Raw genomic sequence first — 56,535 nt, 5'->3', positions numbered from 1 at the left:
ACTTCTCCACCACTACAATTTTTCATATTAAACCTTTTCAAGACCCTACTGATGTAGTTTTTTTGAGCTAGCCCTAATGATCTTTGTTGCCGATTTATTACTATTTCAATCCCTAACACATAATGAGCTTCTCCCAAATCTTTCATATCAAAATGACTTTTGAGCATAGTTTAAGTTTCTGTCAGTAATTGAGAACTAGTGCTTGCTAACAAGGTATCATCCACATAAAGAACCATGAAAATGAAATTTGACTTTACCATTCTCATGTATATGCAGTTGTCTATCTTGTTTTCAATGAAACTAAAACCTGTCACAATAGTATCAAACTTCTTATACCATTGTCTTGAAGCTTGTTTAAGACCATAAATGGACTTGTTATGTTTGCACACCCAATTCTCCTTTCCCCTTTCAACGAATCCAAGTGGTTGTTGCATGTAAATGTGTTCATGCAATCCTCCATTCAAGAAGGTTGTTTTCACATCCATTTGATGACAAAGCGTAAAGTTGAACTCAAATAAGGAACTTCAGATTCTATAACCTCTTCTAGGGTTTCATTTGCATATACCATATGGAAGATCATAGGTATACTCAAAGGTAACACCTTCGGGGTATAGTTCGACTAGTAGACCAAAATGCTGTTAGAACAACGCTTGAACTTTAAGTCAAGGCATAAACGAGTTTTCATAAGATCCGTTATCTCAAACCTCGTGGATAGTGTTTTCGCTATGACTTAAAAAAAAAAAAATTAGTAATAAAAAATTTACAAGTGTGAAAAAAAAATGTATAGAACACTCATAATGGCATGGTTAGGGTTTTCAATCTTTAGGGTTTCAAAAACCCTAAATTGCTTCTATTTTCTTTCGATTATTTGACTCACAATTTCCACTTAGCAAATTTATATATAAATGTATGACTATATATATATATATTGACAAAAATATAAAATATACAATATATATATAAGAAGGTAAATATAAATGTAAGAGGTTATTGCATTATGAGGAATGTTTTCATACTTCATGGTCATTAAAAAAATCTAACTGAATTTTAGAAGAACCTGATTGGTAGAAAAAAATTAAGCCTTTGAATTTGTTAAAGATCAATCTCAGGTAGCCATAATTTCATCTCCTATGCGTTGTATTACGTTCAATACAAATAATTAAATAAATAATTAAATAAATTGAATCAATAGCCCAATCTTTAGAGCAAGTCCAGTGGGGCCTTTAGCTAGATGGACTATGGACAAAACAGGAGCAAATAGCCCCAGCGATCAACTCCAGCCTATGCGGGCTTCATCACAGGAGGGAGCCCGAGCTACATGCCTGGCATAAATCGGTGGCCCGAGAGCCCGAGGTGGAGGTGATGCACCCCTCTTAACAACTTGCAAAGTGTTTTTTCTTTGCACTTCGTGGACGTGGCACTGTTTTGACAAACGATGACCACCTTGGGTAAATGTTGTCTGCTAGGTACTATGGCCTGTGGTACTTATGTCCGTTGACCAAGTACGTGACTCTTCATGCTTTTCCTTGCAGGACATCGTTGAATACTGGGGATTAGGCAAGAAAATTGAGGTCATTTTAAGCTCATGGAACACCAAAAAAACTGTGCCAAATCCATGTAACAAATGATGCTACCGTCTCCAAAATGATACTTTTTGCTCATTTTCTGTCTCCATAAGCTCTTTACCATGCACTTGGACAGTTTTTCCAAGTCCAGTGCATATAGTTGATGCTTCCAATCATCCCAGGAAAACCTTGCATTTCGCCCTTCTTCAGAAGTCTTTACAAGTCCATTTGAGCAGGTATCCAGAGGTACTTTGTGGTGTAGATAAATTCGATTGCGGAGCAAAACTTCATCAGGGACTCAAGAATGGTTGATTTCCCCATCTTCGTTATCTCATCCACTTGGTCTGCAGATGCTCTATATCCAAGCATCCGCAAGGCAGTAGTAATTTTTTGCTCAGGAAGGAGACCCATAACACCAAAAACATCATTCTTTTGCACAAAGTAAGAATCATGGTTGCAAACAATAATCATGATTTTGTTGAACAAATGTCCTTCCATTCTAAAATGACATATAAAGTACGTATTAGGGAATGCACTGTTACAAAAAAAATAATCGTCCAAGAGATCCTTACCTCGTCATTGTTTGCTTTTGTCAGTGTTTGCAGAACTGCTGGACCTGGAGATCTAAGCCACAACTTGGACGACTCGACGAGAATGTGAGGCTCTTGCCATTCTTGCTTCATCATCTCTCCTTCTACGCTCTTCATCCTTTTCCTCTTCCATCTCATTTTGGGCCACCTAGAGATTGAACATTTCTTCCCCTTACTTAAACAATTCCTTCTCTTGCTCATCGATTTTTCACATCATCCTTGAAGAATAAGAAATTGTAAGAAGGAAGCAAAAACTATGAATAATGATAGAGATTTTGATTTTGGTGAAGAAGGAAGCAGAAACTATGAATTATGATAAAGATTTTGATTTTGGTGTATGATTTCTTAGGATTGATGGTGGGTTGTATGGAGGATTCAGAAAGGATTAGATTGTAGATAATGCCACGTGGCATGCCGTCATTCATTAAAAATTTGATCAAAATCTATCCTCAAATATTGTAAACAGATTGTGACATGTGGGGTGATGTGATTGATTAAAAATTTTATCGGAAATCTATCCTCAACGATTCTAAAAAGGTAACGACACGTGGCATGACGACATTGGATAAAAATCTTATATCTATCACCAAGAATTGTCTTTTCGGATAATGACACGTGGCATAACGAGAACGATTAAAAATCTTATCCGAAATTACAAATAAAATTATATTGTATTATTTTATAAAATAAAAAATACTAATATTTTATTGCCTATTGACAGGGCTATTCAGTTTAGGGGCGGAGATGTAAAAAGCAATTATTGGTCATTAAGGGCAATTACTGTTCACTGGATGGATTCAATAGTGAGTAGCCCTATAGGGTCTTTGCAACACTAAAGTTGCTCTTAATGCTGTCAATTCAACTTCGTATGGGTAACACAGTCAAAGGGTAAAAGTGTCCTCCCATAAAACCTTTGTTTGACAAAATATCTTTCCCAATCCCTTGTCGAAGATCCTTTGCCACTTGGATTTGTCAGATTCAAGAACCAATCCTTAGAAAATTTCTTTTTAAAATTATTTAATTCTTAAATAACCATTTAGTACTACTATTTCGTAGTACTTTTCTTCCTTATAAGTGAGATGTCTTAAATTTGATTCTCACCAAAGATAAATTTAAATCATATTATTGCTAACTCATTATGAGACGTAACCCACTCTCTCATCCTTTTAGTGTAGATTGTATCGTTTATTAAAAATAAAAAATAAAATAAAAAATAAAAAAACATAATAGTGAATGTAGAGAGAGGAGGACCGGTTCTACACTAAGCTTGGTTGGGCTCTTTTGTTGTGAACCGTTCAGATCAAAATCTAATGGCTTAAAATGGTCCGTACCTAGGATCCCCACATAAGGTCCTCAGCTTAGAAAAGCCGAAAGGTGAAAGTCTCCCCCATAAAAACACAGTGGCCGCGACTCCCAGCGCCAGAATATAGTGATAGTCCCTCGTTTGCCCTCCATTTCCTCCATTTCCTTTGCTACAGAAATGATCTGCTACAATTGATGGTTGATAGTCCCGCCCTCCATTTCCTTTGCTACAGAAATGATCCCGCCTTCCATTTCCTTTGCTACAGAAATGATCTGCTACAAATATTGATAGTGACATGATCTGCCCTCCATTTCCTTTGCTACAGAACTGATCTGCTTCAAACAATGATAGTGACATGATCTGCTACAAATAATGATAGTGACATGATCTGCCCTCCATTTCCTTTGCTACAGAAATGATATGCTACAAACAATGATGGTGACATGATCTCCATTTCCTTTGCTACAGAAATGATCTGCTACAAACAATGATAGTGACATGGTCTGCTACAAATAATGATAGTGACATGATCTGCCCTCCATTTCCTTTGCTACAGAAATGATCTGCTACAAAGAATGATAGTGACATGATCTCCATTTCCTTAGCTACAGAAATGATCTGCTACAAACAATGATAGTGACATGATCTGCTACAAATAATGATAGTGACATGATCTGCCCTCCATTTCCTTTGCTACAGAAATGATCTGCTACAAACAATGATAGTGACATGATCTACCCTCCATTTCCTTTGCTACAGAAATGATCTGCTACAGATAATGATAGTGACAGTCCCTCATTTGCCTTGCTATAGAAATGGTAGTGACAGTCCCTCGTTTGCCTTGCTATATACAAACGCTTCTAAGTGAATCTATTTGTCAGAACAAAGGGTTTTGGCTTGAACAACACTATGAATATGATGATTGAAGCAGCTGGAGCTGGCAACCTTCCTGTGACAGGGAGCAGTAGTACCTCATCATCTCCATCTCATCATCCGTAAGTACTTCCTATCTAGCTAGTTTCTTAGCTGCTCTTATATACTTTAAACTACTCCTACTTTTTCTCATGAACATGTATTTTTGCCCGATCACCCTTGTAGTAGTTGTTGTCGAAGAACGTAGCCACAAATCTATCTAGCTTCTTAGATGCACAGACGGAGCTACATAAGGCCCAGGGGAGGCATCTGCCCCCACTCAGTTTTTTGGGTGAGAGGAAAATATGTAATATGACAATTAAAAGTTTGAGTTTGGTTCCAAACATTCCACGTTTCCTAACCTAAACCAAACTCAATTGAAATGGGGGGTTTCATACATACATTGAATTCAAATGATCAAGTATCATAAGATTCAACTGATCAAGTATCATATGACACAACAATTTTACTCCGCAATATATTTATATGAATTTACTTCATCCATTCATTGAGGGCATTACAATTTAGAATTTAGCTTTCTAATTTAGAGATTTTTTTATTGTACCTTGTTATCAACAACCTAAAACCCATTATTTTACTTGGTTGTGTTAGGATGCCCCCATTTAAAAAAAATCTCTAGCTCTGTCCCTGTTAGATGCTCTGATATACTTGAAACTACTATTACTTTTCTTCATGAACAAGTATTTTTTTTTTCCCAAGACTTGTAGTTGTTGTTGTTGCAGAAAGTAGCCTTTGTGACCAAAAACTTTTCAATAACAGTAATTGGATCTGCGATTATTTTTATTACAAAAATAATTGTCCATTAGAAAAATATTATCAATCAAATCGTAAATATTGAAATGATGCATATAAATGATAAAACTATCTCCAGTTATTTATTTATTTATTTTATATAGATGATCCTTAAATGCTAATTAAAGAAATAAACGATTTTAGTTATAAAATTTGTGGTAAAAATATGTTAATCTCAAAAGATAGATAAGATGATACATCACTTATACTTTGTAAACCCCACATATTAGATGTGTGGCAGAGTATATAGGCGTAACCAAGCTTTCACTCACACTTTATCACTGCAGCAATCTTAGATTTTTGTCTGAAAATGGCTTGAAAAGTGGAATGACAAAATATTTTCAACAAAAGAAAATGTTTAATTATAAAGAATAAGTACAACTTTTTTTTTTTCTCGAAAATAATTGGAAAGTTCCAAACTTTGAGCCATTTGCTTTCTTCAGTCAATATTATTTTAACATACAATGTTAACGCACAACTTAAGTACGTTCCCACGTATAATAATAGTATGACTTTACCTCTATTTTTGTACAAGGGAGGCCATCACTATATCTAAGCTGCAGGCATGCTTTAATTATTAGTTGTTTCTATTATTTAAATTTATTTGTCCAAGTCTCAAATTGGAAAAGATTTCACTTCTAATATCACCGATGCCTAATATGTTATGATAAAACATAATACTTAGTAATATGTGCTTAAGTTAGAATCATGTTGATGACATTAGTGGTGAACTATGTTGCGCCTAAAATGTTTATCACCATATATCTAGAAGGAAAATGCTTACAAACCATATATTTATAATATAGCACAAGCGCAGCTGGGGAATATTATCGTCAAAGTTCTTCAAAGGCATTGCACAAGCGTATTATCTTTGCCATCCCCACGCTAGCCGGGTTTATCCAGCTTAGGTACGGAGCTGGAGCTGCAGTATATCTGTTGTCCACGGAATACTACACGTTATTGGCTTTGATTGTTGCTATTGTGGTTTACATCAGTTCATGGGCACTGGCAGTCAAGATATTCCCAGCTCGTGAAAATCCAGATTTGTCTGAGTTCATGGATAATATTAGCCTCTGGTCTGGAACACTTGCCATAACCTTAGAATTGTTGATCATCGTTCCAGCTTTGGGGTGGTTCACCATCGCAGTATGGAGCATTTGCCTTGTCATTGCAGTAACAAAGTCCTACCATGAAATTGTAGATGTTTTGAAACGTTCGTATCAGAGAGCACTTGAACAGCTTCTTCAGGTGTTTGACAAACTGAAAGAGTTGTTCATGAATATTGGTGCAAGTGCAGGAGTTGTTGCATCCGGAATGTTTGACAAACTGAAAGAGTTTTTCATGAATATTGGTGCAAGTGCAAAAGTTATTGCATCCGGAATGTATGACAAATTGAAAGAGATGGTTATGGGATCCGATCAGCCGTATGATGGAGATGTTGAAATAACATCCGCAGCAGTCTAGGAGAAGATAAGCGAGCTACCTTCGCATATTTTCCATGCAGGTACCCACTCCTTAAAAAAAATAAAATAAATAAAAAGGAAGTGTTCGTGAAAGCAACATGGAAGACAAAATACCTTCCTTGTATTATCTCATCAGACTTTTCTTTATCATTTCATGTCAAATTTCACTTTTCTTTGCCAATTGAGGCCCTCATTTACTTTTGTAATATATGTATAATGTATTTATTACTTGGCGAGTTCCTTTCAAATAATTTTTTTTTTTTTCAATGATATCAAAATGGAGATGCCAGAGTCTCGAAACTGGCTATTGTGGATGTTGATACCAAAGTATAAGTTTTGAGGTAAAATTGCCACTTACAATTAAAGAATAGTAACTTACATGAAATGAGTTCACCGTCATGTAACTTCTTGAGTCACTAAACCAATGAAATGTGTTGAAAAAGAGTACACTTGTCATTCTTTTATTCAAACAAAACATCATGGTTCCAATAAACCAGTTCCATATAACTTATTTACACTTGAATTTGAGTGTGCTCTAGTTTATTCTTTTACAACTTGTTTTCTATATTTCATACACCAGACAACTTGAACTTAAATTTCTTTTGCTCAAATGAAAACAAAAATAAAAATGAGCAACCTACCATGATTTGCATTCTGTACGAAATATCCACCAATATCATTAGTCAATTGAAAGAAAGCAATGTCACTTCAGTCGGTTTTAGTCTTACATCAACACGTTGTAATTATTTTTTTATATTTTATTTTTTGAAACAGAATGAATTTTATCATCATATCCTTCATTTTGTCAAATTTTGTCACGGACATAACCAACAACTGCACAGAATCTTCTTAGGGTTTGGTAGGACTATTCACAGTCATCGCAAAATATACGGACCAGCATGCGGGAGTAAACCACGCAAAATCTTAAATGAGGATAAGCACCAATAGAATCAATGCCAGAGGCTGAATTTGTTCAACAATTCATGTATATATTGTTGGAAGCTTGACAGTTACCAATGCCCGTGCGTAAGCGAATAAATCAGCAATCAACATCACAACGGTGTTGTGGTATGTGACAAATGGAGACGGAAAATCTCATGTCGCATGCTTCACCTAGAGGAGTACTGCCAGTAGAGAATTGTACCTGACCACCCTCCTCCCAAGCGCTGCTGTATTATAACCACCATATAGGATATGAAAATTACATGGAAATAAGTGGCATTGTACTAATATTAATGAAGAGGTATTTGTTTATTTGCCCCTTGAATTTGTATACATCTACCAATTTCCCTCCTGGACTTTAATTTTAGCCGATTACTCCTTTGAACTTTTATAATTATCTATTTTTCCCCTTGAACTTTAATTTTAGCCGATTACCTCCTAAACTTTTATAAATAGCTAATTCCCCCCGTGACGTTAGATTTTAAAACTTTCATTCAATTTTTCATCCATCCAAATTTTCATCATTTTTGCCTTCATACAATTGTCATGTGTTGTTTCCGTGATCAAGATGGAAGGAAAATTAGATGAAATTTTTTAAAATCTAAATGTCCGGTGGGAATTGGCTATTTATAAAGTTCAGAGGTAATTGGCTAAACATAAAGTTCAAGGAGGGAATTGGCTAATTATAAAAGTTCAAAGGGGTAATCGACTAAACCTCTTTTCTCCCCTATTGGTGAGAGTCCTTCTCTCACACTGAGAGAATTTCTCACTGTTTGTGTGAGTTTGCCCTTCTTTCTTCCGGATTTTAGTTCTGTTGCCAACCCTAGCTCCTGCTGGGGTCGGCGGTAACCTTTTCCTTCCTTTTGTTTTCCCCTTCCTTTCCTTCTGCTACTGTTTTTCCATTGTTCTCCTTTCTGTTATTCTTGATCTTTCCACCTCATAAGCCATCGAACCTAATTTATCCTCAGTTCAGTTGTTCTATCTCCTGTTCTACTTACATATTCACATCTCTCATCCATCGTCAATCTATGTTTTCTTCCGATTCTTCCTTTCTGACTTCACTCCATCCTTCATCAATTTCTCTCCTATTCCGGTTTGCAATCACTATTGACCATATTTTGTTGTGGTTCATCGGGAAGGTGTGTAAAGTTTCGGTGTTCACACCGGCTCGGGTGTTCGCACCACCTCCTTCCCTTGGTCTGCCTTTCATGGCAACGTTACTTGTGGGAATCCCATTGGCTTCTTTGATTTATTCTACTTGGTGGCTACAATTGGAGGGGGACTGGTTGCTGGAAGATGGAGTTTTCTTTCTTACCTTCTTTGAGGCATTGTTAGGTTCGAATTTTGGCATTCGTCGGGGTAGATGGGTCAAGCTGTTCAAGAGGAGCTGCAACGGTGTTAGTGGCAGAAGGACTAGGGTTTCTTTCGGTTCGTGTGTGTTTTTGGGCCTAATGACTTGGTTGGACGCTTGTCGTTTTGTTTGGAAGGTCCCTTTTTACTTTGTGTACATGTTTTGGACCTTTGTTGTAAATTTGTTCTGTTAAGAATAAAAGTTTCACCATATTCTGGTTTGGTGTTTTACCCAAAAAAAAAAACACAAAAAAAAAAAAAGCAAGCGAAAATGTATTAACAGTTATTAAAGTTAATACTCTGCTTGTATGTCCAGTTCGGAAAATTGAATTTTGATTTAAACTCTAATCTATTGCCACAGATATGGCGGAGATGAATTGTACTGTTGATGAGCTTTTGTCTTATTAAGCTGTCCTATGTAGTGGGAATAATTATCCAATAGGAAATATAGAAAGCGGGCGCACTTCTTTTTTATCCACGTCTTGTTCGGTTGAGTTAATAATTTTTTTTACGGATGTACGACATTATCACGAAGTCGTGCGGCCTTGTATGAAATTGAAAAATGTATAAATTTAAAATTGACAAAAAATTGGGAAAAGAAAGTGTATTGCAATCTTATTAGATTAAGAATGTGATTGTATAAATTCTATCAGGCTTTAGGATATCTTTATGTGATTCTACCATATCTCTTAAACTAGGTATTATCATATTAGAGTTATAATTGTATCGAGGAAAAACTTTACATTCTTTATTAGTATAAATAAAGGCATAATGAGTGAAATAATATCTTTATGTGATTCTACCATATCTCTTAAACTAGGTATTATCATATTAGAGTTATAATTGTATCGAGGAAAAACTTTACATTCTTTATTAGTATAAATAAAGGCATAATGAGTGGAATAACACACAATCCGTAATTACACATCTCTCATTTCTCTTGTTGCCACCACACTCTCCCTCTTATTATTTATTATTCAGTAAATTAGACCTACAACAAAATGTAATTTAGCGAACAATTTTCTATGACCAAGCCCCTATCTTCAACTTCTTGACGTCAGCAATATTCTATGACTAACCCCCCAACTTCGGCAAGTTGCTTTTAAGACAAGTCTTGATTGGTTCATTAAATGTATCTTGATTTTAACATGTCGTATATAGAGGCTTCAATCCACCAATCTTGTAAGCGTGTGAGATAATGACCTTAAGCGCATGGAACGCAATCGTAGAAAAAAAATAAGTTTGATTTTTTAGTGTAAAAATGTAGTTTTTCATTAAAGTGAACAGTACTCCAAACTTTTCGTTAAAACTCCCTTAATCTAAATGGTCAAACAATAGGCACTCTTGCTGAAAATGTTTTTACCAACATATATACAGCTGCGAGAAGAGGAGTCATTCCGAGGATTGCAATGTAGCTCAATTAAGCTAGAAAAAGAGAGATTGAGCTAGAAAAAGAGAGATTGCCTCCTCACATGTGCTCAAGGATCTGCTTGATAAACTTCTCTCAAAGTATAACAATTGACTTTTTGTGGAAGTAGCTCTTCATTCCTCAAGAAAAGCAAACTCAAAAATGTATTTGAACAAAGCACTCCTAAAATTACTGTATAAATGGTATATAGAATTAAAAATCCGAATAAATGAATATTGCACGACATTAAAGCTACTAATAAAAAAAGACACTCGTAAAGTGTGTCTTTTCAAACCAACTAGTGCTTGTTTTCACATTGAACAATTACAAATCTTTAACCTAAACAAATACAACTCTTCATCCATCTGTTCGATGAAACCGTTCCAATATATATTAGTTGATCATGACCTTTCCAAAATCCATTAACCAAACCAATTATATATGTTTGATCAGACTTTCCAAAATTCCACTAAACTTATACCAAACCAATGATGTACTACGGATTTGTAACTCTCCGATGGTTGCGTACTAGAATGCATGGTACCATATATCCAGAGAAACGGGTTCAAATAAAATCTCATAATTTCCATTCAAGAAAATTTTATTTGAACCCGATTTATGTTTCTCTACACCCAATTAACAATTTTATTACAAACGATATTATTATTCTATACTAGATTAAGGAGAGGAATAATGTGAATCCGAGATTTAACAGATTGAAAAAGAATGCAGGAACCGTCAGGTCAATATTAGCGTTTGTACATGTTAGAGGGTCAATACTAACGTTTGTAATTACATGTATACATGTTAGAGGGTCAATATTAACGTTTGTATCCATTATACAAATGGTGCTTTTTTCTTGTACTATAAGTAGTATAAAGAAAGAGAATTGATGGGAAGGTGTGCGTTATAGAATATCAGCAAATCTTATGACCGGAAACAAAATTTAGCTTATGAATGCACCGGAAAAGTTAAAATCATAAACTGCTTCATCAGATGGGTTGCACATAACATCAATGGCCGCCTTTCCTTTAATTAACCATGCAGGTGCCATCATCCAAGGGAACGTATGCCCTTTTTTTTTTCATGGGGCCAAAGAAGTTGTACTTGGCACTCTTGCTGAAAATGTTTTAAGTATGTGAGGTGTATTAAAATAAAGAGAAAATTAGAATTTCCTGCAATTTTTGTATATCTTTTAGACTAAACATTTGTGTCTTTTCAAAATTTGATTAAAGTGCTTTGACCCATAAACACCTACATTTTCAGTTAATTTAAATTACATATCATTTTGTATTTTTTGAAAATAAAATGTTAATTATTAATTTCTGAATTTATCCTCAAAGTTGTTGGATGTGATTTTTTTTCCCCTTATTTAGTGGGATATTAGTTATTAACTCTATTATCTCTTTTTCCAATTATATTCTTTCGATCAAAATAAATTGTTTTGTCCTACAAACATTAAATATTCTCTTTTTTCCAAATGGTTTGTTTTTATGGATTTTTTTTTTCCAAATCTTTGATGATCCACAGTAATTTTTTCATATTTTTTGTCAGACTATTTTTCTTCGCATTTTTTTTTACTTATAGTTGTTAACAAACTATTATCAGGTACAACATATTATGTGTATATTATCACTGAGTATGTTTGACTTTGTAAAAAACGTTGATTGGTACGTTTATTTGCGATTTTGGTACGTTTGATTTGGTATATATTGTTGATATTGATACATTATTTTCAGTTTTGGTACATCCGATTTTGTACGCATTATTTATTGGTACGTTTATACGGTTGTCAGTCCTATTTTTGGTACGTTTGATTTCGTTAGATTTAAAAATATTTTAAATTATTTTGAAAAGAAAAAAAACATTATATATATATATATATTAAATTGTAGATAATCATTGCTAAATTGTAGGAAGTATTGTGAAAAAATATTGTATTTAACTACTCTTTTTTTATTTATATTATTTATATTTTTTATTTTACAATTATCTCCAAAGAGGGAGAGAGTCATCAAAATGCTAGATTATAGGGAATTTTGGCGTGAGGTTTTAAGAACTAAGGGGCACTGGCAGGTTATGTAATTTTGGTACAGAAAAATATTAATTCTGGCACCGAAATTATGAGAAGAAGAGTTTAATCAAATCTCTAAAAGGCATGGATGTTTAATTTAAAAAATTCAAAATTGAGGCACCTATTTCAAAACATCGCTAATTAATGGTAGGGAATTGACGTTTTGATCTATGTGTCAAAACAAATATCTGAGCTTGACAAAAAAAAAAAAACACAAAAAACAAACAAACAAATGTCTGGGATGGTAGGCGTAAATTTGTTTTTTTTAATCTTATTTGACACTTTTGACATTTTTTTAGAGATGGTCTTAGCATTTCTCGATTAATATATCTCTTACCGTATCTCAATTCTTGAGCATTTTGAATGATATCCAAAGATTTAGGGTCAAATAGTTTTTAATCATGATCAAACATATTTAATTTATTAGTTCATCCAAAATATACATAAAGAAAAATGCTAAGAAGACTCTCAAAATAAGACTCTATGAGCTCTCTATCCCCTTATAGTTTAACGTTAATTTCTGTGCTAACATTATAATATATTATGCGACATCGTAGTTTAACATTAATTATCGTGCTAACATTATAACATATTGTGTTATTGATATGACAGATAGTCCATAAAAACACTCCTTAGCATTTCTCTTGCGTAAAAGAAAAAGTCGTTGAGGGTTGCCGGCTTCATTGGTTCCAAGATAATCTATATGAATACAACTAGTGAATACAGAACTAAAGGAAGCAATGCCCGATGCTCAACTCAATTTATCAAATACCCGACCTTAAAAATAACCGGAGAAGAAGAACTAGGTAAATTAATTTCATTGATTCAAGCTGTCCTATCTATCGCTAGAAAGTAAAGAATCATCAAGAGAATAGAAAAGGACTATTCTTGGCACGAATAACACTTGTTTACCAAGGTAAGCTCTCATGCCGCCTTCTCTAGACCGAATAAATGCTTGTTTACCAAGGTAAGCTTTCAACCGGACGTGGCCACTTTGTCCTCTTGGTTGGCTTCAGAGGATTCTTGTTATCTTCTGCTCCGTTTGTTGATTGCTTTCTTATGAGAAATTTGGAGATCACGTTTGTTTAACTTCATCGTGCTACCAGAAATCAGAAAAGCAAATCTTTGGTGAGAGCAGAGAAACCTTCCACTCTACATACTCACGTGCAATGCTAATTGAACTCTTGCTATGCCGCAGAGAGAATACAGCGAGTAGAATTTGGCTCTCTTCAAATGTCAGATCACCATGGCTACCCTGTATATTTGTGTGCAAAACTTGTTAATATCTAATGCTTGAAATTTAAGTACGCACGCAACTGCTTTTTACGATTACTATTCCTTTGCGAAAAACAGAAAGTCACAAAATACAGTGAAATTGAGTTGCAAATTATCTAGTGCCTGATACAAACTTTGACATGAATGTTGCCGTAGTCTTGAGGCGCGCGACGTCGTTTTTCTTCCTCAGAAGCTCCTCCACGGTGCCCTGCGTCGGGTTCTCTGGCGGTTCTAGGGTTGAGTCCGCGGAGTGAGCTTCGTCTGTGAAATCTGCGGCGGCGGCTTCGGATGAAATTGAAGCGTACGGCCACGAAGGAACATTGTAAGGAGCAAGCCTGAGCGCTAATTTCAAATTAAAATCACAAAATTGAGTTAGAGATGTCCGTATGAGTAGAGAGAGAGAGAGAGAGAGAGAGAGAGAGAGAGAGAGAGAGAGAGAGAGAGTACCTTGGTTGGGACGAAGCGGAGAGAGGGGGAGAGGAGGAGAGAGACGGTGAGTCGATTGGTTCGGAGGGTGGAGGTGATTGAGGAGAGAGATGTACGGACTAGGGTTTTGCAGGCTCTCGTTTTTTATTTTTTATTTTGCAGTGATTTTGGCGCCAAGGTGGCGGATGACGGAGAGTAAGGGGCTCAGCAGCACCACAGGAGCTGAAGGGGCTATCTTTTCGCCTTTCGGATAGCGTTCCGATGATAGAACTTCATGGATATGACGTCGTTGGGCACCACGTATTTGAAGTACCGACGGTAACCTCCGGGGTCACCGGGCTAATTGGTAGAATCCGATTGCAGGCACCGACCACCAACACGAAGAAAGAGCCAATGAGAGACGAGTTGATTGGGGAAAGGGCACAACAGACTTTCCACTGTAGAAAATTGTGGAATTGGTTAGTTAATCGAGGGCATTTTCGCCTTTTCCTAGTAAACTCCCCATTCCGCAACCGTTCGGTACTTCAACTATGAACGAAGAATCTGCTTTAGTATTATGTATAATATAGCTAGCTTCTTCGTTCATAGTCTATCTTCTAAGAATTTGGCAATACTTCGGAAGAATTTGGTTTTGGCTAGAACACTATGAATATGAATCATCAAGCAGCTGCATCTGGCAACCTTCTTGTGAGAGGGAGGAGTAGTACCCCTTCATCTCCATCTCATCATCCGTAGGCACTTCCTATCTAGCTAGCTTCTTAGCCGCTCTTATATACTTTAAACTACTACTTTTGCTCATGACAAGTATTTTTGCCCAAGATCACCGATTTAGTAGTTGTTGTCGAAGAATGTAGCCACAATCTATCTAGCTTCTTAGATGCTCTTGTATACTTGAAACTACTATTACTCTTGTTCATGAACAAGTATTTTCTTCCCAAGATCTTGTAGTTGTTGTTGTTGCAGAAAGTAGCCTTCGTGATGAACTAATTAGCACATATTCCCTGCTTCGTCATCTAGAATTAGAATTCATAACAAATATGAGGCAATACCTTGGTTAATCACATTTCATTGATCAATAAATTAGGTTACATCCAATACATACACCAAGTGTATATCCCAAAAGCTAACATAAGCATCCTAATAGCTCTAAACATATTGAGATGCTAACAACATTCTAAAGGCATTGAGTTGGTAACAAAACAGGTATACCGTGTGCATTGTTGAAACTAACAACAAAATTCATAATATAAGTCATCAACCATATCATGGTCTTTAGTTCAGCACAAGTATCATTGTCATTTGAAAGATCACTATCACTACCTCAGGTGCTTCTTGAATAATTTCTCCTGTAACTCCATCCTTCTTTTTCTTCATCTTATCCTTACATAATAAAAGAGAAGAAAATAAACATTGGTGTCTAGAGAATGGTAGGTGCATTGAGAATTTGAATAACAAAAGAGAAGAAAATAAGAATTGAAGAAATAGTTACAGTAAGAAGAACAAAACATAACAAACGAGCCTATCTAAATTACACAATGAGTTTTATATGTACTTTAATTTCATTACCTTGTGAGCCTTCCTTGCATGTTGGATGAAATGGTTTTGCCCCTCCCTTGTGGTAATACTTTGTTTCTTACGATTATATGAATTTTACTTGAAAACATCCTACATTAAATGGCCATTAATTAACAAGAAAAATATATCTAGTTTCATACCATAAACTACCTATTCACTGTAATTTCAAAACATTCAACTTTTATAAAGATCAAATTGATATCACTACTAATGAAGGCTAAATTGATGTCACTACCTTTGGAGATGTTGGTCTGCCCTTGGCTTGCAACCCTTCAGTTGTGCTATCATATCTTCATTTTCTTTTGCGTATCTGATTTCACTAATTTATCATAGCCTAGTAAGTTATCAAGACTCCAAATGCCAGGACTAGATAATCTACTAACAAAAGATAAAATTACCAAAAAAACTACTTAAATTATGATTAAACTTCTAAACCAATCTGCGATTGCAAGAATATGAAGATCTGCCAAAATTTAATAAAAACCCAACTCCAACATACCATTCCTAAAAAACAATAAGACCAAAATCTAACTTAGTATAGGAAAAAAAAAAAAAAAAAAAAAAACGGTGAATAACATATTAGTTTTCCAAATTCAATATCCTTCAAAATGTGAGCTTTGGAAGTTGTGGTTATCACTTAAGTTACCAAGTATGTTGATAAAGTGAGATTAAAATGAAAATATTGAAACCAGAACAACCCAAAAACTTGCAGAGTATAAAATCTATACCGACAACATCTTGGTTTAAAAACACAAACAAGAGAATTACCCTTATCAAAAACCATGACCAACCTTCAAACAACACAATCACAACAACAAATTACTTTGGAAATAAAAACATTAGTGTGCTTAATACAAAAAATAAGCAAAAGAGGCATAAGGAAGTTCTGAATCAGTCTACCATTTTCGCATGCAGATAAAGTTTTCAATAATTAAAATTTTACGCTGATTGTGCTCTTACTAAACAACCCAATTGATCTCATACAACCAAAACGAAACCAACTTTGGTATTACAAAGGTGGTTGTGCTCTTACTAAACAATCCAATCGATATATTCACTGGAGGTAATGGCCTCCAGCCAATAGAAGAACAGAAAAAACACATTGGATGATTTTTGAGCAAGTCATATGGTCACTAATTGGAAGAACTACTTAAACATCAGTGCACAGTCATAGTAATCAAACCATGACATAAGCTTTCAACTATTTGGTATCTAACTTAAAAGGAAGTAAAAGCCAATGCTTAAACAGAACTGAGCAGCTGAAAATATATATAGGAGAAAGATATATGTGTTTCTCAAATCCTTCTTTATATAGTTTTTTCATGGTTTTCTAGGACTCCAAATAATAACACCAATAAACAGAAAAGACATTGCTTAACACTAATTAGAAGAAGAAAAAAAATCATCCATGATGGGGGAAATCATTCTGCTTGCCCGTAGAGACCATTTTCAATCTTTTTCAAATGCAGAGCAATTCAAAGCCAAATCAAACAACTTTCCTTTTCAATAATGGTATCAACAACTCCAAATTTTTCACATTCAATCACCATGAAAACCAATAAGCCCAGAAAAAAAAATACCTACATGCATGTTCATAACAAACAGAAAACTGAAATAGAAAGACCAAATAAAACAACTTATTAAAGCCTCCATATGTGCAAATAAATCATTTGAATAATCCCCAACGATTACCCAGAATAAAATAGCCAGGGACAAATACATATAATCTAAAAAATAAAATCCAAAATTACCTAATTAGAGGCCTCAGAGGCTGGTTGTGGAGGTGAAAGGCTGCTAGCTTGCTTGATTTTGGAAGTAATTAATTGTAAATCCAAAAGCAAAGTTAAAAAGACTGACAAGAAATTGAATTGTTTTAAACCTGAAGCGTTGAGCGACAGTGTAGTCTCGTAGATGTGGGAGGTTTTAGCCGTGGATTTGAGTCTTTGGTGACTCTAGGGTTCTCGGGTTTGCAATGGTGTAGTAAGAAACTGGAAGTAGGTGGTAGGGCCGTGGATTTGAGTCTTTGGTGGCTCTAGGGTCCTCCATATCTTTCTCCTCCTCCATATTAATTGTTAATATAAAATATTTTTTTAATTAGTGGTTTGGCCATGTGGCATAGGATGACAACCACGTCAACAGCCATGGAAGCTTCTTAGATGCTCTTATGTACTTGAAAGTTTGAAACATCTGCTACTTTGATCATGAAAAAGTAATTTTTGCCCAATATCACCCTTGTAGTTGTTGTTGCAGAAAGTAGCCACAAATCTATCTAGCTTCATAGATGCTCTTATATATATGCCTGAAACTACTATTACTTTTGGTCATGAACAAGTATTTTTGCCGAAAACCTTGTGGTTGTTGTCCTAGCAAAATAGCCTTTGTGGTTATGAACTTTTCTAACTTTGGATCTGCAACTATTTTGATTACAAAAATACTCGCATCCAATCTATTAGGAAAATACTTGCAATTAACATATTTAACACCGTATAAATTTCAAAATTAGAACAATTTATTTATTTTTAATCATCATATAATGATTATAAATGATTAAAAACAATCTCCAGAGATGTCCTTAAATAATAATTAAGAAGATGAACTGATTTCAATATAATTTTCTAACCATATATTTATAATATAGCAGAAGCGAGGCTGAGGAACATTATCGTCAAAGTTCTTCAAAGGAATTGCATTGGTGTATTTCTCTGCCATCACCGTTCTAGCCGGGTTTATCCAGCTTAGGTACGGAGCTGGAGCTGCAGTATCTCTGTTTTCCACGGAATACAACACGTTAGTGGCGTTTCTGGTTGTTCTCATGGTTTACCTTGGTTCATTGGCAGTCAAGATACTCCAAGCTCGTAAAAATCCAGATTTGTCTGAGTTCATGGATAAAATTAGCCTCTTGTCAGGAACACTTGCCATAACCTTAGAATTGTTGATCCTGGTTCCAGCTTTGGGGTGGTTCGCCATCGCAGCATGGAGCATTTGCCTTGTGATTGAAGTAACAAAGTCGTACCGTGAAATTGCAGATGTTTTGAAAAGTTTGTATCGGGAAGCACGTGAAGAGCTTCTTCAGGTGTTTAACAAATTGAAAGAGTTCTTCATGAATATTGGTGCAAGTGCAGGAGTTGTTGCAGCCGGAATGTTTGACAAATTGAAAAAGTTGGCTATGGGATCCGATCAGCCGAATGGTGCAAGTGCAAGTGCAGGAGATGTTGAAATAATTGTTGGGGCTTAAAAATACTTCACTACTTTGGAGATGTTTATCTCACAAAGAAGAATGTAATGCAACGGAATTGATAGGCAAGAGAAAGAAAGAATACTCAAAGTATTACACAAGATTTTTATTCACCCACGAACTTAGTACAAGAGGAAACACTCAAACACTCTTAGAAGCTCTGTTACTTCTTCTCACTTGTTACTTGGCACTCTCACTTCTCACTACTTGCTGTCTTGGTTGTTATTCTTCTTAATTGATACAAATGGTGTGGATGCCTTCTCCTTTTGTAGGCATGGATGGAAACTTGGAGAAGCATGGAAACATCATGCTGGAAATATCTAGATAATTCTACTACCTTCCTAAGCTAGAATTATCTACACTAATCTTGCATGTTGGTGGAATCCTCAACATTCTTCTCGACTCTTCCACCAACTTGAACTTTGCTAGAACTCTCTAACATGTGCATGGATCTTTCTTTATGTATGAGCGGGATCAATTGTCTTGGGCCAAGACAAGATTACAATTCAACAATAATATCGGCAGTAGTCTAGGAGAAGATAAGAAAAGCTACCTCAGAGCCCTTTGTCTCTTTATCTTCCATTAAGCCTTACGTGTGGAAAGCTTTGAGATTGTTTCCTGTGGCTACCAATGATCGTGGATCTCAAGAACCTAATCTTTGGTTACTTTGAGATTGAGGTTATTTTATGTAATTTATCCATAATTATATGTTCTAGTAGACAAACTATTACTCATCTTGAAAGGTGAGAAGGTGAGGTGGAAATAATTCAATGGTCCCAAATATGTTTGTGAATTGCTTGTAACGACTGACAACCTTACCTTAATTTTGACTGGCGCTAGGGCCGGGCGCCGGTGAGAAGGCCGTCGGTGGATAGCAGAGACGGCCTTCCGACGGCCTTCCCGTAGGTCATGTAACTCCCTATGCATGGTGGTGACACTAAGATTTTTTTGTTTTTTTCTTAATAGAAGGGAGCTCATATCACAAGCAGCTGCCCTCCAAACCTCAGACGATCTCACGTCAAGAGTGTTTGGTGCTGTCTTGACTAAGAATAAATAGACCAAGGGGGACTAAGTTTCACTCGCGCCCCACTGAACGCAGTACTAGTACTAGAGGAAGTAAAGACCACTGCCCTTGGTTTTGTGCAAAGTCTTCCGAAATTTTTTTATGCAACATTATTTATACCAATTCATCCGAGAAACATAGAGCTTCCTGCTCCAGAAAACACCACAAGATTAATCATAAAGCATACAATTTTTCAGCTGACCAGAATACATATAAAATGAGACTTCAAACTTCAAAGGGTTTCAAGACCTTTAGCAAATAGCGAAGCAAAAGCCTCCAAATGATGTTTTTTCAAAACCAACCCGATGTCAACAGCTCCGCCACCATTCTTGCCATCTGCAAAAGTGATTATTCCGATTGTATGTATCCGAACTACTTCGGTGCTCCTTGGCCTTCCCCATCCAAAATCAGTATCGTACATGTCAAACCGATGCGATCCAGCGGTCGTAAATACTCTCCGATGACCAGCACCACTACTAGTCTGTTCATCAGAAGGGTAAAATATGGAAACCAAATTCTCCGCGCCATTCGTCAGAGTCCCGCCATCCAAACCCTTAATGGCTTCACTAATCGCATTTACCGCTACAACCAACCCGTCTTCTCCTAGAAGTCCCTTTCTTTCTGCAAGTGCTACAGAGCCCGTTACACAGTTTCCAAAATAGTTTCCAGGCAAAGGAGGGGTTAAGCGCGACCGGCAGTCCACGCTAAATGCCATAGGTATTATTTGGCCCCCGTTTACTTCTTCTTGCTCTTCTTTCTCTGCTTTTAGTAAGCAAACCCATGTGTAGGCACACGTTAGAGAAAATGTCGACAAATGAACGGATCCATCATCTCCTTCCTGTTGTTTCCTGGTCCTGACCCATTTCCGTAAAGCTTGAATCTTTGCGCTCGTGAATTCGAAGTTGCCCCGAGTTGAATTTGATATCACTAGAGATTCATAGCGGGCTGCAACCATCAAGCTTCGATTATTTTGTCGTCTGTCCATGTTCAGAAACTGATTCAAGTAAATCTCTTCCAGTTGGAGACAGATGGGGTCTTTCAGACCCCGTCTGTCGTAAAATGGTTTGAGCTGATCAGGCAAAACAATGTCATCAGATTTATGAACATGTTTGCATATGTGGGTCCATGATTTCAGAAACATGAAGAGAGTCTTGCCGTCAACAACTGCATGGTGCATGGATATTCCAATGGAAAAGCCGCCGCTGTTGGGAAAGACGGTGATTTGAAACGCCATCACGGCGGCTTTTTCGTGAGATTTCGCCAGTTGGGGTACAAGAGGGTGGTATTCTTTGGCATCAATGTTAAAGTCATTGCTTGAGAGATGGTGGAAATCGGCATCAGATTCGGCTACTGTGAGGGAAACGGTGTCGCCTTTGACATAATTTAGGGTGGGTTTGGGGGAGCTTTCGGGCCAAGTGATGTTTCCGGCTAGAGGTAGAAAATGTTGGAGGGCGATAGAGAGAGAGGTTTTGAGTTTTGGAATAATTATTGAATGAAAGAAGAGTAGGGTATCTGCCGGGGAAGAGCAAGGCAATATGTCATAGAAGAAAAGGCGATGGAAGGGTGGATACCTTAGCCATACGAGGTCTATGAAGGTTAGAGGAAGAGACAAGTCCTCTTGAGCCGGTAGAGTGTGATTGACTTGAGATATTGCTTTTGACGTAGCGGCATCTACATCGTACATAAGTTTCTCACCTTGAGCTGGGATGGCCAAGGCGGCCCACGAGCCTGGTTGTGGAGCTACCCTGCAAACTTGAATGAATTTCAATGCCATTGGATTATTGGGTAAGAGTTTGGAAATAAAATGAAGAAGATTTTAATTAATGAAGTGTTTATGTGATGATGGTTAGATTGGGGACTTGATAACCCTATGTATCAAGTTTGACATTGCGTAATGACATGATCAAACATATTTAATTCATTGGTTCATCCAAAATTTACGTGCCTAATCACTTGATTAAACATATTTAATTCACTTGTTCATCCCAAATTTACGTCAAAGCAAAAGTCCCTAGGGATGCTGCCTTCATTGGTTCCAAGACAATATCGATTAATATATATATATATATATATATATATGTATATAGAAAATTATGAATACAACCAGAAAATAAAGGAAGCAACTACCGATGCTCGTTAATTTTTCATCCATCAAGAGTTTCACTTTACAAAAAATCTTCGAAAATTACTAGCCGAACTCGCTAGACACATTCCATTTTCATTCCTTCTTTTTTTGCTTAAAAAAATGGTAGTAGTGGGCTATCACTTCGAGCTGGATCGCTGTTTTTATAGAAAGCTCTCTCCAAAAAATTAGTTTACAAACGGATGATCGAACCCTGACATTCCTAAAGATGGTACTAAAAAAAACCGCCAAACTTGTGGCATAGCCAGCTTTTATCCACTAGACCAAACCCAATTGGGTTTTATTTTCATTTATTCTTCAATACAAGCCGGAGCACACTTCATTAAAAAGTAGAAAAATAAAATAAAAATGTCGATGAAAAAAAAAAACTCAAATTGCAGGTTTGACAAAAATAAAATAAAAATAAAATTCAAATAGCAGACTTCATTACAAGCTGGACCAATTCATTAAAAATATAAAAATCGGATCATGTTTATGAGGATCCAAGAATTTTTTTAATTATATTCATTTTATCGTATATCGTGGATCAATTTTTATGTGTTTAATTTTAAATTTAAAAAATTCAAAATAATTTATAATCGTACCATATATAATAAAAAAAACACAATTAAAAGATGAGAGTTTTAACGAAAAGTTTATGGTACTGTTCAATTTAACGAAAAATCATATTTTTACACTAAAAATTTGATCTTGTTACTATTTATTTTACCCTTTATTTTATTCTTATCGTTAAAACTCAAAATTTTCAAATATTTCCCATTAAGTTTCCTTTAAAAATCTCTAAAATTTTCCAAAGAGAATGGACAAGTATACTATCTCTTCATGAGAAACTCAAATGGCAGAAGACTTTTATACAAACTAGGACCCACTTCTTAAATTAAAAATAAAAAAATTGTCATTGAAAACCTCAGGAAAGAGATCCTTTTCAGATCCCAAGGATCCTAACCATCCGGATCTCGCTGACCTCCCTGTACCAGCACTCACCTTCCCCTTCCCCTCCCACCCCAATTCCCACTGCATCTTTCCCCGACCTTCACTACTCCATTTTTCTTCTTCTTCTTCTTTCTTTGTCTGCGATTCAGCTTCGTCGATCGTCGGGGTATAAGAAGGCAACGATGTTGAGGAGAATGAGAGAGTGAGAAAGTTAAAGAGGAAGACAGATCACAACCGCATGATTTTATACGAATGACTGAGATTACGGAGATCCGCAGGATCTGGAAGGTTGGGATCCGGAGATGATTTTTTCCCAAAAACTCAAACAACAAAATCAAAGAGTGATATTTGACATTAGGCTTTTCTCATTTTACCTTTTAATAAACAATAAAAGAAAACAAGAAATTGCTAAATGGTAACTTGATCTTGCTCTTGCTCCGTTGATGTGTGATAAAAAAGGCCATGTGTTTTTAATGTGAACACTCTTTGGACATGAATACAATCAGGTGATGACGAGATGGTCTCATGTTCTGAAATACCCGACTGTCCTTTGCCCTCTCTCTCTTTTCCTCCCCTCTTTTCTCCCTACCCATTCCCCCTCACAGCATCCCACCTCCTCTGCTTCCCCCACCAGGGCTTCATGCCCCTTATTTGACGTTTTTTGCCCATTTGTACTGCTTTCTGTCATTTACTTTTTTCTTCCTCTATCTCCTCCTTAAACGTGATATTCCATCCCCGTCCCCATCATGCTCGGATTGGTAGGTTCTGTTCAGAAATTAAATATTATATACACTTCCCCTCCCCCGCTTGTACTGCTTTATGTCATTTACTTTACCTTCCTCCCTCCTTCTTAGACGTGATATTCCATCCCCGTCCCATTATGCTCGGATCGGTTGGCTCTGTTCAGAAATTGAATATCATATACACTTCCCCTCCCCCAACCGACATGTCGGATCTCAATCGGGGTCAAGTGTTCTACAACCTCCGTCACAATTTACATACCCCTTAGCCTCACTTTCTACCCACAAGATACTTTGTATATATTTGCAGGGATTCGTTAAAGAGATTTAGATCTAGTGTCTACCCTCTTGGTTTAGAGTTTGACTTCCTCCGAAGACGTGATAACTACAACGGTCTGGTTTACGCTAATTGAGATTAGGGTTTTTGGTTGTTTGTTTTTTACAACTTATGTGAGCCTCTCGTTGTGTGCTGCTCTCATTTTGTTTGAGCCTTTTACTTTATTTGTTGTTGTTTACCTGACTCTTTTTGAACCTTGTACTAGTTATTAATTAAAGTAATCTTGTTTGACCATATAGAAAAAACGGGAGAAGAACGACTAGGTAATTAATTTCATTGATTCAAGCTGTCCTATCGCTAGAAAGTAAAGAATCATTGGGAGAATAGACAACCAAATGACAATTCTTGGCCCGAACATGCTTGGTTGCCGAGGTAAGCTCTCATGCTGCCCTCTCTACACTGCATGTGATGTCGCACCAAGCTTTGCTTTCAATCGGACATGGCCACTTTGTCCTCTTGGTTGGCTTCAGAGAATTCTTGTTATCTTCTGCTCCTTTTGGTGATTGCTTTCTCATAAGAAATTTGGAGAACACGTTTGTTTAACATCATCCGGGCAATCAAAAATCAGAAAAGGGTCTCTCAAATCTTTGACGTGAGCAGAGATGCCTTCCGCTTTACATACTCACGTGCAATGCTGATTGAACTCTTGCTATGCCGCAGAGAGAATTCAGCAAGTAGAATTTGGCTCTCTTCAAATGTCAGATCCCCATGGCTACCCTGTATATTTGTGTGCAACAGTTATTAACATCTAATGCTTGAAACTTCAGTAAGCACACAACTGCTTTGTATGATTACTATTTGCTTTTGTGAAAAAAAGAACGTCACAAGATAGTGAAATTGAGTTGCAATTATCTAGTGCTTGATACAAACTTTGACATGAATGCCGCTGTAGTCTTGACCCATAGACACATGATTGTAGAAAAATGAGGGAAGAAAAGAGGGTCGAAAACTGATTCTGGCTTAACATAATGCAATGCAAAATGGAAGTTCAATTGCACATATATAAAGTTCAGAATGAATTTCCAAAACGACATCAATAGCCGGCATAAAATGTAGGGTTTTATGATTTTCTTGTAATTTATTGTCAATGCCCTTTCCATTATAAAAATCCAAGCAATGAAGATGAATAAACTAGTCATGAATGCAAATTTTCAAATAAAAAGAAAAACGATAACAGGAGTGGATGCCTTATTCAGTACAGAAAGAATAACGGTAGAGTTGTTACCAGGCGAGATGTTCTATCACAAACTGCATGGTGCATGAGAAGGCCTGCAGCAACTGAAACATTGAAAGAGTCGACCATGCCTTTCATCGGAATACTGCAATGCAAATCTGACAAAGCCAGGGCCTCATCACTTATTCCCCTAAATTAGACATTGCACTCAAATTAACATCGAGGAAGAACATATCTAAGATGTAATTTTCTTGATGTTATCAACTTTTTCTTGGTTGAATTTCTAAATCCTTCATCAGATGTACAAGTATATCCAAAAATTTGATATTGATCACAGAGACACAAAAGTGTATCAGCTTAAAACTGAACAAAGAACCCGCTTGGATGATATCGAAAAATATAATGATCACTAAATAGGAAAACGTGTAATACCTATTTTCATTTCCGACTACAATCGCAGTTGGGCAAGACCAATCCATGTCGTATATCGACACCTTAAAATACAAAATGGAAGAATAACTCAGATACGTACTTGAGATTAAAACTGTGGAACATCTTTTCAAAACAAACAAAATACATAGCAGAAGAAAGTGGATAATTACCGAGTCCATTCCCAAATGCGTTGTGGCAATTCGATACCCTCGCGATTTCAGAACTTCAAAGCACTCAGCAGTAGAGTTCCAAATTTCAATGTCCAACCATTTCTCGGCTCCCATACTGACATGGCGATTGTCTCTATATCTGAAACAAGATCAAGCTGAGGTTAACAAAGTTAATTCGACAACTAAGAACCGGACAACTTCAATTAAACTTACCAATACAAATTAAACAAAGCCAACTCTGATTACCAATTCACTAAAAAACCACATATCAACAAACAATTTAGAAAAAAATAAATCTTCTTTCTGGTTTTCTTTTTTTTTTTTTTTTTCAAAATTTTAAACTAAAACCAGACCCCTTTCACCTCAAATGCCGTTGCACCTTTTGGAGTCGCAGGATACCACATGAACCGACTGAAACCCGAGCGCATCCGCAGACCGAAACGCCGCCGATACATTGCCGAAATCTCCCAATCCTTCAACCACCAGACACACCCCGTAGCTCCGATTCTTCACCACTTTCCTAAACTTCTCCTTCCTGACATCCATTATGTACGGATCCACCGCTTCAAGCACCTCACCGCTGTTGAGAAAAGCACCTTCACCGCAGCTGAACTTGTCGAGATACGGGAACCACCGACCGCCGATTTGGTGCGCGGACTCGTGGCGGCGTTCCATTTTCCTCAGGCGCGCGACGTCGTTTTTCTTCCTCAGAAGCTCCTCCACGGTGTCCTGCGTCGGGTTCTCCGGCGGTTCTAGGGTTGAGTCCGCGGAGTGAGCTTCGTCTGTGAAATCTGCGGCGGTTGCTTCGGATGAAATTGAAGCGTACGGACGCGAAGGAACATTGTACGGAGCAAGCCTGAGCCCTAATTTCAAATTCAAATCACAAAATTGAGTTAGAAATGTGCGTATGAGTGCCGAGGGAGAGAGAAAGAGAGTACCTTGGTTGGGAGGAAGCGGAGAGAAGCGGAGGGAGGGGGAGTGGAGGAGAGAGACGGTGGGTCGATTGGTTCGGAGGGTGGAGGTGACTGAGGAGAGAGATGTACGGAATAGGGTTTTGCAGGCGCTCATTTTTTTTTTTTTTTTTTTTTTTGCAGTAATTTTGGCGCCAAGGCGGCGGACGACGGAGAGTGAGAGGCTCAGCAGCGCACGGGGAGCTGTAGGCGTTTTTTTCTCGTTTCGGATAGCGTTTCGATGATAGATCTTTATCGATACGACGTCGTTTATACCAAGTATTGTACAGACGGTTTGGGCCTTGGTTTCAGCCACAGACAGGGCCCACTGGGCTCATTTGTAGAACCCGATTACGTTAACCTGGGTCGGGTCCTTGTCGTTTTATTTTTTCTTTTGATAGGGTCGTGATTGATTTAGTCAATGATGCACAGTAACCTATTATAACCTCTTAGTAATAATAAATACCCACTTGACATTAATTAATCATAGACTACTCAACAACTCCCAGTACACTTAGAGTCGACAAAATTAATTTATGTCTCTTTATGTGTCACGTCAAGAGACATCTCGTCATATGTAAAAATTTCTTCTGTATAATTTTTTATCTATTGACACCATGTGAGTTGGTAGATGTGCTTTGTAAGTTCATATAATATCAAGGGTAAATCTCTATTTACTACTTTCATACTTTATGGTTTTCAACATTTAGTATATTAATTTTTTTTGTCCTAGAGTCATACCTAAAATGTAAATTTTGGGACAGTGTTATATATCTGTCAATCAAATTGTTAAGTTTGACGTTAACTGATGACGTGACATCTATGTAAACAATAACAGGACATCATATGTCATTAAGGGGTCCACATGGAATATTAAAAATTAAAAAAAAACCAATTTATAATTTTAAATTTTAAAAATTAAACAACCAAACCTAAACCTAAAAAACCAATATGAGTTCATCTATCCATTTCTTCTTCCCCACCCAATCCAGCGACCAACCTCTCTTTTCTATGCTCCCTCTCTACTCCGCCCCCTCCCTCCCTTCTCTCCTCACTCAACTCCAAGTATCTCTCCCCCCACTCCTCAATCAGCATCGCCGTTGTCCCCTCGCTCCAGCAAATCACTGAAACTCCTCCACAATTAACTCACCAACTCCGCCGTTCCCCAAATCTCCCTCATGACCCTCAACGGCCTCAAATCCCCACTCTTGTCTAGTTTTCGACCCAAGACCGGACAACCCATGTCTCAAATTCTGACCAAAATCATCGCCATTGTCGCTACTTGAATCTTCAGCGACTCCGAGCAGCTGTGGGAAGAGCTCATCGACTATGTTTACGTCTCCATTACCGGCTCCAACGTCACTCAAGAAGTCCAAGAAATGGGATTCAGGATTCAGGGCTCCTGCGTCTCTCTCACTCCCTTTCTCTCTCTAAAAAGAAACGCTAACTTTCTCCCTCCAAACATTTTTTTTCCGCTTTCTCTCTCTTGGATTCGTGTGGTTCTGGGCCTTCAGTGGTGTGAGATTAGGGTTTGACCTGCAAGATTGTCAAGGATCTAGAGCAAAGAAACAAGAGAGTGGAGGAACAATGGCGTCGGTAGAGAAAGAGAGGAGAAAAGGGAGGGAGGGGGTCGGGGTTGAGGTAGGGGACGGAGAGGTATGGGTTTAGGAGGAATGTATAAACTTTTGGTTTTAGTAAAAAAAAAGTTGAGATTTTTCATGGTTTAGGGGGTATTTGGGGCTGAGATTTGATATGGGTTTTGAAAGTTTTAGCTTGATTTTTATAGGGTTGTTGATTTTTCCGGATTTTGGAGATGAAGATTGAGATGGGTTTAGGAGGAGGGGTTTGGGGTTTGGGATGATGCAGTTTTAGAAGAGAGAAGGGAGGGAAGGGGTGCAAGTTGCAGAAGAGAGAAGGGAGGGAGATGGGGCGGGGGGTTGGGGGAGTTAGAAGACATGTATTTTTTTTTTTTTTTTGAATTTTTTTTAACCCCTTCTCATAAGAAAAAAAAATCCACATGGACCCCTTAATGACACGTGGCACCCAGTTATTATCTACATAGGCATCACATCATTAGTTAACGACAGACTTAACAGTTTGATTAACGAATTTATGAGACTATCTCAAAATTTACACTTAGGTATGACTCTGGGACGAAAAAAATTTGATGTAGTAAATATTGAAAATCACGAAACATGAGGACAGTAAATAGAAGTTTACCCTAATATCAAATAAAGAGTTATAGGTTGCAAATGTCTATTAAGTCGGTTAGGTAAGACAGTAAATACGTTTCTTTATACCCGAGTTCAATCTCTCTTTCTATACATTAGACTAGTATAAAATAAAGCATTGATGTACATAATCATTAATTTGTAAGTATATGCTTATGAGATGTGTCACATTACGAAAGAGACACCTCGTTATATGTAAAAATTTATTCTGAATAATTTTCTACATGTTGACACCGAGTGAGGTAGTAGATGTGTGTTATATGTTTATATAGTATCAAAGAAAGAGCTATAGGTTGCAAATGTACATTAAATCGGTTAAGTAAGACAGTAAATATGCATCTTTATACCCAAGTTCGATCTCTCTTTCTATCCATTACATTAGTTTAAAATAAAGCATTGTTGAAGAAATTGAAGCATTCCATCACCTAAAGTCATTATAATTGACAAAACCGGATTAGGATTTTCTCCCGTCCTATTTTTATCTCCTTCATTCTCATCTTCTCACACTTTCTGCTTTATCTTTCTTTCTCTTTATAAAGAAGTCAATACAAGATGTTGACGTGATTTAATCATGATCGTTCAAATAGGAAAGAAAAAAAAAAAAAAAAAAAAAAGAGAATCCTATTCCGTAAATCCAAATCCTTGGATTTTGTGGTGAAGGTTTGGTCAAACATGTGATTACCAATCTACTCATTTTCCAAATGGTGACTATTATTAAATAAGAACGCTACTGATACATGTAAGTATTCATTGTCAATCTACTCTTCTGGCATCTTTACTTATTTCCCACCACCATGTCAAACACCGCAGCTCCTCCTCCTCCTCCTCCTCACATAGCCCTATTGCCTAGTGCCGGAATGGGGCACTTGACCCCCTTCCTCCGCGTTGCCGCCATGCTCTCCTCTCGGAACTGCACCATCAGCCTGATCACCGCTTGCCCTTCTGTCTCCGCCGCGGAGTCCGCCCACATTTCTTTCTTCCTATCCCAACATCCAAAAGTTAACCACATTGAGTTCCAAGTCATTTCCTCCCCGAATCCCACCACCGACGATCCATTCTTCCTCCAATTCGAAGCCACCACCCGCTCCATCCACCTTCTCTACCCTTCGCTTGCCGCTTCATCCCCGCCTGTCTCAGCTATATTTTCCGACTTTGCAGTGGCTTCTAGTATTGCCTCAGTCGCCGCCGACCTCGGCGTCCCCAACTACATCATCTTTACCACCTCATGTAGATTTTCCTGCCTCATGGCCTACCTCCCAACCCTTCTATCAAACCCTTCCTGTTTTGCAAGCGATCTCAAAGAAGTCAACGTCCCCGGAATCACTCCATTGCCTATAGGAAGCATTCCTCCTCCATTTAAAAACCCTTATCATCTTTTCACATCAATAATCGCCACAAATTCTCGAGCTTTGTCCAAATCCAAACGGATCCTAATGAACACTTTCGAAGATTTTGAACCGGAAACTCTAGCAGCTATAAACAGTGGGATGGTTTTAGAAAATCTCCCACCGATTCTTCCGATCGGACCGTTAGATACCTTCGAGGCCAAGAAAGAGCAGGACGAAGACGGAGACTATCTGTCATGGCTAGACAGCCAGCCGGCAGAGTCAGTAGTTTACGTGAGTTTCGGAAGCAGAACAGCCATGTCGAATGAGCAGATTAAAGAGCTCTCAGATGGGTTGGAGAGGAGTGGATATAGGTTTTTGTGGGTGCTCAAAACAAGTAAGGTCGACAAAGAGGACAAGGAAGATCTGAAAAGCCTGCTTGGGGAGCCGTTTTTGGACAGGATAAAAAGCAGAGGAGTAGTAGTGAAGGGGTGGGTGAGCCAGCAGGACATTCTCGAGCACGCGGCTATTGGCGGGTTTGTGAATCACTGCGGGTGGAATTCGGTTATGGAGGCGGCGCAAAAAGGGATACCCGTGCTGGCCTGGCCGCAGCATGGGGATCAGAGCGTTAACGCGGAGGTGGTGGAGAAGGCAGGGTTGGGAATATGGGAGAGGAGTTGGGGTTGGGGGGTTGGAGGGGTGGTGGTGGGTGGGGAAGAGATAGGGAGGAAGATCGTTGAGTTGATGGAGGATAAGAAGCTGAGGGGTTTGGCTAGGAAGGTAGGAGAAGATGCTAAGAAGGCTACTGCCACTGGTGGGAAATCTCAGAAGGTGTTCAATGAAGTTTTGGAATATTTGACGCAGAAGAACTAATGTATCCTTGAAATTTATGTGCTTAAGTTGAAGTTTCATGTAACTTTTCAATCTCAAATTCGATATAATATGTTGTAGTCGGGATATGGAACATATTGTCGATGTGTCATCGCCCTTTTAAATAATCAAAATCATAATTTTCTTTGTAAATTGGTATCATGTAAACAATTAGTGAAAATTAATTATGCTTTTGTCACATGGTTGGTGTGACGAATTTGTTCATGATAATTGTGAAGCCCAAATGAGTAATTAAGAGCATAAAGAATTGCCATACAAACTTAAAAGTGCATCTCAAGACTCACCATCCCCATTTCTTGTATAATACGAACGGAAAAGTTCTGGTCTTTTCCGGTGATCATTTCAAAGCTGACATAGCTAGACAAACTTAACGTTTTCATGTTTATATGGTCAATAGCTATACTAATTGATGCTAATGTTGGAATCCTAACCACTGTGAAGGGATTGTACGGTAGTTGGAATCAAGAGGTGGTTCATTTTCAATCGTTGGCCTGGGTGGTTTTAGGGAAGTTCCGAAAATAGTTGCATAAACATGGTAATTTTGAACATGTTGGCAGTATCGCATTTGGTGCAGGTGGTGTGCAGTTGGGAACGACCAATTCTCCGCGGGTAATGTATGTTGTGAGGATATATCGACTGGAGAAAAGGGCTCACAACTATATATGTGTTTTAATAAGCCGCTCAACTTGCTTTTGAGGAGCTCCAATTAGTTACTAAGAAACAATTGCCTCAACTCACGTCTTTCATGCACAATATGCATTTGATCCCAAATTTGATCACCTTATTTTTTAATGCATTACCAACACATTACCTATTTCAGGACGTTTATATGCACTTACATCACAGGACCTACACATGGTGTTTGCTAAATAACTTGGCCAACATCAAGGGATTTATGTTCGTAAATTTTGTCGAACAACTAATAATACATTAGCAAAGTTAAGCTCTGGGTAAGGCATGTTGCAACAATAAATTTCTCATAAGCACATGCCAAAGTTATAGACATCACATCTTATCACATCTTCTACTTTAAAAAGATCTAGAATCTCTAGAATCATTGTATCAAACCGTGTACCAGTTTCAATAGTCTTGTTCGTTGGATTCTCAACTTCAACACGACCAACACCAATCAACTACTTTAAGATTTATAAGACTATCAAGCAAAATATTTTCTGTTTTGAGATGTGTATAATTTTGACATTGAAAGTTGAATCGTTTTGTCCTTATAGATGTTTTTCAAGTATATTTCTAGAATTAATTTACCACTTTTTGACATTGAAAATCACTTTGTGCGGAGACCACCTCCTTCTGGTATAATTTTCTATTAAAACTGCATCACGTCTTCAAGTAAAATCTGAGCCTAGAAGTATAGATGTTCGCTTAGCAAAAGTTTGGAAATTAAGATTACCGCCTAAAACTAAAATTTTTAGCTTCAGTATTGTTGCAAAAACATTTAAATACTAGACTCGCAGTGTTACTCGCATCACATAATGTTTGTGTCACTTTCATCACATCAAATCCAATCGTCTCACTTGCAGAGTCACAGAGCTTGTCTCACTTCTTCATGGCCTTCCCACAAATTACTCGAAAGAACTTCATCTCCTCCTTCCGCTCGACGAGCCCTCTATCAATTCCGAAAACCCTTTTTACTACCATTTTGAATTGATTCGGCGTTCTTCTCACCTGCTCTCTCCTCTTCTATCTTCATTCTCTCCACCTCTCTGCTATGATCACAGACATGAGCTTCGCCTCCACGGTTATTCCTGTAACCGATTCTGTCGGACTGCCAGACTACATTTTCTTCACATCATCTGCCAAAATGTTGACACTTTTGTGTGTCCTTCCACACCTTGCTTGGCCCTAATAACACGATAAAAGATGATCTCCAAGTTCCGGGTTCTGCAGGAAAGTAACAATCTGCCGAAGACCTTTTTCATAGAGAATGGTAAGAAAATGACAGAATCAAGCGGAATTTTGTTGAACACATATGAAAGTATAGAGAGTGGGACTTTGGCAGCACTAAATGAAGGCAAAGTATTGAGAAAACTACCGCCAGTAATTTTCATCAGACCGCTAACGCCATGTATCTTCGAGACAAGCCGACAATTGCAATGGCTTGATGATCAAGCAACTAGGTCAGTGCTCTATGTCAACTTTGGGAGCAGGACTGCCATGTCAAGGGAGCAAATTAGATAGTTGGGTGATGGCTTGGTAAGGAGCGGTTGCATGTTACTTTGGGCTGTGAAGGATAAAAAAGTTGATGTGGAAGATGACGAGAAACTGACTGAGGTGCTTGGAGAGGGATTACTAGAGAGGGAGGGTGAAGAAAAATGGATTAGCAGTGAAGAACTGGCTGAACCAGGAGGAGATATTGAACCATCCGGCCATTGGTGGGTTTTTAAGTCAATGTGGCTGAAGCTCTTTGTCTGAGGCTCTCTGGAACGGTGTGCATGTATTAACATGGCCGCAACATGTGGATCAGAAAACCAATGCAGATTTGGTGGAGACAATTGGACTTGGAACATGGGATAAAACTTGGGGTTAGGGTGAGGAGGGATGGTGGTGAAAGCGGAGGACATTGCACAGAGGGTTAGTGAGACAATGGGAAACGATTTGTTGAAGTTGCAAGCATTGCACAACAGACAAGGCTAGAAGGGCGGTTGTTGATAGCAGTAGTTCTACAAAGAGTCTTGCTTCTCTCATCGACACATGGAAGATGTTTCAGGTACTACCATAGTTAGACCTTCATTTCCGAGATCAAATTAGAAGCAAAGATGCATTCAGTTGAGACAAATCAGATGCAGATTGAGCCATAATCTCACAATATTGTAACTGCTGTTGTAAGGTACGTCAAAACATAAAGAGAAATAAAAAACAGCTTCTGATTTATCGTGTCTTATTCTTTAAAGGGTACTTCCAACTAGAGATTTATTTTTTCGGAATGCTGTACTAGTTAACCAGAAATAGCTTTCTTTAAAATGACATCGAAAGAAATCTCGTTCTCTTTGAGCCTTTCTTGGAGACCAGTTGGGCCAAAGACAATCCTAGCTGGGCAAACTCCTCCCTTTGGAAGGTTGTCGTGTTGGCTCAGAACAATCAGAGCACACTGCACTAAAATTATAGGTGTGGTCAAATAACCAATCTCAGGCCCCATAACTCTGGTTATTATTTCCATGTCGGGTTTTCTGTTTCCCAGCGAAACAAGACTGCTGTCGCTGTAACCATGTCCGGCCAACCACATCTTAAAACGAAGCCCGCGGTGGGAAAATGGGGGAAACTTCAAAAAAAGCCACGTCCCAAAGGAGAATCTACCCAATAAAGACTCTGACTGTCATGATACGCAAAATGCCCAACAGAGACCTGGTTCCTATCTCACCCCAAAATGAGCCGGCTTCATTCCTCCCCGGAAGCCCGCGGCGGATTTCAGTCAGAAACCCAAGCGTTGTACGTACAACGATAGCATCTGCTGAAGGTAGCTTCACAGCAAGAAGGCCAATATCTTTCTGTTGTTCTATAGTTGATCCTTTAGGAGGAGGAGGACCAGGAATCTGCAACCATCAAAGTAAATTAAGATCAACCCAAAAGACAAAGACATAAACAACTCCAACTGAAAATCCTGTGTTTGTAAATGTCGAAAAGCAGCCAAACATTTGGAGAGAGAGAAACATAGGAGAGTGTGAGAGAGAGTACCTTGGTTGGGAGGAAGCAGAGAGAAACGGAGGGAGGGGGAGTGGAGGACAGAGACGGTGGGTCGATTGGGTCGGAGGGTGGAGGTGATTAAGGAGAGAGATGTACGGACTAGGGTTTTGCAGGCGCTTTTTTATTTATTTTTGCAGTGATTTTGGCGCCAAGGTGGCGGATGACAGAGGGTGAGGGGCTCAGCAGAACCAGAGGAGCTGAAGGGGTTTTGTTTTCTTGTTTCGGATGGCATTTCGATGATAGAACTTCATGGATACGCCGTCGTTTTCTCCACCAATTTGGGCCTTGGTTTCAGCCACCTCCGAGGCCCACTGGGCTTATTTATAGAACCCGATTACATTCACCTGGGTCGGGTCCATGTGGTTTTATTTTTCATTTGATAGGGCAAGTGATTGATTTAGTCAATAATATACACTAATCTAATCTAACCTATTCGTAATAATAAATACCGCTTAACATTGACTAATCATAGACTGACAAACAACTCCGAGTAAAGTACACTAAGAGTCAATGAAATTAATTTATAAGTCTCTTTATGTGATGACCTTACGAAAACAGCATCTCATTACATGTAAAAATTTCTTTTGAGATAATTTTTTTATATATTGACGTCGTATGAGCTAGTAGATGTACGTTATAAGTTTATATAGTATCAAATGAAGAGCTATAGATTGCAAATGTGCATTAAGTGAATTAGCTAGATCAATAAGCAAGCATTGGGTCAAATATTGAAGCATTCCATCATCTAAAGTCTTTATAGTTTCAAGGTTTGGTGAATCATATGACTCACAACCTATTCATTTTCCAAATGATGGCTATAAAATAATAACAACGCTATCAAGTGATCAGATATGACGTGTTTCTTTTTCTGATATAGAAAAGTGTTATTAGCACTTCAAAAATCTCATTCTACATTCCTCATAAATGTATTTTTCTTTCCAAATATAGAAAATTTGGAGTGTAGAATGAGATTTTTAAAGTGTCAATAACAATTCCCTATATTTAAGGATTCATTGTTAATCGCTACTTTTCTGGCATCCTTTGCTTCTTTTGCACAACCATGTCAAACCCCACAGTTCCTCCTCCTCCTCCTCCTCCTCCTCCTCACATAGCCCTATTGCCTAGTGCCGGAATGGGGCATTTGACCCCTTTCCTCCGCATCGCCGCCATGCTCTCCTCTCGAAACTGCGTCGTCAGCTTAATCACTGCCCGTCCTTCTGTCTCGGCCGCTGAGTCCGCCCACATTTCTTTCTTCCTTTCCCAACATCCAAAAGTCAACCACATTGAGTTCCAAGCCATTTCCTCCCCCGATCCCACCACCGACGATCCTTTCTTCCTCCAATTCGAAGCCACCATCCGCTCCGTCCACCTTCTCTACCGTTTGCTTGCCGCCTCATCCCCGCCCGTCTCAGCTATATTTTCCGACTTTGTAGTTGCTTCTACTATTACCCCAGTAGCCGCCGACCTCGGCGTCCCCAACTACATCATCTTTACCGGCTCATGTAGATTTTCTTGCCTCATGGCCTACCTCCCAACCCTTCTATCGAACCCTTCCTGTTTTGCAACCAATCTGAAAGAAGTCAACGTCCCCGGAATGGCTCCGTTGCCTATAGGAAGCATTCCTCCTTCATATAAAAACCCTAATCATCTTTTCACATCACTACTCGTCACAAATTCTCGAGCTTTTTCCAAATCCAAAGGGATCCTAATGAACACTTTCGAAGATTTCGAACCGGAAACTCTAGCAGCTATAAACAGTGGGAGAGTTTTAGAAAATCTCCCACCGATTCTTCCGATCGGACCGTTAGATACCTTCGAGGCCAAGAAAGAGCAGGATGAAGATGGAAACTATCTGTCATGGCTAGACAGCCAGCCGGCAGAGTCAGTAGTTTACGTGAGTTTCGGAAGCAGAACAGCCATGTCCAAATAAATACGTATTTAATTTTATTAATACTGAATTGTTAATATTAAATTCAAATTTTTAAATAAAATTTTATGAAGATAAAAAATGAAAATTAGAATAATTTTTTTTTGAGCAGATTAGAGAGCTCTCAAATGGGTTGGAAAGGAGCGGATATAGGTTTTTGTGGGTGCTCAAAACAAGTAAGGTCGACAAAGACGACAAGGAAGATCTGAAAGTCCTGCTTGGGGAGCCCTTTCTGGACAGGACAAAAGGCAGGGGAGTAGTAATGAAGGGGTGGGTGAGCCAGCAGGACATTCTCGAGCACGCAGCTGTTGGCGGGTTTGTGAATCACTGCGGGTGGAATTCGGTTATGGAGGCGGCGCAAAAAGGGGTACCGGTACTGGCGTGGCCGCAGCATGGGGATCAGAGCGTGAATGCGGAGGTGGTGGAGAAGGCGGGGTTGGGAATATGGGAGAGGAGTTGGGGTTGGGGGGGTTGGAGGGGTGGTGGTGGGTGGGGAAGAGATAGGGAGGAAGATTGTTGAGTTGATGGAGGATAAGAAACTGAGGGGTTTGCTAGGAAGGTGGGGGAAGATGCTAAGGAAGGCTACTGCCATTCGTGGGAAATCTGAGAAGGTGCTCAATGAAGTTTTGGAATATTTGATGCAAAAGAACTAATATATCCTCGAAATTTATGTGCTTAAGTTGAAGTTTCATGTAACTTTTCAATCTCAAATTCGGTATAATATGTTGTAGTCGGGCTATGGAACAGATTGCCGATGTGTCATCACCTTTTTAAATAACGGAAATCATAGTTTTTTGTTGTAAAATGGTGTCATGTAAACAATGTGTGAAAATTAATATGGGTTCGTTACATAGTTGGTGTGACGATTTTGTTCATGATAATTGTGAAGCCCAAATGAGTAATAAGAGCAGAAATAATTTCCATACAAACTTAAAAGTGCATCTCAAGACTCACCATCCCCATTTCTTGTACAGTACCAAAGGAAAAGTTCTCGTCTTTTCCTGTAATCATTTCAAAGCTAACATAGCCATACAAAGTTAGTTTTCATGTTTATATGGTCAATAACTACACTAATTGATGCTAACGTTGGAATCCTAACCACCTGTTTTATGGTACGTAGTTGGAATCAAGAATGGTTCATTTTCAATGGTTGGCTTGGGTGGTTTTAGGTAAATTATGAAAATAGTTGCATAAACATGGTAATTTTGTCCAATTAGTTCCTAAGTAACAATTGCCTCAATTCAATCTTTCATGCACAATATCCCATATTTGATCACCTTATTCTTGAATGTATGATCAACACATTGCCCATTTCAGGACGTTTATATACACTTGCATGCCAGGACCTACGCATGATGTTTCCTAAACAACCTGGCCAACATTTGGGGATTTATGGCTGGTAATTTTGTCAAGAAACTCCAAATAATACATTAGCAAAGTTAAGGATTGGGTAAGGTCGCAACATACCAAAGCTATAGTCATCACATCTTATCACATCTTCTATCTTTAAAGATCTAGAATCTCTAGCACCATTTTATCGAAGGGTGTACCAATTTCACCAGTCCTGTCTGTTGTGTTCTTAGCTTCAATATGAGCAACACCAATAAAATATTTTTAGATTTCTAAGAGTATCAAGCAAAATATTTTTTGTTTTGACATCACCGTGTACGATCTTTTGAGATTACAAGTTAAATCGTGTTGTCCTCATAGATGTTTCTAAATCTATTTCTACAATTAATGTACCACTTTTTTACACTAAATATCAATTTGTGCGGAGACCACCTCCTGGGGCATAATTTTCTATTAAAACTGCATCACGTCTTCAAGTAAAATATGAGCCTAGATGTATAGATATTGGCTTAGCAAAATTAGAAAATTAAGATTACCTCCTAAAACTAAAATTTTTAGTTGAGTATTGTTGCAAAAACAGTGTAACGATCCGTCCCCAATTATTACGATTTTTATAATTTTAAAAAGTGAATTTACGAAAATGTCCTTCAAGGCAAATATGTTGACTTATGTTGAACACCTTGTCGTGTCATGTAAGGTTCATTTTCTTGGCGTAATCTTATAGTACTCGTCGCTATGGACACGTGGGCACAAACAGAGCGTGATTTGAAGTTATAACGAAGGAGATATTAACGTTTAAAGTTGAGGACATTTTAGTAAATTGATTATTTTCTAGAAAGCTCCAGATTTTTGGAGCAAAATCTGGAAAGCCACATGTGTGGCCCAGATTAAAGGAAAGAAAAGATGAATGGTGGAGATGGAAGATAAAGGAGAGAAATGAGGGAGAAGTGAAGGCCAATCGGAAGAGAAGAGACGAGAGAGAGGACCAATGAGAAGAAAGAACAAGGAGGGAAAGGAGGGAGAAGAGAAAGAAGGAAACCGGCTGGGTTCCCTTTGACCCACGCGATGACCCGACTTCCTTGGAATTTTTCGATGATTTTTCGTCTAATTTTCCAGCCTTCTTCAACCTCCCATCACCACCAAATCTTATCAAAACATCCCCAACACCTAATTCTCATCAAAACCGACGAGTTTTAGCCCCGATGTGTGAGAAAACCCACCGACAGGTCCGGGTGGTTCTTGGCTTTGAACCACCATTTGTGAAACGATTCCTTTCAATTTCCACCACCAACATGCTTCCCTTGAGTCCAAGAATAAAGCCCAGGGATTTGTTGAGGCGTCAGAGTGAGTATGGAGGTCGAATCAAAGCACACCCAAATCTAGGGTTCCAACGAGTTTTAGTGAAATCGGGGCTTTTTCTGGTCAAATTGGCCTTAGTCACAGGTATGAAAGTTGTTCCTTTCATCGAGATCTTCATTCTTGTAAAATTTGGGAATTTTTGGAGTTGTTGGATTTTCCAGCGAGCCGGGGTGGCCGACCGCCATGCACGGCGGTGCGTGGAGGAAAAACCTGAGGTTCCTCAATGTGCTGAATCTGAATCCGAATCCGCCATCCGTTTCCCCAAATTCTAACATTTTAGTAGAGTTTTACTAAAAGGTCTTTAATTGTGTTTAGGCGTGTTGGCGGGAAGCGACGTCATCGTCGCTAGTTCGAGCGGTTCTCACGCAATAAAATCAGTGAGTGGACCCCTTCTTAACCTATATATTTTTATAAATATTTACCTAGCATGGCATATTTCATGATTTGAATATGATTTATACCATGCCTTCATGGATTTCTATAGTTATGATTTAAGAGAAATTAAGAGTTATTTAATTTACGTTTATGAATGTTTATTATTTATTGAAATTATTTTCCGCTAAAGGTTATGAATTATGGGATTTGGGTACATGATTTTATATGACTTTCAAGTATTTTTTTATTTATTTTATGGTTTTATGAAAGTGATATATTTTGGATTTATGAGATGAGATTTTGAACTAATGACCTCTGGATTTAATATGAGTTTTGAGATATGTTTGTGGTACTTACCTAGCAGGTTATCATATGGCACATCCACACAGCACGGGTATTATGTCCATGGCCATAGGACACAGATGATGGAGGAGTGAGATATGATATATTATATATACCTCCAGCTTCACTAGCTGCGGCTAGTGCCGGTGTGGATGTATGCTATTTTATACAGCTTCACCTACGGGTGATGAACAGGTTATTCAGCTTCACCTTCGGGTGATCTACAAGTACTGCCTTCGGGCAACTATGATACCCCTAGTTGAGTACAACACAGATATGATTTACAATGATTCACAAATGTTTTACATTGCATGCTAGGGTTTTTCATAAAACCTACTATGTAGTATTATATATATGTTTTTAAAACAAGGGGTTACTATGTTCATAAAGATAACGGTTTTCACATTATTAGTATTATTATAAACTTTGGTCCACTTACGTTTTCTATATTACGCCCCCTTCAGGATTTATATTCGAGGCACACGATCCCGACGTTAGGGTACTTTGGCTTAGTTACCCTCGAGTCTCCTCAGTATAGGTATCATTTCCTTGTTCTTATCTTTTCTTAGTAATCCTTTCATATTATTCTTAGTAGTTGTCTGCTTTGAACACGATTCTGCATCGGTTTATATCTTTCTAATTAAATATTTTATGGGTATGCATGTTTAAAATGGCTTCGTCATTCTTGAGTGTTGGCCAACACGTGCCTACCCTGACATTTGGGGATATCGAAGTTGGGGCGTGTCAAACAAAGTAGGTCGCTTTTCTAATTTACTAGTTCAAACTTTCTTGGCATCCAAGAAAACATAGATATTTACTTGTCCTTTTCCTGCTAGACGTGGCCCATTTGACTAAGCATATGCATATTCAAACATCTTTTGGTCATAGACGTGAGTCATTTGACTACATGCGTACATTCAGTGCACCTGCCTGAGCCTTCATCAGTACAAATATGAAATATGCCCTGCTCTAAAGGTAATCTACTTTCCCTTAGCAAAACATCATTGTCCATTAAAATGTCAGATTCCGGCGATCTACGAGTCCCTCATGTAGCTCTCCTTCCAAGTGCCGGAATGGGCCATCTCACACCCTTCCTTCGGCTTGCAGCGTTACTAGCATCACATAATGTTTGTGTCACTTTCATCACTCCAAATCCAACCGTCTCACTTGCCGAGTCACAGAGTTTGTCGAATTTCCTCATGGCCTTCCCACAAATTACTCGAAAGCAGCTTCATCTCCTTCCGCTCGACGAGTCCTGTGCCAATTCCGAAGACCCTTTTTACCACCATTTTGAATTGATTCGCCGCTCTTCTCACATGCTCTCTCCTCTTTTATCTTCACTCTCTCCACCTCTCTCCGCTATGATCACAGACATGAGCTTCGCCTCCACGGTTCTTCCTGTAACCGATTCTCTCGGACTTCCAAACTACATCTTCTTCACATCATCTGCCAAAATGTTGACACTTTATGTGTCCTTCCACACCATGCTTGGCCCTAATCACACTATAAAAGATGATCTCCAAGTTCCGGGTTTGGGGCCAATACCAAAATCACGGATGCCTCCACCACTGCTGCAGGAAAGTAACAATCTGCTGAAGACCTTTTTCATAGAGAATGGTAAGAAAATGACTGAATCAAGCGGAATTTTGGTGAACACATATGAAAGTATAGAGAGTGAGACGTTGGCAGCACTAAATGAAGGCAAAGTATTGAGAAAACTACCGTCAGTAATTTCCATCGGACCGCTAGCACCGTGTTTCTTCGAGACAAGCCAACAACTGCAATGGCTTGATGATCAAGCAACTGGGTCAGTGCTCTACGTCAGCTTTGGGAGCAGGACTGCCATGTCCAGGGAGCAAATTAGAGAGTTGGGTGATGGCTTGGTGAGGAGCGGTTGCAGGTTTCTGTGGGCGGTGAAGGATAAGAAAGTTGACATCGAAGATGACGAGAAACTGACTGAGGTGCTTGGAGAGGAATTATTGGAGAGGGTGAAGATAAATGGATTGGCAGTGAAGAACTGGCTGAACCAGGAGGAGATATTGAGCCATCCGGCCATTGGTGGGTTTTTAAGTCACTGTGGCTGGAACTCTTTGTCTGAGGCTCTCTGGAACGGTGTGCGCGTATTAGCATGGCCGCAACATGGGGATCAGAAAGTCAATGCAGATTTGGTGGAGAGAATTGGACTCGGAACGTGGGATAAGAGTTGGGGTTGGGGTGATGGGGAGATGTTGGTGAAAGCAGAGGACATTGCACAGAGGGTTAGTGAGATAATGGGAAATGACTTATTGAAGTTGCAAGCACTGCACATTAGAGACAATGCTAGAAGGGCGGTTGAAGATGGTGGTAGTTCAACAAAAAGTCTCACTGCTCTCATCGACACATGGAAGAAATTTCAGGTACTACCCTAGTTAAACCTTCATTTCCAAGATCAGATTAGAAGCAAAGATGCATTCAGTTGAGACAAATCAGATGCAGATCGTGCCATAATCTCACAATATAATTAACTGATGTTGTAAGGTACATCAAAACATAATGAGAAAACAAAAACAACTTCAGCTGGTTTATCGCGTCTTATTGTTTAAAGGGTACTTCCAACTAGAGATTTATTTTGTCGGAATGTTGTAGCTTTCTTCGAAATGGCATCGAGAGAAATTTCATTCTCTTGGACCCTTTCCTGGAGACCAGTTGGGCCAAATAGAACTGTCAAATCAAAGCCAATACCTATAACCAAAGAGCAAAGGTGAAAACATCAAATACTTATCCGATCGATGTTGTGTGTTCGATTCTATACTTTTTTTGGTATCATTTATATAGTACGCATGGACAACAATACAAAATTTGTTTTAATTGCCACACTGTGTTCAATTTCTTCTCGTTAATTGGAGTAGTTTGGAATATCATATTACTGTTCTTTAATATCAAAATGACTGATACAATTGTAGTTTAGACAAAAACGTTAACTAAGAGTAGATTATCGAACTTTTTACAACATATAGTATTTCTTCTCATAAATTCATACGTAGGGGTCAATTAGAATATTTTTTTAGAATGGAGACTTTCATAAAATGATTGTATACTTGTGTTATGAAAGTTGTTCTCGTTACTCTCATTTAGAAGGGTATATTGATTCGATGGTAATATATTTATTTAATTTTTTTCAAAATTCGATTTTAGTATTAGAAAGTCTAATAAATCAAACCGCAAACAAAAGATTATCCCCCACTCCACAGTCCACTGTTTGCAAAATCAAGAAAACGAGATTATTAGATTATTAATCAGGCTTACTAACTTGTTCACAAATAAAGGGACCTCTGTTCTCAAAGCTTTTTGGTCAACAAAGGAGCAGACTATGTAGCTAGGATTAGGGGTGGTATTGGTACGATCACCCAGTCAAAATTCATGTACCAATTACTATACCAAACTTTTGGTATGACAAAATTTATTACCATTACTGTATCAAACTTTCGGTATACTAAATGTCGGCATGCTAAATAGCTTGGTTAACATAGTATGGTAAGGGTAATTACCACTTTGTTTTGGGCCAAAATTTGATTTTTTTTTTCCAACCCAATTCAAGGCCCAAACGTGTTTTGGCCACTCCCCTTGGGTTTCTAAAACTTTTTTATTTAATTATGAGAATTTTATAGAGATTCATTTAAGAAACAAGAAGTAAATAGATGGAAGAATTGCTGAAAGAACCCAATATCCCCAAAAAAATAGTATAAAGATTCCTAAATTCCATCTCTACGTTCTTTAAAATTGTACAAAAATTAACTTGATAGACGAAGCCAGGGAGAAAGACATCCCCATTTGATGAAGGAGAAGATGAGATGGACTCTGGAGAGAGAGAGTCTCCGGAATTGGAGCAATAGAGATGAAGTCGGTGGTTAGATGAGTGAAAAGATGAAGAGTCGCAACGCAAGAATGCTTAGGTTTTTTTATTGGGAAAGTAGAGGTTAGAGGGTGAGATGATTGGATAAATGACTAGGAAAAAAAATAAAGTGCATATATAATGATAATAGTACATAATTATATATAAATGAATAAATATGATATGATATTAATAATAGTGATACGGTACGGTACGGTATACCACTGGTAACGGTTTTGAATACCATTACCGTACCAAAAATGTATGGTACGATACAAATACTGTATCATTACCAATGGTACAAATTTTTTGGCACAACCTTGATATGGTAATTTAGCAAAAAATTTCACCCCTAGCTAGGATGATGATCCCCCCTTGGGTATATCCATCATATATAAACCAATCCCAAATTGCAGCTTCATGATCCCTAATTGCAGCTTCAGAGTCCAACCAGAAACGCATTCACACTTCAGAGTGAGTTGAGTTGGGAGTGAGCCGGTCGCCAATTTTATGACATGGTGTTATGCCAATTTTATGACATGGTGATTATACCAATTTTAAACGCATGTTCACGTCGCAACTAATACAAACAAAACAAACGAACAAGCGACTAAAACTCTAACCGGCAACTAAAGTACTAACCTCATAAATCGTATCAACACTACTTGTCTCCTATATAAACACCTTTTTTATTTGTCTTGCTATATATAAACGCTTCTTAACTGAGGTCTCGTTTAGCATGCCGTATTAGACATCGGATATGATTATTTAATACGAATCAAGTGTTTGGTGCTACTACGTATTAAATAGCCACCGGTTAATTTATCAGGGCTCACGCATTCTATACGGCTCACGCCGTATAACTTCTCCGCTCAAAAACCTCTATATTATTTAGTCAAGTTCTCAAAAACGCTAAAATATAATTTCATCATTCTTTCTCTTTCTCTCGCGATCTGCTTGTGCTGCCATCTTCTTCTCTAACTGAAAGTATTCCTTCTTCAAATTCTCTCTCTGTCGATTGATTTCGCAAATTCTTATCACTGCCTTCTGGGTTTTCTTTTCGCCATCACCAAGAACTTGCTTTCTAACCGTAGACTCCTTCGAAGCTCTGATTTTTGGATAAAAAAACTTGCTTCATTCATGGGTATTTGAGCTTTCTGCCTTCATCTTCATCTTCATCTCTTCATGTGTATGTACATCCTATCTAGCTTCTTACTTCTTAGCTGCTCTTATATACTTGAAACTACTACTACTACTTTTGGTCATAAACAATTATTTTCCCAAGATCACCCTTGTAATATTTGGTGCAAAGTAGCCTTTGCGGCCATGAACTTTTCGGTTACATTGAATCTGAGACTATTTTGATTACAAAAATACTCGCATCCACTCCATTAGAAAAATGTTTAATTACAAAAAGTAAGTATAATTTTTTTTTCTTTCACAAAAATAAGTAGAAAGTTCCAAATTTTTAGCTTTTGCTTTCTTCAATCCATGTAATTAGACATACAATATTAACGCACTCGTAAGTAAGTTTTCCATATAATAGTATGATTTACCTCTATTTCTCTACAAGTGAGGCCATCACTATTATTTAAATTATGTGTCAGAGTCTCACATTAGAAATACGGAAGATTTCACTTCTAACATCATCGAAGTTTTTTATGATAAAACCTCACACCTAGTAATAGGTGCTTAAGTTGAGACCATGTCAATGATGATAGGGTGAACCATGCTGCCAGGGCCGTCTTTGACATTTTGGGGGCCCTGTGCAATTTAATAAAAAGGCCCTCCTTATTTAAAAAAAAAAAAATTTGAACAATATATTTATACAAAGCTTAACTATCAATATTCAAACTTAATTGAAATCAACATCTCACTCTTACTAATTGAATAATCTCCAACATAAAATCATGATTTAGGTTCATCTATGAAAAATGGGGCACGACTGAAAGAGAGATATGGAAATACGTTTGTATTTGTGGAAGAAAGTAATACACAAGTTAGTTTTTTTATTACTTAATAGAAAAGTGGAAGAAAGTAATACATAAGTGCCTTAAAAAACAACTTCTTATGTTAGATGTTTGTGGTGAGGAAGATTTTGGTGAGATGGTTACCACTGATGACCAGGGTGAAGGAAAAATTTTGTCCTAGCTAAGAACATGTAAGAACATTTGAATACATATGCAAACTAATAACTCTTTAAAGTAGGCATGCATTCAAAAACAATTCATAAAACCCATGACTTTCAAAGCCTAGTATATGGTGAACCATAAGACTCTTTAACAAAATTAAAGAGAATAAGAATTTAGAGATTCTTTACCCTTGAAGCTCATCCTTGATTGCACAAGGGATTCACCCAAGTGGAGGGCCTTCAAGTCACCTCCTTGCTCCTTGAATCTTCCTTGTGATTTCCTCCCTTTTAGTGCTCCTTTTCTTCTTTGAGGATTTGAGGATTTGTTCTCCAAAACACCAAAAGTTTGGTGTCTCTAAGTCTCCACACCAAAGATGTTGTGTGAAGATGAAATGGATGACTTAGGTAAGAAAGATTGCTAGATGTTCCTCACCTAAGGTAATGAGAGAATAGGTTTCACCCAAATTCAATTAGAAACCCCTTAGGGTGAAATGGCTATAAAGATGTATTTATACCACCTCACAATGGAGTGGCAAACTTGCAATTAAGCCAAGTTCACTACCCTTGAAGGTTATGGCCGGCCATATAATGTATTTGGGCTTAATTGCCCATTTTGTTTTAGTTGTCATACAACTTAAACATAATGGGCCTTGTGGGCCAAAACGTTTTTGTGTCCCGAAGCCCAAAACTAACTTAAACGCCCAATACGAACGTTTCGTATAATTAATTAACTATTTAATTAATCTTGACCATTCTTCAATTAAACCATTTAATTGCTTATCCATTTCATATAATTTCTTCACTTATATCTTTACTCGGTGTACGATCCATTAGGTTCCAATTAGCGAGGTAGTGGGCGATGTTACTCTTAACGATCGATTGTGAATTGAAACCACATTTCAATTCTCCCTTAAATTAGTGTTTGCTAATCTTTAGGGCTTCCACAAACCATGGGTGACGCCTAGCAGCATGTCATGGTTACCCAAGCTAAGTAGAAGTGGTTGGAGAACCTATCCAGTTACAACTACAATGCAATACGGTCATTCTCTAATACAATACTCTTAATCACATTGTTTAAGTGATAGTTTGTTTCATGTCTACTATCCAATGTGATACTTCTCTATATGATTCAATTGAATAAGATTTGGAACATCTTCCTTAGTCATATTCATATGCTTTGGCCAAAGACTCTCGAATCATATCTTAGAGTATTCTCCTTCCATCATGGAAGGTTAGAGATCCCTTGTTGTACATTCATATGCCTACATGACTAGATAGCTTGACCCCAACAATGCCGTGGACACTCCAATGGAATGCCGTTGACATAATCAAAGATCAAGGACCTAACCATTAGACATCAATGATGCCTCAGGTCAAAGGACTACTTTGCATATTGCAACTATTGAGTTCTCACATGACATGTATGTTCGAACTCTTGTTTGATCGTTGTTCAATGTACTCGATTACTCTTTCGAGCACCTATGTGTTTGCCTTAGTGTCCAACACCAAATGACTTGAGACTAGTTCATACTCACGCTTGAGTCGACATAACACATATTAACCTTAGCGGATTGTCAATGCCCAATTGGCAATCCTATGGCTAGGAACGTTTTAGGAATGAACATAAGAGAAAGGTCTCGTCAATTTAACTAACTTAAATCACTTGTCTCTTAGATCAAATACATTCCTTGGATTCCCTTATTGCTTAAACACAAGATACTATAAATAGTGATTAACAATAAGCTTTGCCCTTCTATTAAACATATAAAAGTTTAACACAATAAGTATTCCAAAAAGCTATTACATCAAATGAGTGGCTTTGTGGGCATACTTCCAACACAGGGTACGCTGCAAGCCATGGAACTTAGTTCATGTGCACTCTATGGGACCTCTACTAAACAAACTTTACAGACTATGAAGGTGAATGGGACAATCCACAACCAACCAGTTTGTATCTTGCTCGACTCGGGTAGTACCCACAATTTTGTTGATTGCATGTTAGTGAGGAAGCTTGGGTGGCATTTTCAAGCTACAAAACCCTTTGATGTCAAGATTGCAGACGGAGGCAAAGTAAAAAGCTAGGGTTGTTGCAAGAACCTGTCTCTCGAATTGGGTGGCTATCACTGTGATATAGACCTTTTTGCCCTTCCACTATGGGGTTGTGATGTGGTTCTAGGGGGTTTAATGGCTCTCTTCTGTGGGCCCTGTCTTATGGGATTTCCAGCTTCTTACCATGGAATTCCACGTAGGAACTGACTCTTACAAACTGTACCACAGTGCACCACCTTACCCTCTTGTTGATGACATGGTAGTTTAAAACTTGGAGAAAGAATTATCTGGTTCAAACCTAAGGGTTCTCTTGTATTCTGTGGACAAGGTTTATCCTCCAGGCAACACCACCCTAACTACTAGCCAACAAGAAGAGTTACAAGCTATTTTAGATGAATTTGAGGCTGCATTTCTCATTCCTACTTACCTACCTCCTACAAGAGAACATGATCACAAGATCCCACTTATTGCTGGTGCCCGACCACTTAGCATTCAACCATATCATTATGGTCATGTGTAGAAAGATGAAATTGAGAAGGTAGTGAATGAACTTCTCAGTTACGGGTTCATTCGCCCTAGCCACAACCCTTTCTCTTCTCCTGTCTTATTGGTTAAGGAGAAAGAAGGGACTTGGAGACTATGCATGGATTACAGGGAATTGAATAAGATCACAGTCAAGGATAAGTATCCTCTCCCTTTGATTGATGACTTATTAGATGAACTCTGTGGGGCTAAATACTTCTCTAAATTAGACCTTAGGTCCAACTACCACCAAATTCGAATGCATGAGGCTGATATTGAAAAAACTGCATTCCAGACTCATGACGGACATTATGAATTTCTGGTAATGCCATTTGGCTTAACTAATGCGCCAACCTCTTTCCAAAGCCTCATGAATGATATCTTTAAGCCATATTTGAGACAGTTCATACTTGTGTTTCTTTGATGATATCTTGGTTTATAGTACTTCTTGGGAAACACACTTATCTCATCTGAAACAAGCATTTGCAATTCTTCAACAACATCAACTTTTTGTCAAAAAACAGAAATGTTCCTTTGGGTAACACCAAGTCGAGTATTTGGGCACATGGTGTCTAGTGAGGGGGTATCAGCTGACCCTACTAAGATCCAAGCTATTATGGATTGTCCTACTCCTAAAACTATGAAGAAACTACAAGGTTTCTTAGGTTTGACAGGCTATTACAGAAAATTTGTACCTGGTTATGGTAAGATTTGCCAACCATTGTACAAACTTACTAGCAAGGAAGGTTTTAATTGGTCTCCGTGCACTGAACAGGCTTTCCAAGCTTTGAAACAAGCCATGGTTTCTCCTCAACTGTTAGCTTTGCCCAATTTCTCAGTACCATTTGTGATTGAATGTGATGCCTCAGGTAATGGCATTGGGCCAGTTCTTCAACAACAAGGAAAACCTATAGCTTTGTCCAACCAAGCCTTGAGTCCTAGAAATCAGTCTTTGTCCACCTATGAAAGAGAGTTAATTGCAATTGTGTATGCAGTGAAGAAGTGGCAAAACTACTTGCAAGGTCGCCACTTTATTATCAAGACAAATCACAGTAGTTTGAAGTATTTTCTAAGTCAAAGAACGAACACCGCATTTCAACAAAAGTGGGTATCAAAATTGCTTGGTTTTGATTATGAAGTGCAATATAGACAGGCCAAGGACAACATTGTAGCTGATGCACATTCCCGAGTTTTAGGTTCTACTTTGCTACCTGAGACTTCTGTGGACAACAAAGGAGACATTTGCTCTATTACTTATCCTTACTTTGGTTGGTTAGATGAATTAAGAAAGGATATGGAGCAAGACAGTTGGGTGTTACAGAAAAAGAAGGAAGTAGAGGATAATACCACTACTATGTTATATAATACCAAGCTATCAAAGTACCATCTTGACAACGGTTTCCTCAAGCACAAACATCGAATTGTCATTGGTGCTAAATCTACTTGGCAAAGGAAAGTGTTTGAGGAACACCATTCTACTCTTATTGCTGGCCATGAGGGAGTTTTAAAAACTTACCAGAGGTTGAAGAAGGGATTTTATTGGGTGGGGATAAAAGAAACATCAACGAGTGGGTGGCTGAATGTAGAACTTGTCAGCAAAACAAATATGAAACTATCTCACCTCCTGGTTTATTACAACCTTTCCCATTACCACAACAAGTCTAGAGATATATCAGTCTGGATTTTATTTGTGGTTTACCAAATTGCAAAGGGAAATTTGTGATATTGGTGGTGGTTGACATACTCTCCAAGTATGCACACTTCATAGCATTGGGCCACCCTTACACTGCTGCAATAGTTGCTCAGGAGTTTGTAGATCATGTCTTCAAATTACATGGTATGCCCTTAACTATAGTGAGTGACTAAGACACATTATTTCTCAGTGATTTCTGGAAAGAGTTTTTCAAACTCCATGGGTCCAAACTTTGCATGAGTTCAGGCTATCACCCTCAAAGTGATGGCCAAACAGAAGTGGTCAATCGATGTTTGGAGACTTACCTCAGGTGTAGTTTCCAACCCAAGAAATGGTTACAGTGGTTAGCATGGGCAGAATGGAGTTACAACACTTCATTTCACTCTTCTACCAAGTTCACTCCATTTGAGATTGTGTATGGTATGCCTCCTCCCCATATTGCTACCTATGAACTTGGATCGGCTAAATTGGATAGTGTGGAACAGGGGTTGTTGGCCAGAGACAAGATATTAGCCATGCTCAAGACCAATCTAATTATTGCTCAGAACCAGATGAAGGGGCAAGCTGATAAACATCGGAGTGAGAGGACTTTTGAAGTGGGGGATCTAGTTTATCTGAAATTAGTTCCTTACCAACTGCAATCACTGGCTACACATGCTTACCATAAACTATACCCTAAGTTATATGGCTCTTTTGAAGTATTGGAGAAAATTGGCAATGTAGCTTACAAGATTAAACTACCAGAAACTTCAAAGATTCATCCAGTTTTTCATGTCAATTGCTTGAAGAAACATATTGGTCCCAATGTGAGTCCCATACCACTACTACCATTGGTGACTGATGAAGGGTTACAAGCTCAGGAACCAAAAGTAGTGTTGCAGAGGAGAATTTACCAGAAGAATTTTGAAGATTTTGAAGAAGCTACATGGAAGGACAAGGGGGTTGATGAAGCTACATGGAAGGATTTTGAAGATTTTGCAGCTAGGTTCCCAAGCTTTAACCTTTGAAGTACTACCTTGAGGACAAGGTCTTATTCGAATGAGAGGGTAAATGTTAGGCTCGTGATATCTTAATCACAGTTTATTAATTAGTAAGTTTTTAATGAGTTTTATATAAGCTTTGTTTAGTTGGTTTGTTATGCCAGCTAGAAGTGAGAGTTTGAGAAAGAATATATGTAGCCAATTATGGGTGTAAAGAAAGGGGGTCATTTTGTGGAAAGAAATATATTACAAAAAAATATCCTTCTCTCTAGCCCTTCTCTCTATACTCCATCCGCCATTGTTACATACTTGCAGGTTTGAGTTAAGGTCCTAGGATTGGATCTTATCACATAGTTTTGGGTCTGGAAGAATTCGAGAGGTAACTTCAAAAACATTGTATATCAAGTTTGCATTTAGAATTTGCCTTGTGCATATAGAGTTTGCCTGCAAGGGTTCCCGACTGTACATATAGAGTTTGCATTTAGAATTAGAATTAGGGGTAGGTCTGCCTTTGTTGTCATTCGATGAGGGTTTCGTTAATTTGTGACTCTGTGTTTAAATTTTTCTTTTGTATGTGATTAAATCGGTACTACGTTTTGGTTGTTGAAAATATGATTTTTTCTGCTTAAGCTTCTTGTTCATTTTTCTGGGATTTTAGGCTTTTAGTTGCAAGGGTAACAGAGAACCCTAAAATCCCAGAAACCGGTATTGGCATTTGAATTAATGAATTTCCTTTTTCTCTCTCAAAACAGTTTGTTAATTGAAAATTATTTTCATTCTGCAGAAGGTGGTGCTGAAATTGGATTTACATCAGGAAAAAAAAAAAAAAAAAAAAAAGAAGCAATAGGCGTTGAAAGCAGTCTCCGACCTTACAAGTATCAATTATTTTTTTAAGCATGTTGGTTTAATTTGGCTCTGTGAAAAACTTGGAAAATAATAAAAATGTACAAAAAATTCTGAGTTATTTCATTCATAACCACCTACTGAGTTCTTTGTATTGGTTGAGAAGTTCTCTTTGAAGATATATATATAGGTTAAATATGATTGCTGGGGTGCTTAATCCTTGAACGACAAACGGGACAAGATACATTAAGTAGATCATTACTGGTGCTACATTGTGTTTGTACTGCCGCTTAAATGTTGTTTTCTAAGAATTAAAGTGCTTTTGTTCATGATTTTTATTGATAGTTCCGAATTTTACAACTTGAAAATTTTATTTTTCTAGCCGAGATAAGCATCCGGCTTGATCAAAATCATTACAAAAACAAGTCGAAGGCAATCTGCATTGCGGGCAGCGTCATCTCTTTGTTTGCCCATTTATATCATGCTTGCTATTGCCATGCAAGTGTGATTTCCACATGCATGATCCATTCGTATTTATGGTGGAAAATATATAAGATTCAGAAGAAGAATTCCTTAAAATATTTCGATTATCTTGCTGCAGATTTTGTTGTTCTGGTTTTTCATTCTTTCCGTGATTTTCAATTGTCATTCCGTGCTGGGAAATTGGAAAGCTCTGAAACAATATAGTTCTTGAGCTAATGTGAAGATTTTAGGTTGAATACTTTGATTTCGTTTTTCTATTTGCACTTAGAAAAACAGAGGATTGTGGTTAGTTATTGTGCTGTGAAGCTTCTATTTTTTTCTTTTTATGCCCAAGATTGAATTTGTTCTCTCCGCTGTTGAAATGTACTTCCAACTCTCTCCCTCTCTAAAAAATATGATTCAGTGTGAAGTTTGGTTGTTTCTCTCTCTACAAACTTATATTCCATATTGCACCCATCAACTCTAATCATTCCTTTATGCTGATGGTTTTGTTCATTTATTTTGTTTCAGAAGTAATTGCCTAAAGTTTTAATCTTTGTCTTTCAAAAATAAATGCTTGATGTTTTGATCTTTGTGTTTCTCTCTCTAGATTAAGCTTAATCTTTCTTATTCTTAATAATCTAGAAGTGGGTTGAGTTCTAACCTTTGTTTTCTATGATGTTTAAAAAACTCTTAATATTTTATGGGATTAATGCTAATTTCCTTTCCTTTTGACAGAAGATAGAAAAATTACAATAAATTTACTTAAAACTACGGGGAGAGGAATTCGAACCCACACCTCTCTCGATCTTATTTATCACAACCTAGTTTTTTGTTTTCAGAAATCAAGTTTTGTGCTTTCATTTTTTGTGATTTTATTTTGTCTTTCAATTAGTTTCTTGTTCCTTTCAGGATGAGCCGCAGTGATCTCGATGTGACCCAGCGAAGTTCTCGCGTTCGTCAGGAATATCTCTATGCATCCAGAGGCTTGGCTTGATTTCCCTCGCTCCGATGACGACGAAGATTCAGATGGTATCCTCTACTTCGATTCGTCCATTTCTTTGTGTAATTCAATTCAATTCAATGTTCTTTGTTTTCATCAATCATTAGGTTATCTTGTTGTAAATTAGTGTCAGTTTATGGTCAATGTTCGTAAATGATCAATTTGAGCTATTTGTGTTGCCAATACAGAGTTTTCGATTCGTATTTGTTTCAATTGTAACTTTGAATTTAATGCATTGTATAGTGATTCAATGAGTTAAACCTCGGTTCAGATTCTTATGTAAGGACTTTAACTTTAATTTTTTCAGTGAATATTAAAATTTGAATAGATGTAATAATTTGTAATAAGATACAAAGAAGTTCAGTGATTCAATGGTTAACTATTGGTTACAGTGAAGTCCTTTCTTCAATCTTTCAGATGGTAGAGTCATCAGTGTTGGGACAGTATTGTACAATCGAATCGAACCAATTACTGGATCCCCAATTTGGACCGACTCAACATATATGCCAAGAAAAATAATACAAATTATATTGTGAAGCCACACTTTCAATCAACTCATCTTTAGCAGCTTTTGGTAAGATTAAGTGTTCAAAGAGTGTGGGGCAGCAGCTTCTAATTGCAACCAAAATATTGGAGGGTACACACTATGTTCTACACCCTAATGGCTCAGACGTGATTAAATATCAATGAACCTTGGGATGTGCCGGTTCCCTCTCTGTGTTTGCAGATCGTCAGAATTTGTTGAACAAAGGCTGTCAGTCTAAATTTATTACAATTTAGGTGCAAATTGAAAGAATTATGAATATGAACAGTTTTAGAAATTCAGGCGGACCTTCTTTCTTATATTGTATTCCTCTTAATGTAAATTCAATATAATATGAACGCAACCTAAGACTTATTTTTAGCATGTGAATTCAGCTTCTTTGATTGGTTACTAAATTATTTTGAATTGAGTGTAAAATTGTGATTACGGTTTCAAAACCCGTTGTGTAGCGCGGGCATTATTGCTAGTGTTTACCAAGGGGGAATGGAATGGTGGGAACATGAATTGCACATATCCCCAACCATTCCAGCATTTACCAAACCATCAGGAATCAAAATAATTGTGGGAACCACATAAAATTAGGAATTCAAGTCCTGAAATGGCCGGAGTCCGATTCTTGAGTGGGATAAGATATTTGAATTCCTGAAAATAGTGTCCATCAAGATTCCAAAATTTATACCTGTAATACCCACAAACTCTAAAGATGAGAACGGTATCAGTGTTTGCAGCCCCGATATGGTGATAGCTGGCCACAACACCTGCAATTAATTGGTACGACTTAGTGACTGTAATCACAGAAAAAAGTATCCAGGTAAAACGGAGCTTACAGGAAGGTTAGCATCTTGATGATTCATCCCAGAGGTCTTGTACGTACAAAAGAAGATAAGTAGGTACTCACAGTCACTCCATCGGTCTTCTCGACAGTTGGAAGGAATAGAGGTACTGTTACAGTGTCTACTTGGCGAAGGGGCCAACAAACCAAAATGGTCCCCAAGCTAGGTTACTTGAAGGATAATACAACCCGAGCCTATTTTAGTCTGTACCTCATGCAAGAATAAATAGCCAAATAATAATAATATTAAATAAGCTGACAGTCCTCATCACCACCAAATTAATCAGCCCGCCATACAGCGCAATGGGTGAACTTGCTCTTCAATGGAGCAAATGACGGATATCTCCTCCCAGTGACGGTAGTTGGAAGAACTCCCTCCTCATTCCTACGTACGCAAGAGCATTGCAATTTTTTTTTTTAGGAAAATTAATGAAAAGGGTTTGAAAATTTTAAGTTTTAAAGATAAGAACAAAATAAAGGGTAAAGTAAATAGTATTACATTTGACTTTTTAGTGTAAAAATATGATTTTTCATTAAAATAAACAGTCCAACGAACTTTTTGGTAAATTTATTTTTTTTTCTGGTCAACGATTTTGGTTTTTTCTCATGCAGTGCAGGGAAGTCGTGATTGACATTAATGTATTATGCACATCACATTTGGCATCAACGGATTGTGGGCGCAGCAGCATCTACAACACTATATAAAAAGGCAAGGAGATCGCATGCTAGACGTTGGACCCCAGTGATGGTAATGTGGCATTTGTTTCAACAGAAAAAAAGCTGCATTACTTTACCCTCGTTCTCATTCTCTTTTATAGGGTACTGCTGTCGGAATATTTGCAGACTTGCAGTAACTACCAACACTGTGCAAGAGCGAGAGAGTTGTTTTCTTTTTGTATGTTTGAAGAACAATTCGATCAACAGAAAACTGGCCAAGTTTTTTTTTTTTTTTTTTTTTTTACTTAGAGTAAATTGTAGCAATAATTCTTCAATTTTAATCAAATTAGAGTAATAGTCCTTTAACTAAAAATCAATTACTATTAGTTCCTTAATCCATCAAAATATGTAGCTCCATCATTTTCGTCAACTTCATCAAAATGAGTTATGTTGAAAAAACCATTACTCCAATTGAGTTAAAGTTGATGGATCATTACTCCAATTGGGTTAAAGTTGAGGACCATTACTCCAATTGAGTTAAAGTTGAGAGATTATTTCTGTAGTTGGATTAAAGTT

The 56,535-nt window shown here is 37.8% G+C and overlaps 5 protein-coding genes, 1 long non-coding RNA gene and 2 pseudogenes across 7 annotated transcripts; 4 read left to right on the top strand and 4 right to left on the bottom strand.

Moving 5' to 3' along the window:
* Window positions 1–14,148: 14,148 nt before the first annotated feature.
* Window positions 14,149–17,716, bottom strand: LOC103951016. The gene is made up of 4 exons (XR_667729.3): window positions 17,448–17,716; window positions 15,932–16,015; window positions 15,688–15,786; window positions 14,149–15,501 (listed from the first exon to the last, which is right to left on the bottom strand). It is a non-coding gene; the product is annotated as an uncharacterized LOC103951016 (long non-coding RNA).
* A 2,387-nt stretch (window positions 17,717–20,103) lies between these two features.
* On the bottom strand, window positions 20,104–21,768 carry LOC103951015 (phenolic glucoside malonyltransferase 2-like). The gene is made up of 2 exons (XM_009362297.3): window positions 20,244–21,768; window positions 20,104–20,141 (listed from the first exon to the last, which is right to left on the bottom strand). The coding sequence occupies exons 1-2, from the start codon at window positions 21,766–21,768 to the stop codon at window positions 20,119–20,121; spliced, it is 1,548 nt and encodes a 515-aa protein (XP_009360572.2). The 3' UTR covers window positions 20,104–20,118.
* A 2,630-nt stretch (window positions 21,769–24,398) lies between these two features.
* Window positions 24,399–27,122, bottom strand: LOC103951014 (tRNA (guanosine(18)-2'-O)-methyltransferase). Of its 2 annotated transcripts, none has more exons than XM_009362295.2 (6): window positions 26,862–27,121; window positions 26,303–26,786; window positions 25,924–26,062; window positions 25,754–25,815; window positions 25,373–25,511; window positions 24,399–24,864 (listed from the first exon to the last, which is right to left on the bottom strand). In XM_009362295.2, the coding sequence occupies exons 1-6, from the start codon at window positions 26,989–26,991 to the stop codon at window positions 24,727–24,729; spliced, it is 1,092 nt and encodes a 363-aa protein (XP_009360570.2). In that variant the 5' UTR covers window positions 26,992–27,121; the 3' UTR covers window positions 24,399–24,726. The 2 variants fall into 2 exon arrangements, with proteins under 2 accessions (XP_009360570.2, XP_018503870.2); XM_018648354.2 differs by having other exon boundaries at window positions 24,726–24,864; window positions 25,373–25,479; window positions 26,862–27,122.
* Window positions 27,123–29,515: 2,393 nt separating this feature from the next.
* On the top strand, window positions 29,516–31,524 carry LOC103951080 (UDP-glycosyltransferase 708C1). Its single transcript, XM_048578997.1, has one exon. It carries the CDS (start codon window positions 29,899–29,901, stop codon window positions 31,300–31,302), a length of 1,404 nt encoding a protein of 467 aa, XP_048434954.1. The 5' UTR covers window positions 29,516–29,898; the 3' UTR covers window positions 31,303–31,524.
* A 328-nt stretch (window positions 31,525–31,852) lies between these two features.
* LOC125475025 lies at window positions 31,853–34,068 on the top strand (annotated as a pseudogene).
* A 205-nt stretch (window positions 34,069–34,273) lies between these two features.
* Window positions 34,274–35,378, bottom strand: LOC103951082 (probable mitochondrial saccharopine dehydrogenase-like oxidoreductase At5g39410). Its single transcript, XM_009362363.1, has 3 exons — window positions 35,364–35,378; window positions 34,681–34,868; window positions 34,274–34,628 (listed from the first exon to the last, which is right to left on the bottom strand). The coding sequence occupies exons 1-3, from the start codon at window positions 35,376–35,378 to the stop codon at window positions 34,274–34,276; spliced, it is 558 nt and encodes a 185-aa protein (XP_009360638.1).
* A 662-nt stretch (window positions 35,379–36,040) lies between these two features.
* Window positions 36,041–37,829, top strand: LOC103951083 (annotated as a pseudogene).
* Window positions 37,830–41,338: 3,509 nt separating this feature from the next.
* On the top strand, window positions 41,339–42,934 carry LOC103951017 (UDP-glycosyltransferase 708G1-like). Its single transcript, XM_009362298.3, has one exon. The coding sequence runs from the start codon at window positions 41,389–41,391 to the stop codon at window positions 42,778–42,780; it is 1,392 nt and encodes a 463-aa protein (XP_009360573.1). The 5' UTR covers window positions 41,339–41,388; the 3' UTR covers window positions 42,781–42,934.
* Window positions 42,935–56,535: the final 13,601 nt, after the last annotated feature.

This window comes from the organism of the source record quoted next, unplaced genomic scaffold (assembly GCF_019419815.1).
Source record: "Pyrus x bretschneideri cultivar Hongxiangsu unplaced genomic scaffold, Pyrus_bretschneideri_v1 Contig13, whole genome shotgun sequence".
In the NCBI taxonomy this organism is placed as follows: Eukaryota; Viridiplantae; Streptophyta; class Magnoliopsida; order Rosales; family Rosaceae; genus Pyrus; species Pyrus x bretschneideri.
This window is presented reverse-complemented; position numbering and strand designations above follow the sequence as displayed.

What these genes read in the sequence shown, in the direction of transcription:
- LOC103951080 (XM_048578997.1), top strand. Translation starts at nt 29,899, where the DNA reads ATGTCAAACACCGCAGCTCCTCCTCCTCCTCCTCCTCACATAGCCCTA.
- LOC103951014 (XM_009362295.2), bottom strand. Translation starts at nt 26,991, where the DNA reads ATGAGCGCCTGCAAAACCCTATTCCGTACATCTCTCTCCTCAGTCACC. An exon ending in GTAGTCGGAAATGAAAATAG is followed by an intron (nt 25,512 to 25,753) that starts GTATTACACGTT and finishes TGTCTAATTTAG; the next exon opens with GGGAATAAGTGATGAGGCCC. An exon ending in GTGATAGAACATCTCGCCTG is followed by an intron (nt 24,865 to 25,372) that starts GTAACAACTCTA and finishes ACAAATATACAG; the next exon opens with GGTAGCCATGGGGATCTGAC.
- LOC103951015 (XM_009362297.3), bottom strand. Translation starts at nt 21,768, where the DNA reads ATGGCATTGAAATTCATTCAAGTTTGCAGGGTAGCTCCACAACCAGGC. An exon ending in TGCTTCGCTATTTGCTAAAG is followed by an intron (nt 20,142 to 20,243) that starts GTCTTGAAACCC and finishes TTTCTGGAGCAG; the next exon opens with GAAGCTCTATGTTTCTCGGA.
- LOC103951017 (XM_009362298.3), top strand. Translation starts at nt 41,389, where the DNA reads ATGTCAGATTCCGGCGATCTACGAGTCCCTCATGTAGCTCTCCTTCCA.
- LOC103951082 (XM_009362363.1), bottom strand. An exon ending in TGGGGTGAGATAGGAACCAG is followed by an intron (nt 34,629 to 34,680) that starts GTCTCTGTTGGG and finishes TTTATTGGGTAG; the next exon opens with ATTCTCCTTTGGGACGTGGC.